Here is a 65727-nt window from a genome sequence, read left to right on the forward strand (position 1 = left end):
GAAGCAGACTGCTTCGCATTCGTGAAGAAGTGCCACAAGTGTCAAGTCTATGCAAATCTCATTCATATTCCTCCTTCAGAGTTGCATTCTTTAACTTCTCCATGGCCATTCTCAGTATGGGGAATAGACATCATTGGAAAGTTTATCCAAGATCCTCGAGCGGGCATGAATACATTTTGGTAGCTATCGATTATTTTACAAAGTGGATCGAGGCTGCATCATATGCTTCCATAACTTCAAACACAGTTGCGAAGTTTATCCTTACCAATATTATTTGCAGATACGGAGTACCTCATGAGTTGATTTCAGATAATGGGTCGTATTTCAAAAAAGAGATTTTACACCTGTGTGAAGAGTTCAAGATAAGACATCATAAGTCATCTCCTTACAGACGTCATACAAACGGGGCTGTAGAGGCAGCGAACAAGAATATCAAAGTTATTATCAGTAAGATGACTGAGACTTATAAGGATTGGTCGAATAAACTTCCATATGCCTTATGAGCTTATCGGACATCGATCAGATCTTCAACAGGTGTAACTCCGTATTCTTTTAGTGTACGGAATGGAAGTTGTTCTCCCTGTTGAACTGAGAATTTCCTGTTTGAGAGTGATGATGGAAGCTGACTTACTAGAATATGAATGGGCTAGAGCCAGACATGATGAGCTGCAGATGATAGATGAGAAGATGCTGAGAGCCTTGTACCATATCCAGGGCTATCAAAGACAAATTGAGAGAGCTTTCAACAAGAAAGTAGGAGTCAGAGATTTGAAGCCTCGAGATTTTGTTTTGACGTCCTATAGGGCACCGGTATTTGATCCTCGAGGGAAATTCAGGCCAAACTGGTCTGGTCCTTATATCGTCGATGAAGTCCTGTCTGGAAAAGCGTAAGACTCCTCGATGAAAATGGAGAAAATTAAATGAACCTACAAACCTGGATCAATTAAAAAAGTATTACGCTTAAGTACACCAAAAGGCAATTTTTGATCGATTAGAGCTTTGAGCCAATAACCTGCGTGTTTTAAAACCGTTTCCAAACCCTTTGGGCCAATATAAAAAAAACTTGTTTTCTTTGATAAACCCAAACTAGGGGCATTTTTTTTTAGTAAAAAACAAAGTGGTTTGAGATACGTTATGACCTGATCCCTTTCTACATTGTACGTAGGTAGCCTGATCAATTCAGGTTCAGTCACATCTTTCGTAACATTTTGAAACCAACAATTCTTGAAACCCAAGTGGGTGAACTACGCAAACCTAATTCCCATTTCTTCAGGGATACGTAGGCAGTCTGGAGGGTCCAGATTCGGTTTAATTACATGCAAACACATTGGAGTTTAGCCTTTACCTAAGCCTACCTAAAAGTCCTTCTGGTGTATTTAGGCCTAGGTTTGTAGAGAAATAGAAAAAATAAAGAAAAAAAGATGGAGTCTTAGACCCGCTACACTGAAAACTCGCAAGGGCAGTCTAGGAAAAAGTTAGGGTCATTCACCCGCTAAGCTGAAAATCCGAAAGGGCAGTTTAGGCAAAAATCAGGGTGCTAAGCCTGCTGGATGAAAAATCTGCATGGGCAGACTGTCCAAGCAAAAATTAAGGCATGCGGTCCGCTAAATCAAAAACCCAAAAGGGCGATTTGCTCATGGCAGGGACTTCATGGAGGACAGAGCTTTCTGAAATCTAGTTGAACTTTTGTTTTCCCTTTGGCTCTTTCTTTAATGTCTGAGTAAGCGCCAACAGAACTTCTTTGTTACTCTTTGAGTTTGGGAAATCGAAACTAAGAAATCTAAAGGGATAATAACCTTGACAAAGATCCTGAAAAGAGGTTGAAATATCTTTAAACATGGTATTCAAAGAACTCTAAGAGTGGTAGACTTTTAACCATTTTAAAATGTTTATCAGATTAAAAAGCAGATTTCAGTCTCTCTTAGTGTTTGAGTCAAGTTTCTATCAGTGTCCTCATTTGTATTTGTCAAAGTTTGTTCTATGTCGAGTCAAGGACAGTTTCCAATTCCTGTTCAGTTAAAGTTCCCTCAATGCCGGGGTGATAAAAAGAATTCAGAGAAGCAGAGAATTTGTGACTCCTGTGGACAGTGTGAAACAGAACAGATTTCAGAAGGCACTAGGTTCTTAAGCCCATTTGTAGCATCTGCAGATGGCAGAGATGAAAGAAAATTTTGAATAGAATAAGTTTCTTGTACCTATGAAAAGCCTTGTAAATCCAAGTGTTTATGAGAAGAATCTGTTGTAATCCCAAGTGTGCATTAATAAAAGCCTTTGGCCTGTTTTTCTTGTGTTGCTCTTTAATGAATTTTGCCATGGAAGTAATTATACTAGGGGCATCTTTTATGACTTACGTCATAAAAGATGTCAAGTAATCATTGATACTTAAGATAGATATTCTCATCAAATTGAGACTAGAGAAGTTTGAACACTCTTTGTATTGAGCTTCTTAGTCAAGTTGTTTTCCTTTAGAGTTGAATTTCTTTGAAAAATCCTTATCCCAGCGGAGTCTAGAATCTACTCTAGTAATCTTTAAACTTCAGTAGAATGCTCTGGATCTTTGAAAAGGGGTTGGCACTCTACAATTCTTTCAAGATTACTAGAGTCCGGTCTTTGACCAAAATCATGCATTTCAGTTACTCTTTGCAAAGAGATGACTGGTTCATCAGTGAAATCATTAAGAGTTGATCTCTTCTTTCAGTCATTTTGAGTTTCTTAGTTTCCATATATTTTGACGGTTATAATAAGGATAGAAATTGACAGATTTCGTGTTCCACGGTCTGGCCTTTTCTCCTGTTGTTTTAAAATATTTTAATAAGAATAGAAATTGATAGATTCCGTGTTCCACGATCTAGCATTTTCTTCTGTTGTTTTGAAGGATTTTAATAAGGATAGGAATTGACAGATTCCGTGTTCCATGGTCTGGCATTTTTTTCGTTGTTTTAAAAAATTTTAAGAAAAAAATTACTGGATTTCGTGCTACACGGTCTGGTCCTTTATTTGTTTTGAAAAAGAAGTTTTAACATAGTAAGAAATTACCAGAACCTGTGTTGCACGGCCTGGTATTTTCTTCAAATTTTGGAAAAAGGGTTTAATAGAATGAGAAAATAACCAGAATCTGTGTTGCACGGTCTGGTCTTTTCTTCAAGTGTTTTGAAGAGTGTTTTAATAGAATAAGAAATTATCGGATTTAGTGTTGCACTATCTGGTTGTTTCTTCAATCTTTTTTTTTTGAAAAGTTTGACAGAGTAAGAAATTACCGAACCTGTGTTATACGGTTTGGTCTTTTTGAAAGGTTTTAATAGGGGGAATTACCAAACCTGTGTTACACGGTTTGATCTTTTTGAAAGGTTTTAATAGGGGGAATCACCGAACTTGTGTTACACGGTTTGGTCTTTTCTTCGATCATTTTGAAAGGTTTCAATAGGGCGAAATCACCGAACCTGTGTTACACGGTTTGGTCTCTTGTTCGATCATTTTGAAAGGTTTTAATAGGGGGAATCATTGAACCTGTGTTACACGGTTTGGTCTTTTCTTCTATCATTTTGAAAGGTTTTAATAGGGGAAAAATCACTGATCCTGTGTTACACGGATTGGCTTTTTCTTCCTTCGCCCGGGTATTTAATACCCAGAAGATTAGTAGTGTAATGTCAAGTAGTGGCTTGCCTAATCATCGTTCCGCAATGTGCAACTTCCTAACGAGTTAGGAGTCATGCGTATTTGCGAAGAGGTTTGTGTGGGACTGTTTAGCAGGACATACGAATCTAGGTTTATGTGGAACTGTTTAACAAAACCGCGTAATCCGGAGTGATTCGCTACCTTGAAAGAGAGGAGTCAGAGTTACACGGATAGTTAAACAGATGTATTTTCAACAATGATCTGTATAGCTATCGCCCGGTGAGACTTAGTTTTGCCTCGGTATTAGATGTTTGAGTTTGGCTCAAATATTCGAGTACCCTAATAAGTGGTCGAGTAAGTTTTGGACTGATCGACAAGATAAAAAAAATTCTTTGAATGCTTGGTTTTGAATTTGTTTTGAATGGGTTTCAATACAGTGGTCCTTAGCCTATTTGACAGAAATAAAAAAAATCTCTTTGAGTGTTTGGAGTTGTACTTGTCTTAGACAAGTTACAATATGGTTTCTATAAAAAAAATTGAAGGTTTCCAAAAAAGGAAAAACTCTTTGAGTGTTTTGATTTGTGTTTGTCTTAGACAAGTTACACTGTGGTTTTTGAAAGGATTCTAAAAAAAAAGCAAAAATGTGTGTTTGTGTTTTGTAATTGTTCATAAGTCTTTGTTAACTGGTGTAGATAGTTGAGTCAGGAGTATTAGAGAGAGGCCATCTCTTTGAGAGGTTATAGTTGCTATGTCTAGAGTCAGTGAGAGACTATCTCCTTATTGCTTGCAGTATTAGAGCCTTATTAGGAGTCACTTTATTGCTTTACCCTTGTGAATACTTGCTTTACCCTTGTGAATACCGTTTTAAAACCAAAAACTCAAAAATTTGCTTTGCTTTATTTTCGGGTCGATCAAAATGTGTTGTCTGTTCAACTTTGGCATTCGCATGTCAAGCACGTTCTGCCAAAGAAGGGCATCTGTAGACACCCTATTTTGACCGTACCCCTAATAGTGTTATTTGGTTAGTAGTCCTAGTAAACTAGTGTTTTAGAGCCCCAAGTTTCACTCCAAGCTAGCTTAGGGTCCCACCAAGCTCCCCGTAAAATTTTGTCAAAATCCAAGCTAGTTTTTGTAGCGAACAATGCTGGGATAGAAGTGTAGTTCAAATCCAGAAAGGGGGTGAATTTATCCTGTGAAGGGAGCGCCACGGCCGAATAGGACAAAAATGGTGGGCGTGCCTTATTATTTTCCGCGCGCTTCATCAAATGGGTAGTGCCAATATCGGTCATGGTTTCTTTGTATAAAAAAAACAAAAATCAACGAGAAAATGGGGGATTCTCATTTTTTCACACAAAACAGATCTTTGAGACAGTGAGAGAGAGATCGTCTTCAACGACGAGATTCCGACGGAACTCTGGCCGGATTGCCATCTCGGGCAAGCACAATCTGCAGCTAATCTTCATTTTCTTTATCTCTAATCCCTTTTACTTCATCAGATCTTTATTTCTTCAGTTTTTTTTTAATTTCTAAACCCTATTTTACCTTCGTTCATCGTCAAGCATTTGACCTAGCAGATTCTTCCTCTTAGCATTTCAGAAACCATACATTTGAGTTCCCTTATCAAAAATTCAAGCTAGAAACCCTAAGATCTGGAGCAAAATTCTCTTCTATAAGCACTTGCTCCGATCATTTTCCCTAACTTCATCTTCCATCTCATTTTAGCTGGAATCTCTTTGGAACTCAAGATCTGAGCCCTATACCTTAGTCCAGAGGAATTTGAGCACTGGTAATCTCTACAATTTCGGAAATATTTGCTAGATCTGGAATTTTTACTATTCTAATTTGAAGAGGAAGAGAAAACCCTTCAGAATTGGTAGAATCAAAGGTATTTTTCTTTTCTTTTTTACTTATGAGATTAAATAGAAGATAATGTTGGTATCTGCTGTTTTGGCATGTTCTATAAGATTTTTAGTTCTTAATTTGTTTTGTTTGAAGTATTGATTGTCTCTGATGATGTTATTTGAGTTAATTTCAATGATATTTTGATATGATCCCTCCTTTATACTTGAATATTTTTAGATCTTTCAGTTTTTTAAAATGATAAAAGGTGTTTGTTGTGAGTCAAAGCTTTGATTTACCCTTTGTGATGAGAATTTTGAGTTCGTTCAAGATTTTTGGTTTCAATTAATGGCAATTTTCATCATGCTCATCACTCTGTTTGAAATCAATAATGCTATATAATATTTGTTTTTTAAAAGATATATTTAAAAGTAATCGAGCCTAATTTTGGTCATCTGTACGGTCTTCATACCAGTTTATAATTATTCTAGAATGTAATTTCTGTAATTCACTCACAAAAATGCCTTCTGTCTTGAGAGAAATAAGGTTCAAATTTGTCACTTCCTTATAAAAGAGGATCGAGAGCCTTCATTTGTGGGAGATCTCATTTCTGCAAAACCTTAGTAGAGCCCTTAATAGGGAGAGTGAGAGCGAAAAGAGATAATGGGAAAATCTTCATATTTCTTTCTATAGAAACCAATAGATTTGCATCTGAAACCATAGCTCAAACTCTGTCTCTATTACCTCAAAAAGAAATAAAAGATTCTAGGTCTGAGCTCATAAATCCCGAATTTGAGTTGTTCTAAGTGATTCCTTTTATGCTTCGTTGAAGAGATTTGAGATTTAAGCCTCTGGTGATTAATTTTATTCATTGTATAATCATTGCTGATTGTGAAAATTTGAATCGAAACTTTCAGGTATGGTAATTCATTCTTGTTTCATGATCTGCGTATATATATATAGAAAATGTAAATATATATATTGTTGTGATGAGTTTTTGTTAGATTCGTTGTATTAACTTGCAGGAAATAAAGAAAATGTAAATGCTAATTGCTAGATGATAAAATTTAAATAGCAAATTCTGAAGATCTCTTTGATCTGCTAGTTTGGGATGTTTTCCATGTAGTAAATGTTGATGACAATTTAAGATCAATTTGTCAAAATTCTATTCTATAAACGATTATTGCTGCTCAGAGTCTATTCAAATAAATTGGAAAAAAATACTTTGTTTAGGAGAAATTCTTCGGGACGCATGTGATGTTGCATATAGTGATAGAATGATAGGAATTTTTGTTTATTCTTCGTATTTTGCTAAAGGATTTTCTACTTCAGGTTCAATACATTTTGTGAATTCAACCTAGCTTGTTTGTAGCTTAGTTTATGTTTTGCACAATTAGAAAATTATCTCATCTAATGGTTCATATTCGCAATTATATATTTACATGTATATTAGTATATGTGTACATGTATGAGAGTGTAAGTGCGAGTGTGTTGTAAATGTGTGTAGTTGTATAAGTTCTATCTAGAATTTAAATATTTGATAAATAATTAAGAATTGTGTTAAAACTTATGATTATATTCAATAGAGTATGAATAAGCAAAGTGATGATTACATTTGAATGGCTTGGGCTATATCTATTAATATATCATACTATTTTGGTAATTGAAATATTATTCTTGATATGTGTATCATATCTTCTAAAGTTTAAAGGATTTTGGTGGTAATGTTTTGATGAAAGTAAACTGTTGCTTTGAAAGTCACTTCACTAGTAAAATTAATTTGGAAGTAGCTCATATTTTGAACTGAATCGACTTCAGCTCTAGTTTGCTGATCTTTTTCTATGTGAGGGTTATCAAATGAATTCGTTTGATAGTTCCTAATAGTTTAGATATTATTTTTGTTGCTTCGAGCAAATTACTTCAGGTTTCAAAGCATAACACAAAGTGTTTTAGATTTAAATAGGTCACTGATGGTGGACTTGATCTGAACATGAATGATGAATAAGTTTTAGTACAAATGGTGTTTGAATGCAATTAGATACTGAATAGCTTAGTTTTTCCTTTGCTTGGACTTCAAATAACATTAAACAGTACATATCTTCTTGAGAAAAGTTGTCACTTGCTTATGAATGCTAGAAATATATCGTATTTATTAGAATTGGATTTGTTGTGTGTTGAATGATATCATGATTGCAAATATATGTACCCTTAGTAAATGATTTTTAATATTTCCTCCAAAATCCTCAGGTCTATAGTGTTGCAAGATTTGACACATAACTAGGACATAGGAGTATCACAATCCTTGTCTTTGGGCAATGATACTCCAATGACTAAATAATCATATTGAAATTGGCTTAACCGGTATATCCAATTAATTCTTTATTTCTCTGATATGAACAACTGTCTGTTGAAATGAGTTGCCAATGTGACTGTATCGACTTCACTTTGGTTTGGAGTTTAGGAATGATTTTCTTTGGAAACATAGTCATTAATTTTAGTTAGAATGATACTCTCATTAGCAGGTCTTGTGAGTTTGATTTAAGTTTTTTTTTTTTTTTAATTCTGTGTTGCTATATTGAATTATGAGGTTCATATAGATAATGAGAAAGGTAATGGATCATTTGTAGTTGTTAATACCAGATGATGTTTCTGATTTATTTTTCATAAAGAAAGTGATGATCCTCACCAGTTATATTGATGTGAAAGTACAAATGTTATAATGCTCTTGGAAACTTTAATTTAGGTGTGAGGATTATTCCAAGTTATGGTCACATTTACTGAATTCTTTGATATCATATTATCATTTAACGTGAGTAAATGGAAGCATAAAAGGATACCTTTCTCTTCATTGAATTCTTTGAGTTTGCCTATCTTTAGAGGTATTCTCTAGGTTATGGTAAGTTTCCTCTTTTATCTTTTTTTTTCTTTATCTTCTTAGGTAGAGAGTTTCTAGCCTTTTAGGTACTTTTGAGCATTAGTTGCATATTCATTGCAAAGGCGATGAAGGCGTTAGCCCAAGCCCATCAATTTTATGGGACTTACTAAGTCCTAGTAGCATTTACTAAGTCCTAGTAGCATTTACCCTTTTTAGACACCTGTAGAAATTAGAGCCATTTATCATTGCAAGGACAACGAAAGAGTTATCTAGAGCCTTCCATGTAGGAGACCATTGTGGTCTCATTAGTGAGTTACACTAGAAGACATACTTTGTCTCATTAGGCAGTTCTCCTTTGGAGACAAGCCTCATTTAGAGCCTACCCTTAGGAAGACAACCTATGTCTCACATAAACAAAGTAACACGATTTTAGGAGACAAGCTATGTCTCATACAATAAAGCCCATCCTCTTAGGGAGACAAGCTATGTCTCAGCAGAAAAGTCAAACCCATAGGAGACAGGCTTTGTCTCATTCATAGAGTTCACCATTTTAGGAGGCTTGCCTAGCCTCATTTGTGGAGCACCCTCATAAGTAGAAGACTAACTTAGTCTTCTTAGTTGCCTTGAATCTACTTATTATTAGAAGGGCGGTGATAGGGATACTTGGAGCCCGCCTTTGTGTCTAGCAGACTTGCTTAGTTTCATTAACACCCCCTCATTTTTGGTAGCGTTATTAGAGAGTCTTTGACTCATTCGTCCTTTAGGTGGTATTATTAGAGAGTCTTTGACACATTCGTCCTTTAAGTGGTATTATTAGAGAGTCTTTGACTCGTTCGTCCTTTTGGTGGTACTATTAGAGAATCTTTGACTCATTCGTCTTTTCGGTGGTAATATTAGAGAGTCTTGGACTCATTCGTCCTTTAGGTGGTATTATTAGAGAGTTTTGACTCGTTCGTCCTTTTGGTGGTATTATTAAAGAGTCTTTGACTCGTTCGTCTCTTGGTGGTATTATTAGAAAGTCTTTGACTCATTCGCCTTTTTGGTAGTATTAGTAGATAGTCTTTAACTTGTTTGCTCATTTCTTTAGTGTTATTAGTTAGGAGTTTCTCCTTAGTGTTGTCGTTGCTCTTCTTTGTTAGAGACTAATTCAATCTTATTAAAGTTTACCTATCTTGGGATCTTAGATTATTTCCTTGTCTTTGACACTAGTTTACCCGGTTTAGGGGTTTCCCCTGTTAGCCCTAGGGTTTAGCCCTAGGGTATTGCTTTGTGTATTCCCTGAGGTCTTTGACCAAAAGGGTGAAAACCTTTAAAAAATCCAAAAACATCTAAAGCATTTAAAAATCCAAAAACATCTAAAATATTTGAAAACTCAAAAACATCAGAAATTTAAAACATAAAAAACATTTGAAAACATCAAAAGCCTTAAATCATTTGGAGTGTTAAGTTTAAGTGGTAGTTAGGAGAGTCCGATTCCGAACTACATTGGCTTGATCCTCTTTCACGAGGTACGTAGCTTGGGATCTTTATCCCAAGTCCAGTCAAACTTTGTAAATACACTTTGTAAATCTTTCAAAAATCATTCAAATAACTTTTAAAACTTTGTTTTCAAAAAGATCTTCCTCTAGAGTTAGGAGTTTGTCCTAGATAGAGAGTTTTGGAGTTAGGAGTTTCTCCTTGATATGTTGTTTGATTGTTGTGGTTGTTGTGTGTTTATGTTAGAGTTAGGAGTTTGTTACGCCTCCGTCTGGTCAGTTGGCGATTTACATCGCCGACTGATGACTAGGTCTATGATGCGTTAATGATCCCATTATTTTCCTTATGACACACAACCTAGTTACACATAGGTTGTAGGAACCACCTGCATTATCTTAGGGCTAACCTGCATTTAGTTAGGGCATATAGGGTGTCTTAAAAATCCACAATCCACTGGAATTTAAATAATCGCACAAGAAGCTTTAAGAACTAGTCCGATCTTTTAGGTCGAGTCTAGGATAGAGGTCTAGATGTCTTAGGCATCATAGCTTAGAATAGGTGCGAAGAACTACGTTGCTTTGATTCTCATAGAGGCGGGGATACGTAGGCAGCTTTGGATGAATACGAGACCATCCAAAGAATCGGGCGAAATCGTTTAGAGATTAGGATTTGTTGTGTTGCGTCGTGTGTGGTATCGAGTCATATTGTATGTTTTGTTGTGTTTTCTTACTTTTGTGTACAAATCTTATACCTTTAGTTGTAGCATGCATGTGTTTGCCCACCAGAACTTAGACACCAGTTAGGCATGTCACTCATAACCTAGCTGTGATTAAGTGACATTTCTTCCCTTCCATTTATTTTGTGCATGCTGTAGACACCCCCATTTTGCTCTGCCTTAATCGATAAATAAATTAGGGTTTTTCCATCGGTTTTCCAATGTCTTTCCTTCCCGCGTTTGTTACATTTCTAAATATTTTTGGTTGTTTCCGTCGTGTTTCGCATTTTCCCGCTAAATGTTGAGAATGATTATTCAGAAAAATCCGAGCAAAAGAGAATGTAGGGCCCGCTGGTGTGGGACCCGTTTGTGTGGGGCCCGCTGATGTGGGACCCGTTTTTGTGGGGCCCGCTGGTGTGGGACCCGTTTGTGTGGGGCCCGCTGGTGTGGGACCCGCTTGTGTGGGGCCCGCTGGTGTGGGACCCGCTTGTGTGGGGCCCGCTGTTGTGGGACCCACTTATGTGGTCAAAGAGAGAATATGGACAGTCATCATTTTCTTTGTTTTTAAAGTGAGCGTAATGAGTGGTTTTGGTTTTCGCATGGCATCCAATGCCATTTGAAAATTATTTTTTATTTTTTTATTTATTATTTTACAAAAAAAATGGGAAATGGGAGGGGGACATGAGGGGGACAAACTCATCATGAGTTCTTCTCTCATGATGGTCTCCCCACTCAAGCTCTCTCTCGGCAAAGACCAAAAAAAAAAAAAAAGAAAAAGGGAAGGAGAACGAGAACCAGAGGGAAAGAGAAAAAACGACAGTGGAAATGAAAGAGGGAAAGACCAAGGAAAAAAAAAAGAAAAAAAGAAAGAGGGAGAGAAAGAGAGAATTGCAGAGGGAGAGAGCTCATCATCTCCGGCAAATCCGCCGGAGATCCAACCTTCATCTCCTCTTCCCTCACCGGCCGCCACCACCGCCTTCTCCGGCAACCTCTACACCTCCAATCCTACGGCTTCCATTTTCTCCGGCCGTGCTCTGATCGTCTTCCCCCATTTTCCTCCGGCCTTTTCTGCAAATCTGAGATTCATTTTTTCCGATCTAAGCTCCGATCTGAGATCCTTCTCTGATACTTCTCCGATCCATCTCCGATTCATTTCCGATCCAAACCTTAGCTCCGATCGTCTTCTCCGATCTTTGTAATCCGTCGCGATCTCCTCAATTTACTGCAAACCTATTCTCTTACTGTTGATCGAGGAAGAACCAGAGTAGATTGGACCAAAGCATAGCTAGAATTGACTAAAAGAAGGTATTTTCCTTCATAATTCTTCTCATTTTATTTTCAATGCTTATGCTTAGAACTGGAAATTTAAATCATGTTTTCTCTGGATGTTAGCTTTTCCTGTGTGATTTTTTTTATATATACAAAGTTTATGTTTCAGTTGATTGTATTTGAGTAGATTTGATTAGGAATCTGGTTTCGTTGTTTTAATGGATGTTCCTAACAATTTGGTTAAAAAAAATAAAAATAAAAAATAATAATAATAATAAGAGAAAAACTACTGTGAAAGGAAGTCTTCGCTGGATTTTCTGAGATTTTGATATTTCTAGTTATGGGGGCCCGTTTGTGTGGGACCCGTTTACGCTTGTGTGGGACCCGCTGATGTGGGGGCCGTTTATGTAGGACCCGCTTGTGTGGGACCCGCTTTTGTGTGGGGCCCGCTGGCGTGGGGCCCGCTGATGTGTGGGGCCCGCTGATGTGTGGGGCCCGCTGTGTGTGGGACCCGCTGTGTGTGGGGCCCGCTGATGTGGGGCCTGTTTATGTAGGACCTGCTTGTGTGGGACCTGCTTTTGTGTGGGGCCCGCTTGCGTGGGGCCCGCTGATGTGTGGGGCCCGCTGATGTGTGGGGCCCGCTGATGTGGGGGGCCCGCTGGCGTGGGGCCCGCTGATGTGGGACCCGCTGTGTGTGGGGCCCGCTGTGTGTGGGACCCGTTTATGTGGGGCCCGCTGATGTGGGACCCGTTTGTGTGGGGCCCGTTTCTGTGGATTTCTTCTTTTTTTCTAGAGTCTGTCATAGAGAGTTTAGGATTCCGTCCTTCCATCTTTCAGAGTCAGTCTTCAGCATAGGAGTCAGTCATTCAGTCTTTCAGGGGTCTGTCCTATCATCATAGGGGTTGGGATTCTGTTCATCCCCTCATCCAATCACGTGATTTTATTCACTCCTGCAAGGTATAGGATGCTGTCCAACCCTCGCAGAGTTGTTATTCTGTTCATTCCCCCCCCGCAAAGCATAGGATGCTGTCCAACCTTTGCGGGATATCAGGAGTCTGTCCTCCACTTGTGATGATAGGATTTTGTCCTCTTGTGTCGAAAAAAAATCAAAAACATCTGAAAAATCAAAAATCTCAAAAATCTCTAGTCATTAGAGTGTAGTTAGGAAAATCTGTTCGGAACTACGTGTGGCTTGATCCCCATCGCGGGGTACGTAGGCAATTTGGCACTCCCAAGTTCAGTCGCACCTTTCTCTATCTTTCTCATTCCCTCACACTATTTCATCATCTCTTCCATCCTTTTTTTCACTAACCTCGAGAACTTAAATCGATTTATCTTGTGTCTTTCGGAACCATTGGATTATGGTTTCCAATCTAAGAACCATTAGAGCCCAATTTAGGAACACTGGTGTCGTGCCGTGTCCTAGGTTTTAGGGAGTCCTAGAGTTAGGAGTCCAGCCTCATCACGGACGCTTGCTATGAATAGCAACCGTACCATAGGTCTAGTTACACTAGTCACCCGATCTTTCCCTAGGACAAGCCTAGTAAACTAGGATGTAGGCAAAACCTGCATTAGTCTAAGGGACAACTTGCATTCAGATAAGAATCATATAGCATCTTAGATGAAATCCTAAGATAATAAAATCCTCAACTTGAATTAAATAATTCCTCTTAAAACTGTTGAAACAGTCAAATCCGTCTAAGTCGGTGTCCTAGTTGAGTTAGGCATATGTAGCTTAGCTTAGGTGCACCGAACTACGTCGACTCTGATCCCAGTGAGGCTTGGGTACGTAGGCAGCTTGGATGTCTGACGGCATACCACCCGCGAGTCGGCACCACAACAAATTGTGGTGTTTTGTATATTAATTTTCTTGTAAATACTTAATCAAATCACTTAGGACTTTCCATGAAATTAGAATTCTAGGAGAACTTTCACTTAGATTGAATCCAGACAAATTAATAAATCAAGATACACATTTAGGATTCTCATTGAAATTAGATCATAGGATGCATGTCACTTAGTTCGCACATTAACATAGAGTTGAATGAGCCATTTAAAATAAATTTAAAAGAGTTAGCTTTTGGAATCGAAGACCGATTATCGGGCAGGAATGGTGCATGTGGCGGATAACTCCCCATACCTTCCATTCTCGTAACCAGGTAGCGAGTCTAGATTTCTGGTTAATTTCGGGTCCTAGATCCCACATCTAGGTGGCGACTCTGTCAGTCTCTTTCATGTGGAATTCGGATTGCCTTAGTGATCCCAAGTTCACAGGAAAGATTAATTCAAATCAACATTAAAATGCACACGCCAATCGCGTGGGTACGGGAGACCAAGAGAGAGAGCGCGGCGGCTCGCGCCCCACCCCTCTCGCGGGATCGGGTACCACAGTCTGGCGACTCTGCTGGGGATCACCTAACTTCATTAAAATTTCAAAAGATAATTCATTTGAATTTAATTTAACTGGCTCATAAAAACTCTATACTTGATAGATTACTTTGTCTTGTTTTATTTTCTCATCACATTTTACTTGAACTTAATCTAACAAAACCTTAAGGCATCGTAGATTGCGCAAACATATTGCATACACTTACATCACTTGCATCTAAACCCTTGCATCTCACGTGCACACACATCCTATTTTAGGAACCCGGAGTGTTATCTAGCATGGTTGACTGGGATTTCATCACCTGGTGCCTCTGTGCTAGAGAAGCATTCCACCCTTAGCCTAGTACCTTTATGGTACGTAAACGGATCTCTTGTTCACGTACTGATACGCCGGACACTGGTACAGTATATCGAACATGGATTCGCGCTAAGGGAACTCTTGGCCTTACCCCTAGATTAACCCACACATGCATGTAGTATACGAACACATGTGCATCACGTGTGTGAGCCTAGTTTAGGATATCCTACCTATTTGTGTCTAGATTAGGCCGTAGTCCATCTTCCAATGGCTACGATCGGTCCTTAGATACACGAACAAAGTCATGAGTCGAGATCCTCTCTCCACTCCGCTAGACTAGGATTAGGGTTGATTCCCTCAGGTAACACTGTTAAAATGTGTGAAGATTAAAAACTTTCCCTTTGGGGTTAGGATATAAATCCCATCATTTTCAAAGATCTCATAGGATTAGTCATTCATGATCTATCCGTTGAAAGCAATCTTATGCTATCTCATCTAATCTCTTGATCGTGCGTCTTTCATTCTTCTGTCATACAATTCGATCGTATCTTCATGCCATCCCCTAACTGGCAGGAGCAGAATCTCACAATCTTTCGATTATGCAATCTCATGATCTGATCATGCCTGGTCCAGATGATCCAATCTTACTTGTACCCTTAGTCCTTTCTTACTCTAAGGGCAACCTTTTTCAAGAATATTTTGCTAAGTCCTTCAGAGTTCACTATCATAATCCTTGAACTAGGGGCATTCCCCTATGCGAATCAGTCATCATGGTCAGTACAATTGTTGAGTCCGGTCTTACATTTCAAGGTCAATGCCTAGTCCAGGCAAATCATCTCTCTTTTTTATTTAGAGTTGTGAATCCTGAGCATGTTCAGAATAGGTCGTGTCCAATAATTCACTTGTGTTTGTTTCTTAAGTGTGCTTCTGATCTTAAAATAAGACTCCCTCCTCAAATGAGGACAAAATTGACGAAACTCCACTTGAGTCACAGCAATTACTTGAACAAGAGGAGGAGCGCCAATCCCAGCTTTTCAAAAATGAAATTGAAGTGGTAAACGCTGGCACTGAAACTTTGATTCAGTAAATGCCGATTGAAAATACATTACCCTCTGAAGAGTGTGAAGAATTGATAAAATTATTTCAAGAATAAGATGATTGTCTAGAAAAGCTACAACCGATACCAGGGGCAAGACATAGTTGGAAAGCTCAAAGAAAATGAAGAAAGTGAGAAGATATATGCTATACAAGGGGCATAGAGTGGAAACAACTTTCATATTTCCAATTAATGACCTTGGTTCTCAAATTCATAACATAAAGCCAACAAATTCAAGATAAGAAGTTCAAGAGCAAGCATTGAAAAGTGATCATCAGAACGAATCCATAGATGGAGGATGTCAAAGAACAAGTTTCGCTCTCTGAAAGTCGAAAGCACACTTTAGAATCTTGGAAGAAGAAGATCCATTATCTCTTACCTGGAAATGCCGTCAAACTCCGTAAAAAAAAAAAACAAAACAAAACAAAAAAGAAAAAAATAATCAGTACCAGACGGACTCTAGCCAATCTGAACATCGGAAGGCCCCCTTTGGCCGAATAAATCCCAAAATCAGAACCAATGTCAAAAGAATACCGGTTTGCAAACCCTTCGAGCCTGAATAAAATTTTCTTGAAAACCCATCAAACCAGGGGCATTTCCCCAAACTACGCGAGACCTGATCCCTATACTGGGGTACGTAGGCAACTCGGTTGAACCGAGTTCGGTCGATTCAAAAAGGAAAAGAAATTCAATCATTTCAAAAAAAAAAAGAGGGACAAGTTCCAGTAGAAGAGAGGTCAATTATTCCAGAAAGAAAGAAAAAAAAAAGGAAAAAATCAATTAACCTTCAAACAATTTATCTTCAAACTAGGGGCATTCGCCCTGAACTACACACGACCTGATTCCTACCTTGGGATATGTAGGCGACCTGTTCACAGGTTCGGTCGAAATCTTTGTTGAGCCTTAAGCCATTCTTTGAAAAGCCCTATCCTACCTATAAAAGTCCTTCTGGTGTTCAGAACTAATGAGCTAGATCCCGAGACACAATAAAAAAAAAATGATGAATAAGAAAAAGAGCGGAGTTTGAAGATCTGCTAGACTGAAAACCTGAAAGGGCGGTCTAGGCAAAATTTAAGATCATTCCCCTGCTAAGTTGAAAACCCGAAAGGGCGGCTTAGGCAGAAGCTAAGGAGATAGCCTGCTGGATCAAAAACCTAGAAAGGTGGTTCAGGCAAAAGTTAAGGCTAGCACGGTCCGCCAAGTTAAAAACCCCGAAGAGGTGACTTGGTCACGGTAAGAGAATCAGTATAAGAAGGCTACAGCCGGTATCAAGACTGAAGATCAACTGAAGTTCAAGCAAATTCAAGTGACATCCTCAAAACTGGGTGCATTGAAGCTAAGCAATCTTAGGGGTCGTAATTAAATTCTTGAGGCATTACTGTTTCAAGGAAGAAGTCCAGTGTTTACGATTTAAAAAAAAAGCATTCCTCGAAAGGATAGACTTACCAAATAAAACGTTAACTAAGTCAGAAGCATTACTGTGTCTGTCAGTGTAGTTAGTCAATCTTTGTCATTCTAAGTTCACTCCTTCAGGGCTGCTCAATCCTTTGAGTAGTGCCTTTCATCTAAGTTTTCTCTTTAGAAAGAGTCAATCGTCGTTCCTATGTCCAAATGATGTAACTGTCTTGGTGAAGGAGGCCCGGCCTAGGCAGCTCCCTGCAATTATACCTGAAAGGGTTCGAGAATCTAGTCAAACAGCTACATTTCAAAGAAGATCAACTCAGAAGAGTTCAGAAGTAGAAACATCAAAAAGCCCAGCTTCCGTAAAAAGATCATACCCCAGGAAGGCACCTTAAGCTTGGAAGAACCTCAGATGCAATGGTGGTTGAGCCAATTTCTCAGAAAGATGAACCATTAAAATTCAGAATTTCCTTCCAGTTAGTTATCCTGGTCAAGAAATGTTTATCTAAACACCTGTCAAGCCATGTTAATATCCAAGAGAGCCGTTGTTCTAAATTACCAATCTCAAATGTCTTGTTCAAGGTTTCAGTTATCAAAATCCCTAGAAGACAAGACAAGCAGTCTCTTTGAGAAAAATCTTGTTGAAGTTTCATAAAAGTGTTCATAATCCATTCTTGTTACTAATGGTTCTTCGTTCATAAGGTTGGTCGTCTCATCATTTACCAAAGTCTTGGTTTCCAATATCTTTACTGGGCACGATCTATAATATCCTCGATTTCATTGAGTTTTTTTAAAAAAAAAAATCCAAAATTCAAAAAAAAAAAACAAATCCAAAATTCATCTAATCCAATTCTACGTCAAATTCAAGCTCATGAAAAATCTCTAAATTCTTCGAGCCCGTTTGAGAACGGTGCCTCTTTTCTCCGAGTCCATACAACTATGGTCTCATATCCCCTTTTGAACATCATACAACTATGATGTCTCATTTCCTTGGAATCCGTACAAATACGAGATTTCATTCTCTCCGAGTTCATACAACTATGGTCTCTTATCCTCTTTGAACATCATACAACTATGATGTCTCATTCCCTTGGAATCCGTACAAATACGGTATTTCATTCTCTTCGATTCCATACAACTATGGTCTCCTATCCCCTTTGAACATCATACAACTATGATGTCTCATTCCCTTGGAATTCGTACAAATACGGTATTTCATTCTCTCCGAGTCCATACAACTATGGTCTCATTTCCTTGGAATCCGTACAAATACGGTATTTCATTCTCTCCGAGTCCATACAACTATGGTCTCTTATCCTCTTTGAACATCATGCAACTATGATGTCTCATTCCCTTGGAATCCGTACAAATACGGTATTTCATTCTCTCCGAGTCCATACGACTATGGTCTCCTATCCCCTTTGAACATCATACAACTATGATGTCTCATTCCCTTAGAATCCGTACAAATACGGTATTTCATTCTCTCCGAGTCCATACAACTATGGTCTCTTATCCCCTTTGACCATCACACAAATGTGATGTCTCATTTCCTTGGAATCCGTACAAATACGGTATTTCATTCTCTCCGAGTCCATACGACTATGGTCTCTTATCCCCTTTGAATATCATACAACTATGATGTCTCATTCCCTTGGAATCCGTACAAATACGGTATTTCATTCTCTTCGAGTCCATACAACTATGGTCTCTTATCCCCTTTGAACATCATACAACTATGGTGTCTCATTTCCCAAAAATAAAATTAAAAAAATAATAATAAAAAAAAATCATCAAATCCAATCCCCAATTCAAAAAAAAAAAAATCCTTTCCTACGTCAAATTCAAGCTCATGAAAAATCTCTAAATTCTTCAAGCCCGTTTGAGAACGGTGCCTCTTTTCTTTGAGTCCATACAACTATGGTCTCTTATCCTCTTTGAACATCATACAACTATGATGTCTCATTTCCTTGGAAGCCGTACAAATACGGTATTTCATTCTCTTCGAGTCCATACAACTATGGTCTCTTATCCCCTTTGAACATCATACAACTATGATGTCTCATACGGTATTTCATTCTCTTCGAGTCCATACAACTATGGTCTCTTATCCCCTTTGAACATCATACAACTATGATGTCTCATTCCCTTGGAATCCGTACAAATACGGTATTTTCATTCTCTTCGAGTCCATACAACTATGGTCTCTTATCCCCTTTGAACATCATACAACTATGATGTCTCATTCCCTTGAAATCCGTACAAATACGGTATTTCATGGTCTCTTATCCCCTTTGAACATCATACAACTATGATGTCTCATTTCCTTGGAATCCGTACAAATATGGTATTTCATTCTCTTCGAGTCCATACAACTATGGTCTCTTATCTCCTTTGAACATCATACAACTATGATGTCTCATTTCCTTGGAACTCCGTAAAAATACGGTATTCCATTCTCTTCTGAGTCCATTCAAAAATGTTCTCTTATTCTCTTTGAGCATCATACAAATATGATACCTCATTTCTTTGGAACTCCATAAAAATACGGTATTCCATTCTCTTCTGAGTCCATTCAAAAATGTTCTCTTATTCTCTTTGAGCATCATACAAATATGATACCTCATTTCTTTGGAACTCCGTAAAAATACGGTATTCCATTCTCTTTTGAGTCCGTTAAAAAATGTTCTCTTATTCTCTTTGAGCATCATACAAATATGATACCTCATTTCTTTGGAACTCCGTAAAAATACGGTATTCCATTCTCTTCTGAGTCCATTAAAAAATGTTCTCTTATTCTCTTTGAGCATCATACAAATATGATACCTCATTTCCTTGGAACTTCGTAAAAATACGGTATTCCATTCCCTTTTGAGTCCATTCAAAAATGTTCTCTTATTCTCTTTGAGCATCATACAAATATGATACCTCATTTCCTTGGAACTCCGTAAAAATACGATATTCCATTCTCTTCGAGTCCATACAACTATGGTCTCTTACTCTCTTTGAGTATCATACAAATGTGATGTCTCATTTTCTTGGAAGCCGTAAAAATACGGTATTTCATTCTGAGTCCATTCAAAAATGGTCTCTTCTCTTTGAACATCATATAAATGGGATGTCGAGCGGCACCGCAGCGGGATTTTTTTTTATTGCATTCCAATTCTAGGACTTCGTTTTGGGTCTTGCATTAGGTAGTAAATGTTTGCGTCTAGGTTCCGTTTTGTGTAGAGTCTTTTGTCGATTAAAGCTACGCAAAATGGTTCTGTCATTTTGACTTTGGTATTCAATGACTACGTCATCTCTACCAAAGAGGGGCATCTGTAGACACCCCCATTTTGCTCTGCCTTAATCGATAAATAAATTAGGGTTTTTCCATCGGTTTTCCAATGTCTTTCCTTCCCGCGTTTGTTACATTTCTAAATATTTTTGGTTGTTTCCGTCGTGTTTCGCATTTTCCCGCTAAATGTTGAGAATGATTATTCAGAAAAATCCGAGCAAAAGAGAATGTAGGGCCCGCTGGTGTGGGACCCGTTTGTGTGGGGCCCGCTGATGTGGGACCCGTTTTTGTGGGGCCCGCTGGTGTGGGACCCGTTTGTGTGGGGCCCGCTGGTGTGGGACCCGCTTGTGTGGGGCCCGCTGGTGTGGGACCCGCTTGTGTGGGGCCCGCTGTTGTGGGACCCACTTATGTGGTCAAAGAGAGAATATGGACAGTCATCATTTTCTTTGTTTTTAAAGTGAGCGTAATGAGTGGTTTTGGTTTTCGCATGGCATCCAATGCCATTTGAAAATTATTTTTTATTTTTTTATTTATTATTTTACAAAAAAAATGGGAAATGGGAGGGGGACATGAGGGGGACAAACTCATCATGAGTTCTTCTCTCATGATGGTCTCCCCACTCAAGCTCTCTCTCGGCAAAGACCAAAAAAAAAAAAAAAGAAAAAGGGAAGGAGAACGAGAACCAGAGGGAAAGAGAAAAAACGACAGTGGAAATGAAAGAGGGAAAGACCAAGGAAAAAAAAAAGAAAAAAAGAAAGAGGGAGAGAAAGAGAGAATTGCAGAGGGAGAGAGCTCATCATCTCCGGCAAATCCGCCGGAGATCCAACCTTCATCTCCTCTTCCCTCACCGGCCGCCACCACCGCCTTCTCCGGCAACCTCTACACCTCCAATCCTACGGCTTCCATTTTCTCCGGCCGTGCTCTGATCGTCTTCCCCCATTTTCCTCCGGCCTTTTCTGCAAATCTGAGATTCATTTTTTCCGATCTAAGCTCCGATCTGAGATCCTTCTCTGATACTTCTCCGATCCATCTCCGATTCATTTCCGATCCAAACCTTAGCTCCGATCGTCTTCTCCGATCTTTGTAATCCGTCGCGATCTCCTCAATTTACTGCAAACCTATTCTCTTACTGTTGATCGAGGAAGAACCAGAGTAGATTGGACCAAAGCATAGCTAGAATTGACTAAAAGAAGGTATTTTCCTTCATAATTCTTCTCATTTTATTTTCAATGCTTATGCTTAGAACTGGAAATTTAAATCATGTTTTCTCTGGATGTTAGCTTTTCCTGTGTGATTTTTTTTATATATACAAAGTTTATGTTTCAGTTGATTGTATTTGAGTAGATTTGATTAGGAATCTGGTTTCGTTGTTTTAATGGATGTTCCTAACAATTTGGTTAAAAAAAATAAAAATAAAAAATAATAATAATAATAAGAGAAAAACTACTGTGAAAGGAAGTCTTCGCTGGATTTTCTGAGATTTTGATATTTCTAGTTATGGGGGCCCGTTTGTGTGGGACCCGTTTACGCTTGTGTGGGACCCGCTGATGTGGGGGCCGTTTATGTAGGACCCGCTTGTGTGGGACCCGCTTTTGTGTGGGGCCCGCTGGCGTGGGGCCCGCTGATGTGTGGGGCCCGCTGATGTGTGGGGCCCGCTGTGTGTGGGACCCGCTGTGTGTGGGGCCCGCTGATGTGGGGCCTGTTTATGTAGGACCTGCTTGTGTGGGACCTGCTTTTGTGTGGGGCCCGCTTGCGTGGGGCCCGCTGATGTGTGGGGCCCGCTGATGTGTGGGGCCCGCTGATGTGGGGGGCCCGCTGGCGTGGGGCCCGCTGATGTGGGACCCGCTGTGTGTGGGGCCCGCTGTGTGTGGGACCCGTTTATGTGGGGCCCGCTGATGTGGGACCCGTTTGTGTGGGGCCCGTTTCTGTGGATTTCTTCTTTTTTTCTAGAGTCTGTCATAGAGAGTTTAGGATTCCGTCCTTCCATCTTTCAGAGTCAGTCTTCAGCATAGGAGTCAGTCATTCAGTCTTTCAGGGGTCTGTCCTATCATCATAGGGGTTGGGATTCTGTTCATCCCCTCATCCAATCACGTGATTTTATTCACTCCTGCAAGGTATAGGATGCTGTCCAACCCTCGCAGAGTTGTTATTCTGTTCATTCCCCCCCCGCAAAGCATAGGATGCTGTCCAACCTTTGCGGGATATCAGGAGTCTGTCCTCCACTTGTGATGATAGGATTTTGTCCTCTTGTGTCGAAAAAAAATCAAAAACATCTGAAAAATCAAAAATCTCAAAAATCTCTAGTCATTAGAGTGTAGTTAGGAAAATCTGTTCGGAACTACGTGTGGCTTGATCCCCATCGCGGGGTACGTAGGCAATTTGGCACTCCCAAGTTCAGTCGCACCTTTCTCTATCTTTCTCATTCCCTCACACTATTTCATCATCTCTTCCATCCTTTTTTTCACTAACCTCGAGAACTTAAATCGATTTATCTTGTGTCTTTCGGAACCATTGGATTATGGTTTCCAATCTAAGAACCATTAGAGCCCAATTTAGGAACACTGGTGTCGTGCCGTGTCCTAGGTTTTAGGGAGTCCTAGAGTTAGGAGTCCAGCCTCATCACGGACGCTTGCTATGAATAGCAACCGTACCATAGGTCTAGTTACACTAGTCACCCGATCTTTCCCTAGGACAAGCCTAGTAAACTAGGATGTAGGCAAAACCTGCATTAGTCTAAGGGACAACTTGCATTCAGATAAGAATCATATAGCATCTTAGATGAAATCCTAAGATAATAAAATCCTCAACTTGAATTAAATAATTCCTCTTAAAACTGTTGAAACAGTCAAATCCGTCTAAGTCGGTGTCCTAGTTGAGTTAGGCATATGTAGCTTAGCTTAGGTGCACCGAACTACGTCGACTCTGATCCCAGTGAGGCTTGGGTACGTAGGCAGCTTGGATGTCTGACGGCATACCACCCGCGAGTCGGCACCACAACAAATTGTGGTGTTTTGTATATTAATTTTCTTGTAAATACTTAATCAAATCACTTAGGACTTTCCATGAAATTAGAATTCTAGGAGAACTTTCACTTAGATTGAATCCAGACAAATTAATAAATCAAGATACACATTTAGGATTCTCATTGAAATTAGATCATAGGATGCATGTCACTTAGTTCGCACATTAACATAGAGTTGAATGAGCCATTTAAAATAAATTTAAAAGAGTTAGCTTTTGGAATCGAAGACCGATTATCGGGCAGGAATGGTGCATGTGGCGGATAACTCCCCATACCTTCCATTCTCGTAACCAGGTAGCGAGTCTAGATTTCTGGTTAATTTCGGGTCCTAGATCCCACATCTAGGTGGCGACTCTGTCAGTCTCTTTCATGTGGAATTCGGATTGCCTTAGTGATCCCAAGTTCACAGGAAAGATTAATTCAAATCAACATTAAAATGCACACGCCAATCGCGTGGGTACGGGAGACCAAGAGAGAGAGCGCGGCGGCTCGCGCCCCACCCCTCTCGCGGGATCGGGTACCACACATGCTTATTATTTTATCCTCGGGTCATGCATGTTTAGGTAGACGTCCACTCGGGGATATTTTTTCCTATTTTACATGATTTTCGCCTAAGACTCTTCAAGGTTAATAATAAATGGCATAAGAGACCAAGTGCTTGCACTCGGACGAATTGGGGGTGCTCTTCGGACCTTCTTCATTCGTAATCAGGCACAAGCCCATATATATTTCTAGTTATCCAGGGTATACAGAGTATATTTATTTTTGGGGTTCCATGGCCTATCCATGGATGGCGACTCTGAGTTTGTTTTAGGTACATCTTAGTTTGTCTCCACTCGTGCTATGCTATGATGGTGGCATCTGTTTCGAGAGTTCCTTGGTAGAGCTCTCCTTCACACCTGGATGATCCAGATGGCGCTGGGGGCTCGTCCCCCACCTCTCTCTTGGATCGGGGTCCACACCGCGATAGTTCGTCTCTTCTCTATTTTGTTTTGTAGTGTTTTCGTCTTTTATCGGTACTTTCGGTCGTCCATATCTCTTCAGATTGGACTCCGATTCGCACCTGATCAGGTCCGTTAGATTCCTTGTGTTCAGGGCTTTCTAATGAACCAGATATCGAGTGCTTCCGAGAGACATGGTGTTATTTGGGTGCCAAAAGAGAGTTTCGGCCCCAAATTTAACCTACCGATTGGGAATGCCGTGTGCAGACGGGCTTACCGGTTTATGCTGTAAATAGCGGGCGCTATGTAGACAGGCTTTGGGTTCGCTAAAAAAAGCATTTCCTATGTTTAAACAGGCTTATGGTGGAGGTGGTTTTTATCTCTTATCGATACGTTCGTTCGTCCATATCTCTTTCGATTGGACTCCGATTTGCACTCGGTCAGGTTCATTGGATTCCTTATGTTCAGGGATTTCTAATGACCCAGAAAATTGGGTGCTTTCGAGAGAGAGAGAGAGGGTGTCCTTTGGGTGCTAAAGAGAGTTTCAGACCCTAGGTTAACCTATTGATTGGGAGTGCCGTGTGCAGACGAACTTACCGGTTTATGCCGTAAAAAACGGGTGCTGTGTAGACAGGCTTTTAGTTTGCCGAAAAGGGTGGGTGTTGTGTTAAAACAGGCTTTTGGTGATAGAAAATATCGTTAGGAACCCTAAAGAGAGATTGAGAGAAACACGACTGGTGCTCCGGAACTCGTCATAAGGTTCTTGAAATTAACAAGAGGGGGGGTGAATTGGTTTTAACACTAATTTATACCTTTTTAAATTTAAGTATTAAACCTAATTTGATTTTTCTTCTCTTGATTAGATTTTGGTTAGTTCAAATAAGATCAAAATAAAATGAAATGGCAAACCAAAACAAAAATGAAATGTGCAAGACAAGGAAGGAACACACCGATGTATAGTGGTTCGGGCAAAGCCTACTCCACTCTTCTTAAGATCGTCCTTAAGGATTTCCACTATGTGAGACCTCCACGATGCCCGTCTCCGAGGCGATTACACTTCCAAGGGGTATTAAATGAGGATGCCCTTGACACCTTTACACCGACTCTCCTTCTTCGCCGAGTTCTAAGCGATACTCCCTAGGGTATTAAAATAGGATGCCCTTGCCACCTTTACAATAAATAGAAGATGAATTGCTTGGCTTCTCTTGAAAGCTTGATGCACGATGTAGTCCCCTTGAATGCTTCTCCACAATAGGATGCAAATGAAAGCCCTAAATCCAAACTCAAAAGATTTGCAAGTACAAGGCAAGTTTGGAGAGAAAAACAAATTCTTAAGCTAAAATGAGTTGCAAGTTGTTTGAATGCTTAAGGAGATTTTTCCAAATATTCAAGAGAGAGAAATAATCCTCTTGAATGTGTTTTTATAGCCTCTTGACAAAATATGACCGTTTGGGGGTGTAATGATCAAAAACCAATTTTTAATTTAAAAACCAACGGCTCTATTTTGAGCTGTCGCGACGTTCTTGAAGTTCCGAGACAAATTCTCGGAGTTCCGAGAGAACGGCCAGAAGAAGAAAAATTCTACTTGACCATTTCTAGGAGTTCCGAGAAAATTGCCAGAAGTTGGAAAATACTACAGGACCATCTCTCGGAGTTCCGAGCTCGGAGCTCCGAGAAAAATCTTGGATTTCCGAGAAGCCTAAAATCAGCAGACTCTTTATATTTTTGTTGCTATTTGATTTTGGGCTTTTGGAACTCAATTCCTAAGATAATTTGGAATGTTATGAGGGTCCCAACATGTTGGTCCACCACATAACCATTCACTTAACCATTTAAGTTCTCAAGTGGTTTTGGAAATTATTTTGAAAACCTTGCCTTGACTTAGAATCTAAAGAGAAAAAATGTACAATGAAATCTAGGTAACTCTTAACTTCTCTTTATCCTTGGTCTTCAATTGGTCTTCCATTTTGTATATGCTTGCTTGAGAGATAATGTGAGCTCCACTTAGCTCATTTGACTCTTGTGTGGTACATCTTCAAGCATGACCATGTGGTGTGTTGGTTCCTTCAATGATTAATCCTATCTTAACACAACACTTCAAGGCAAATTGATTAGTATTCAAGAACATAATCAATTATGTTTAGAATCATCAAAACAAGAAAGGAGAGTAGACCCTTGGGCTTACAATCTCCCCCTTTTTTATGATGACAAACAAAATTAATTATGAGGTGTGTGTGGAGTGACATGATAGGCAAGTGAATGTAGGAACTCCTCCTCAATATATGCACAATGATAAACAGTAACAATTAAAAGCATATAGTGCATATAGGCAAGTGAATAGATAATCAATTTCAAACTTCTCCCCCTTTTGTCATCGACAGAAAGGGCAAACTAAAATGTATATCAGTTAGGAGTTGATGAAGATTGAGTTAGGTACTCCCCCTAAATCAATGCTTATGGTATAAAATATGTAGCCAAGTAATGCACATATACCTGTTCATGGTCGAGATGTTGACATATTGTCAAATTGTTAGGTATTTTAATTAAGGTGAAGGTACCTCTCCATCTTAGAGAACTAAGAAGGCTAAGAGTACCAATTGAGTGATTTTTAAGATTAATATTTGACATCTCATTCATGCAGATACTACCAAACAGGATGATATATATATATATATATATATATATATATATATATATATATACTTTATAGATAAGCTGGTGAAAGGCACAAAGTATTTATCTGGCAATTTCTTTGACTTGATCCGCACTCCAAATGTTCAAGGCACTTCGGATATAACATATTCTATTATCACTAAGGGGTTTTGTAAAGATATCAGCCAATTGTTCCTCAATGTTGATATATTTTAAGCAAATATCCCCTTTTTTGAGTGATCTCTAATGAAGTGGTGCCTAATCTCAATATGTTTGGTTCTAGAGTGTTGTATGGGGTTCTTTGTCAAGTTTATAGCACTAGTATTGTCACATTGGATGAGAATATTTTCCATTTTAATTTCATAGTCCATCAATGTGCTTTTCATCCATAGGACTTGTGCACAGCAAGCTCCAGCTGCCACATATTCTGCTTCTGTTGTGGATAGAGCTACTGAATTTTATTTCTTGCTAAACCATGAAACAAGTGATTTGCTCAAGAATTGACAAGTCCCACTAGTGCTTTTTCTATCTACTCTACATCCAACAAAGTCTGCATCTGAATATCCAATGAGAGTAAAGGCAGTAGATCTTTCATACCATAGTCCCAGACTTTGGGTTCCTCTTAAGTACTTGAAGATCTTCTTGACTACCGATAGATGAGACTCCTTTGGATCCGATTGAAATCGAGCACAGAGACAGACAGTAAACATAATATCTGGTCTGCTGGCTGTCAAATAGAGTAGGCTACCTATCATACCCCTATACATCTTTTGGTCCACAGATTTGCCAAATTCATCCTTTTCTAATTTAGCAGTTGTACTCATGGGGATTCTTGATGTCTTACTGCTATCCATACCATACTTCTTTAATAACTCCTTTGTATATTTTTCTTGATTTATAAATATCCCATTTTGGTATTGTTTGATTTGGAGTCCTAAGAAGTAGGTTAACTCACTCATCATGCTCATTTCAAATTCATTTTTCATTAGAGTTGCAAATTCATCACACATTTTTTGATTAGTTGAGCCACAGATGGTGTCATCTACATAAATCTGGACAATGAGGATATCTTGATTTTCTCTTTTGATAAATAATGTTTTATCCACCTTTCCCATCTCAAAACCTTTTTCCACTAGGAAGGTGCAAAGCCTCTCATACCAAGCTCTAGGAGCTTGCTTCAATCCATATAAAGCCTTATCAAGCTTGAAAACATGATTTGGATGTTTGTAGTCTTCAAAACCTGGAGGTTGCTCAACATACACTTCCTCTTGGATATAGCCATTTAGGAAGGCACTTTTGACATCCATTTGATATAGTTTAAATCCTTTATGAGATGCATATGCCAAGAGTATCCTAATAGCTTCCATACGGGCAACCGAAGCAAATGTCTCATCATAGTCTATTCCTTCCTCCTGATTGTACCCTTGGGCTACAAGCCTAGCTTTATTTCAAGTGATAATTCCATTTTCATCCATTTTGTTTCTATACACCCATCTTGTGCCAATGACTGGATGATCACTAGGCCTAGGCATTAACCTCCACACCTTGTTCCTTTCGAATTGACTTAACTCTTCTTGCATAGCCATCAACCAATATTCATCATTTTCTTCTTCTTTGATGGACTTAGGTTCTAATTCGGATAGGAACGCCAAGTTGTTACTCACACTTCGATAGTATGATCTAGTTCTTACCGGCGATGTGGCATCACCTACGATTTGGGATTCAGGATGATCTACCAATATTCTCTTATCCCTAAGTAATCATCTACACTCTCAACTTCCTCACTAGGTAATGTATTACTTGTAGATGCATGGGGAGGAGCATTTGTCTTAGGTAAGAGATGTTCAATAGGTTCATCCTCATCATGTGGCATTTCTTGAGGTGTTGGCTCTCTCTCATCAAATGTAACATGCATGGATTCTTCTACAACTAGGGTTCTTCTATAAATACTCTATATGCCTTGCTATGTGTAGAATACCCTAAGAATATGCCATCATCCGACTTCTTATCAAATTTGTGTAAGTTATCTTTAATGTTCAAGATGTAGCATTTACAACCAAACACTTTAAAGTAGCTTATATTTGGTTTCAAGTTTTTTCAAAGCTCATAAGGTGTTTTCTTATAAATTGGTCTCATATATACCCTATTTATAATATAGCAAGCGGTGCTAACCGCCTCCGCCCAAAAGTATCTAGGGAGATCATTTTCATGTAACATGGTTCTAGCCATTTCTTGGAGGGTTCGGTTCTTTCTTTCTACAACCCCATTTTGTTGAGGTGTCCTAGGTGCCGAAAAGTTGTGTTTGATGCCATGTTCATTACAGTAAGTGTCAAAGTGTACATTTTCAAATTCCGTTCCATGGTCACTCCTAATGTAAGATATGACAATACCTTTCTCATTTTGGACTTGATTACATAACTTAAGAAAATTTTCATAGGTTTCATCTTTATGTGCTAAAAATATGACCCATGTAAATCGTGAGAAGTCATCTACAATGACAAACACTTACCTCTTTCCACCTAGGCTACTTGTCTTCATTGGTCCAAAAAGATCCATATGAAGTAGTTGCAAGGGGTAAGTGGTTGAGATCACATTTTTAGGGGCAAATGAGCTCTTTAATTGTTTGCCTAATTGACAAGTTCTACAAATGTAATCTTTTGTGTACTTGAACTTAGGCAATCCTCTAACAATGTCTTTTGATGAGAGGGTTGAAATGAGATCCATTCCGGCATGACCCAACCTCCTATGCCATAACCAAGAATCTTCACTAATGGCATTAAAACAAGTCACATTTTGGAGTCTAGGATCATCTAGTCCAATAGTGTAAATGTTATTGTCTCTAGAACCTATGAATTACACTTTTCCATCTATCTTATTTTTAACAATGCATTTGTCGGGGTTGAAGATCACTTCAAAACCATTGTCACACAATTGACTAATGCTAATAAGATTATGAGATAAGCCATCAACATAAACTACATCATGTATGGGAGAGGTAGAGTTACCTATGGTGTCTTCTCCTTTGACTTTTCCTTTCTTATCATCTCCAAAGGTAACATCTCCACCATCCTTGACTGATAGGGATGCAAATTGAGTGAGGTCTCCAGTCATGTGTCTAGAGCATCCACTATTAAGGTACCATGTGTTCTTCTTGTTATGGATTTTAAGGCACACCTACATATGAATAGGTAAATGAGATCCCTTAAGTACCCAAATCTTCCTAATCTTGCTAAGTTCATTTATTTTTACTTTAGAGTTCAATTTGATTTTATCCTGTTTAGCATACATGCAAGCAACCTTATAATGTCCTTCTAGACCACAATAAAAGCACGTTTTAGTACCACTAGAAGAAGCCTTTATAAATTAATTTTATAGTTTGACAATGTAGTATTCTATTTTTGTCCAAGTCCACTTTTATCATGTGACAATCTTTGAATATCAACAAGCCTATCAAATTTTAGTGAACCATGTTCAAATCTTTCAAAAAGTTTCTTTAACTCATCATATTCATGAGATGGTTTACTATTTTCATGCTTTAGTTTGTTGTTTTCAATAGATAGTTCTTGTCGATTTTCATTTAAAATCTTGATGGTAGCATTTAAATCATGAATTTCAACTTTATATTTTTCATTTTCATCATCTAAAAACTCATGATCTTTCTTTAACCAACCAAATTCTTTTGTCATGTTAGAAAGAGAATTTTCAAGTGATGCATTTTTATCAAATTCAATTTCAAGTTCATCATGTGCATTTTGCAAGGAATCAAAAACTTCTTTTAAAATAATAACATCATTTAAAGTACTTACCTCTTGATTGTCATTTGTTGAGGCCATGAAGCAAATATTTTTTGCTATCAAGCGATCTTCTCCATCATTTGGTTCACCTTCACTTTCATTGTCCTCATCCCATGTAGCGGTCATTCATTTCCTGCCTTCTCTTCTCTTGAAACGATTGTTTGAAGTAGGCTCATTGTCAAGTGGACAATCCAGGCGAATGTGTCCAAGTTTCTTGCATCCGTAGCATCGGGGATGAGATGATCCGTCACCGAGCTCTTCTTTCTTCTTGAATGGAGGATTGGTTCTTCTATTTCTCATGCCTCCCATATTCCTTTGCAAGAAGGGATACATCATCTTCCATGTCTTCCTTTGCCTCTTCATCATCACCTAAATTGCAAGCAAAAGCAACACATTTTCCTTTTTCAATTTTATTTTCAATTTCGGGTGCTTTTGTTTTGAAAATCATCTCATGGGTTATCAAGGACCCTATAAGTTCATCTAGGTTTAATGTGTTCATGTCCTTGGCTTCGGTGATTGTGGAGGTTTTGGATTCCCATGATAAAGGTAGGGATCTAAGGATTTTGGTCACTAAATCTCTATTTGAAAATTATTTTCCAAGTCCCCTTAGTCCATTTACTAGGTTAGTGAATCTAGTGTACATGTCGGCAATTATTTCATCGGGTGTCATTTGAAAAAGTTCATATTGCCTAAATATATGATTCATTTTAGATTCCTTAACTTGGTTAGTTCCCTCATGTGTAACTTCTAAGGTGTCCCAAATTTCCTTTGCCGAATTCAAATTTGAAACTCTATTGAATTCTCCGGGTGACAAAGCACAAATTAGGGAATTCATGGCTTTAGCATTGTAGTTTGAGGCTTGTTGTTCGGCTTCGGTCCAATCATTTAGATCTCTAGTGGGCAATGTATATCCATTATGAATGGCTCTCCACATTTGGTAATCTTGGGTTAAAAAGATTTTCATTTTGGTTTTCCAAAATCCATAGTTGGTTCCATCAAAATAAGGTGGCCTAGTGTTTGAGTATCCTTCATGGTGTTGAGGGTAGTTTGCCATTTTTTAGAATCTTTTCTCTAGACCGGTTAGGGTTTTAAAACAAAGTAGAGACGAGGCTCTGATACCAATTGAAATTAACAAGAGGGGGGCTGAATTGGTTTTAACACTAATTTATACCTTTTTAAATTAAAGTATTAAACCTAATTTGATTTTTCTTCTCTTGATTAGATTTTGGTTAGTTCAAATAAGATCAAAATAAAATGAAATGCCAAACCAAAACAAAAATGAAATGTGCAAGACAAGGAAGGAACACACCGATGTATAGTGGTTCGGGCAAAGCCCTACTCCACTCTTCTTAAGATCGTCCTTAACGATTTCCACTATGTGAGACCTCCACGATGCCCGGCTTCGAGGCAATTACACTTCCAAGGGGTATTAAATGAGGATGCCCTTGACACCTTTACACTGACTCTCCTTCTTCGCCAAGTTCTAAGCGATACTCCCTAGGGTATTAAAATAGGATGCCCTAGCCACCTATATAATAAATAGAAGATGAATTGCTTGTCTTCTCTTGAAATCTTGATGCACGATGTAGTCCCCTTGAATGCTTCTCCACAATAGGATGCAAATGAAAGCCCTAAATTCAAACTCAAAAGATTTGCAAGTGCAAGGCAAGTTTGCAGAGAAAAACAAATTCTTAAGCTAAAATGAGTTGCAAGTTGTTTGAATGCTTAAGGAGGTTTTTCCAAATATTCAAGAGAGAGAAATAATCCTCTTGAATGTGTTTTTATAGCCTCTTGACAAAATATGACCGTTTGGGGGTGTAATGATCAAAAAATAATTTTTAATTTAAAAACCAACGGCGGCTCTATTTGAGCTGTCGCGATGTTCTCGAAGTTCCGAGAACCATTCTCGGAGCTCCGAGAAATTCTCGAAGTTCCGAGACAAATTCTCGGAGTTCCGAAAGAACGGCCAAAAGAAGAAAAATTCTACTGGACCATTTCTCGGAGTTCCGAAAAAATTTCTGAAAATTGCCAGAAGTTGGAAAATACTACTGGACCATTTCTCGGAGTTTCGAGGGAACTCTCGGACTTCAAAGCTCGGAGCTCCGAGAAAAATCTCGGAGTTCCGAGAAGCCTAAAATCAGCAGACTCTTTATATTTTTGTTGCTATTTGATTTTGGGCTTTTGGAACTCAATTCCTAAGATAATTTGGAATGTTATGAGGGTCCCAACATTTGGTCCACCACATAACCATTTACTTAACCATTTAAGTTCTTAAGTGGTTTTGGAAATTATTTTGAAAACCTTGCTTTGACTTAGAAATCTAAAGAGAAAAAGATGTACAATGAAATCTAGGTAACTCTCAACTTCTCTTTAGCCTTGGTCTTCAATTGGTCTTCTATTTTGTGTATGCTTGCTTGAGAGATAATGTGAGCTCCACTTAGCTCCTTTGACTCTTGTGTGGTACATCTTCAAGCATGACCATGTGGTGTGTTGGTTCCTTCAATGATTAATCCTTTCTTAACACAACACTTCAAGGCAAATTGATTAGTATTCAAGAACATAATCAATTATGTTTAGAATTATCAAAACAAGATAGGAGAGTAGACCCTTGGGCTTACAGTTCTTCCTCGCGTCACCTATCACTAATACATCCTTGACAAAATTGGGTGTCTACACTTACGAATAGTTTCCTCTCCAAACTTTTCCCTAAAATTCATGCAATCCAAACAGGGCATGAAGGTCATTGAAAATTATTCCAATTCTTCCAAAAATGGTAGCCAAGAGGACTCTTATGAAGAAAAATCAGAGATTTTATTTTTCTCCCACTAGTTTCAATAATAGCAAATGTAAGGTGAAAGGTCAGAGTGGAGGTGAATGCCAAAAATGGGAGGCTTCCAAATGAAGCCGAGTCAGGTTGAGGCATAAGCAAATCGACTGGTCCTCGATGGCTCCTCAATTCAAGAATAAAATTGACTGATAAAAAAAAAATAAGAAATACAGTCCCAGCCCAGAAAAGGGAAAGAAATGGGAGAAAAGCTTGGCGGTGGCAGTGGTGGCTCTAAAACTGCAGACAAAAAATGGAGAGAATAGCCGAATAGGGTTTAGAAGTGGGAAGGGAGACGGGTTTTGGAGAGGTTTAGTGAGAGGTTGAGAAGCTTCAGGAGAAAAGAGAGAGAGAGAGAGAGAGAGAGAGAGAGAGAGAGCTGTCGATTTGTGCTCGAGATAAGCAGCCATGTTTTTTGCCCATGTCGCAGGTGGCACAAGGGGAGTAGATGGACATTCTGGAATTTCCGATGTAAGTGGAGAATAAAAGCATAAGAGAGAGACAAAGGAAACAGACAAGAAAGGACAACATGGGAATTATAATACATAAGCTGGGGTTGACTGCCCCAAAAGTCGTCAAAGTGCACTCGTCACACTGTTAAATTTTTGAAAGACATGAAAAAAAAATTCTTAGTATCCATTCCTGTATATAATATATATATATATATGTATATATATACATATATATATATGAGGAAGAAGAGTATACACTTGAAGCGCATCTGAGTAGGTACGCTTGAAGAAAGAGAGAGCTTCTTATTGGCTGCAAAAGGTGGGCCCAATCGCGTGATTTAAAAAAAGAGGAGCGGCGTTATGGAGGGTGCGTCTTGGACGTACCCTCGAAAAAAAAAAAAAACCCCTTCTCCTACAATCTCTCGGTTGGGAATTTTGGGCAAAACAAAAAATCCTAAACCTCTCTCTCTCTCTCTCTCTCTCTCTCTCTCTCTCTCTCTCTCTCTCCTCCGGCCTCTCTTCCATCCGGCGGAGCTTCTCGACGGCGGAGGAAGACCCTAAACCCCATTACCAGTTGCGTTTCTTTCTTCATCTGCTGTGTATCTCTTCTTCTTTTTTCTTTTTTAGTAGCCCTAAATGAAGTTATTTTCGTTAAATAGGGTTTACATGAAGATTTTCTTTTTGTTTTAGATTTGGGCAAAATAGTGTATATGCCTCCTTTAATCTGGTTTTTTTCGATTTTCTCTCTCTGAAAAAGGGTTTAATTTTTACATAAGAAAGAGGGTTTTTTCTCCCTGGAAAAAGAGGGCTTCATCTTCTAGATTTTGCTGAAAAAAGAGGGCTGTTTAATTTTTACCATGTCAAGAGCTCATATCGCTAATGAGATTTCCAGTAATTTTTGTGAAGGTGAAAAGCATATTCCATAGCTGGTTTCTCAATAATGAGATTTCCAGTAATTTTGCCAATGGCAAGTCATTCCAAATATGGTAACGCAAACAGGAACCAACATACAAGCTCAAATAGTTGTAAATTTTCTAAAATAAAGAGGGTTTTTTCTCCCTGGAAAAGAGGGCTTCATCTTCTAGATGTTACAAATGCTTTGGCACTGGTAGTATATTTCTAAATGTTACAATCTATTGAGTATTTCAAATATGGCTTCAGTTGTTCAATCTTATGAGTTTTTTTCTGTTTTTTTTAATGGCATAGGCAGAATTTTTCAATCTTATGAGTAACAGTGAATTTTTGCTCATAAGATGATTATTGTGAATGTGTTTGTGAAATGATATCAGACTCCCTTTGTTTTGTTAATTGCATTCTTCACTTTATTAACAAAAGATATGCAAGAACCAATGGTGATGTTCTTAGATTGGTTATGCCCTGTTTGCTTCAGATTTCGAGAACCAATTGTGAGTCCAAAACTAATTGTCCAAAACTAATTGATGGGTTCTCTGAATGTCTTTCAACTTCTAATGTTTTTTTGTGACATAAAGTTCATTTGTATACGAACATTTTTGACATGAAGTTCTTGCATAGAAGGAAATTGGTGGCTAGAATCATCTTTTGTAGAAGATTTTTGGGTCGTGGCCTACCCACAATGGGAATCAGTTAATGAAGGCGAAGATTGTGATTATGAGCGGCGCCCATTCTAGTTGCTTGTGGGTGGATCATCTATTCTCCCTCCACTCTTTTCATCAGCAATTTTTGTTCTCAACAGTTCATATTCTCAAACGATATGCAACAAAGTAAATGCTACTTATTCCATCAGTCACTTCGAGGGGGTTTAAAGGTGGAGAGTTTAAAGTTTACTTACGACTGTATATTCTATTTAGAGAAGCGTATTAAATGGCATCCTCAAGCAACTACAGTGCTAATTCACGGGGCATGCGACCAGCAGAATGTGATTGTAAAGAGATGGCAGTTCGCAAAATTACTCGCAGTAACACAAACAACAATAGAGGGCGGCCATATTACAAATGCGCTGGAATGAAAGTGAGTATTTTATTTGGTAGTTTTTATCTATTTAATTCTTAACATGTATAAATTTTAGTGTTGGAAACGACATGCAGGGCTACACGTGTGAATATTTCGAATGGGCTGACCTTGATTTCGACGGTACTGAGTCACCCACTTACCCAAGGATTTACAATCGACGAGATGGTATTGACGAAAATAGAGTGATCGAAGACCGTGTAACAACACTCGAGAATGCGAATACCATGCGAAAGAATGAATTTAACATGTTTAAAGGGTTTGTAATGATGGGGTTTATGTTTGTAATTATGGGGTTTTTGTTTGTGTTTTTCATGTGTCTTTCTACCTTTAGGTGAGTAGTAGTAGTATCCTTTTGTATGGTTCTACCGTTAGGTAAGTAGTAGTAGTATCAAGTAATTGTATTAAGTGACATCAAACTCTGATTGTATTACTCAAGGTTCACGTTTAATTTCTTAATATTATCGGTTTAGATTGCTTGACCATAGGCTACATGACAATGGGTCAAAGTGGAGAGAGAGAGAGAGAGAGAGAGAGAGAGAGAGAGATGTATCTAGTGTAGTGGAGTATGTTTGTTGGTGTTTGGGGTAGGAAAATATTTTTTCTTGGGAAAATTTTTCTTTCCATGATTTATAGGAAAATGATATGATTATAGTGAATTTAAAGGGATGCTATCATGAAGTGAGTAAAAATTGAGTGAGGTTAGCTCAAGGCATCTTTGTCATGTGTTAAAAAATGTAAGAGCTTTTAGAAATATTTTGCATATTAGCATCTGTTATCATGATTGGAGAATAATGGATACTTATATGATATAAGACCAATCTCCGCAATCTAGATCAATCTATACCGTCCACCTGATGCCCCACTTTCATCCCACTGAGGCAATGTTTAGCAACAATGATTTTTTTATCCATGGAATATTATTTAATCAAGGGGCCAGAGAGGGACTAGGAGGGTGAGAGAAGAAGAGACTTGAAAGGGCATGACTGGACTGTGAGAAGAGGCCAAAAAAAAAAAGGAAAATTTTGAGTATAGTTTTTTTGTTTTTGTTTGGTGTTTACTCACTTCTCACACATACCCTCTTGTCTTTCTCATGCCCTGCTTCACCATTTGGGTGGAACTAATATTGCATGGAAAAAAAATCATGATAGCCAAATATGGGCTGATTCTTATATGATGGATGTGCATATTTTCTAAGAAAAAATAACGAGGAAAGTATGACTCAATGATCAAAATCTGATGGGCGACTGAGCAAAACCCATCCCTATTGGAGTGTTAAAATCATCCAGTAAAAGGGGAATTTATCTCCATTTCCCATCCCTAGCAAAGCCCAAGAAATAGATGGTTTGGATCATTAAGCAAGTGGCCCCCACTTTATTTTGTACGCCTAATTTAGGGTCACTACCATCAAATTCAGAAAAATATGTGCATCCATCCTGTAAAAAATTCACCCAACCAAATTTTCTTATAAATTATTCATCAAAAATGCAAAATTAGCAGTTCATATAGCAAACCAAAACTTTGAACTGACCTGTCAAGATTGCAGAAACTACAGTGGATCTGTCTAATAACCTGCTATGTTTGATAATAGAAAAATGGAAAGATAAATTCACCCCGGTTTACCAAACAATAACGAAGTTCACAACAATAACCAAGTGTCCGTTGACAAAACCATCTCAAAAAAAAAAAGTCTCCCTTGACAAATGATCACTAATTCTTTGCAACCACTAGTCTGCAACCTGATACATGAATCCTGGAACACCAGAGGCAAAAAAAAATTAGCAGTTATGAAAGAGAACTACCCCGATTAGAATTGACAGTAATTTGAAGAATAATAACACTTACCTCAAATGTGATGCTTCTCCACCTTTAGTTTCTCCATTGAAATTTCCAGCTACCTATATTCACAGCTTGTTCTCATTTCCACCCACCTGTTAGCAAGCACAGTAGTAGATATTTAAACAAATAAGAAAAAAATGCGAAGCATAATAAAATGACAAGAGTAATAACCATATTTTGTTTCACCTTAGCCCTTTTTGGACAACTTGTTCTGTAATGTCCATATTCCCCACATTTTTTGCACTGGCGTTGCTGTTTTTGTGCTTGAGTGGCCTCTATGCCAAATACATGACGCGTTGCGCGCTTCGGCCTGCCTTTCGTCCTTACAACTTCGGGGTCATGAATTGTAAACCCAGGTATTTGACTGGAATCAATGTTTGACTGAGGTATTTGACTGAGACCAATGTTTGACTGAGGTATTTGACTAGGACCAATGTTTGACTGAGGTATTTGACTAGGACCAATGTTTGACTGCACTTGGCTACCAACTATTACCAAGTCACTCTGCGGAGAGACAATCTCCTTCTCCTTCTTTTCAACTTCTACAGCAAGCTCCGTACAAAAATCAGTCATCTTCTTGAAGAGAATCTCGTCATTACCAACTTTTTCAATCAGTTGCTGCCATGTTGACATTAGGCACCACCTCTTCAGTCCATTCACGCGACTAGTATCTCCTTGGGTTACAGATGTTGTGCCCACAGCTCGATAACTTGCATCAATTGACCATCTCTTTAATAAATAGCGTTTAGGGATAGTAGGTACTTGCTTTCTATCCATAACATGAATGATATGTCTGCATAATATTCCTTCCCTCTCAAACTTAGCACATTGACATCTCACAGTTACATCGTTAGAACTGTCAAACAAAACCCTGAAGTATTTCTTCTTATCATTTGTCCTAATTCCTATACTGTATTCCACAACATTACCGTTCTTTCCCAACTTGTCTTTCCATAAGGCAAAATTACCCATCATCTCATCTTGGAATATGGTGAACATCTTCTTCGTATAGAATTCCCCAGCCTTTCGTTCCAATGGGCTGGTTATCTTCAATTTGGCAATTGTATTTTTAGACTTAAAATCTTCTTCGGATTCAGCTTTACGTTGCTCAACCAGTGCCTTATCATATTGACCCAAGAATTCAACTAAGGAGGTGTTCTGGTTAACATAACCATCAAAGAAGGAATTTATGCTTTCACTCCGTTGACTATATGTCATTCCTGCTGTGAATGTGTCTCTCCAATAGGCGGGGACCCAATGCTCACGGAGATCCCACATTTTTCCTAACCAATGACTTTCATCAATATCATATTTATCAACCAAAGTTTTCCATTCTGACTCAAAATTCTCTATTTCCCTCCTAAAAAACCAATGATTGTAATCCTTGTAGAAATCACTGTCGGCATCTCTCATGTCTGCAACATGCTCAAGGAGATGCTTCTTTATGTGCCACGAACAAAACCGATGTCTGGTCTGTGGAAACACTTTCCTAATTGCATTTCGCATAACTCCGTCCATATCAGTTATTATAGCACCTGGAGCTTTACCAAACATACACGTGAGCCACTGCTCAAATAACCAAGTGAAAGTCTCCTCTCTCTCGTCTGCAAGAAGTGCACATCCAAATAGAGTCGACTGTCTATGATGGTTAACTCTAGTGAACGGTGCAAACGGCATTTTAAACCTGTTCGTTTTATAAGTGACATCAAATATGATCACGTCACTAAAGGTAAGGTATGCTTCTCTCGCCCTTAAATCGGCCCAGAACATCGAACGCAAAGTGTCATTCGCGTCTAACTCCAACTCGAAATAGAAGTTCGGGTCTTCAGACTTTCTCTTTGGGAAATGGTTTGCCACTGTCACCGCTTCTTTACCCATATTGTTCTCCCTAAGTGCTCTCAAATGGGCAATAACTTGATTTGTTGAGACCACGGGAGCATTGGAAGTAGAGTTGATGGCGTTTTTTATCTGAGCAGGCTTGAAATTGCTTTCGCCGAGCTGTTCAATCAAATTCTTACAACTTTTGTTATTACGGAACTGACTATGTGAATGATGCATTTGCCTTTTAAGTGGGGAAGTAAGCTCATGAGAATGGATGTCGTCGAAAGTTGTAATTTTCCACTGATTATCTCTGAACTTGATGATCATCTTCGCTTTACAATTCATTCTGGTAAGCCGACGCTCCCTCAACTCCTTAACATCATCTCTCTTCTCCTTAACCCTTTTCTGTCCCTCTTTGTCACATACAAACTGTCTCGATATCACCTTCTTCATTATATTTGACTTCATTGTACTAGATATTTGTAGTCCAAAACCAGTAGCGTACGCATAATTATTGTAGAACTCATATGCAGCTTCCCAAGTTCCAAAAACTTGATCCACAAACGGCTTATTCATAACACTTTTCTCACCGGCAACCTCGTTGGGACTAGTAAGTTCGTGACTACAACCCTCATCTCCGTCTTTCCCATCATTAGCCTCCAATACTAGCTCAACATCATTGAGATTCACCTCATAATGTTCCTCAACTATAGTCCCATCCCACACTAAATTAGCATCACAGAGATTAAACCCATCGCCAAACTCAATTAAACCATTTGCATCTACTTCGTCAATAGATGGATCCATTTTTTATACCTAAAAAATACAACATAGAAATAGTTAAATGTACAACTAAGAAAATCAGAGACAAGAATAGATGATAAAGATAATCACTTTTTTTTTATGTTGTATTGCTGACAGGGACATATATTGGCTCAATATTACTCCACTCATTGCATGACTTAGCCATCTCTTACATGATAAACTTGTAAATTCTATTTTGTTTTTGTTGTTCTTTTCCCCTATATAGGCTCAGTAGTCCTTGATGCCAAGACTCATGTAATTTCAATCATTTTACAAATCACACATAGGTTATGAATCACCTGTTTATCGAATGAACAGTTCTCAAATAGGATGTAAAGCTGGGATTGAGGCCAATTCACTGTAGATGATATTAGATTAACCCAATGATATTTGAATGGTATTCACATTGTGGTTTCTAGGTGCTTTGTGTCACTGCCATGAGGTTCTGGGCTCATCCAGCTACCTTGAAAATAAAATGAAGAAAATCTGTTGTTCTCTAGTTTCTGTTGGTTCTGTATAATAATAGATGGGAGCTGACTACATGCTACAATTGTCTCATTTTGCAGATGAACGCGCAGCATCATATGGGCAATATGCAGGGGAAGAACTAGCTAGTTTCATTCTGCTTGTGTTCCGTAAGATAAACTTAGTTCTTTCTTATCATCTTCTTCCTTCTTCAGTGAACTCATAAACACTAAAAACATGTTATTAAATAATATAATAATATGAACTTGATGAACCTTATAAAATATTACCAAATCTTTAGTTTAGAAAATTCACAGCTATTTGAGCTTGTATGTTGGTTCCTGTTTGCGTTACTATATTTGGAATGACTTGCCATTGGCAAAATTACTGGAAATCTCATTATTGAGAAACCAGCTATGGAATATGCTTCTCACCTTCACAAAAATTACTGGAAATTTCATTAGCGATATGAGCTCGTGACATGGTAAAAATTAAACAGCCCTCTTTTTCAGCAAAATCTAGAAGATGAAGCCCTCTTTTTCCAGGGAGAAAAAACCCTCTTTCTTATGTAAAAATTAAACCCTATTTCAGAGAGAGAAAATCGAAAAAAAAATACCAGATTAAAGGAGGCATATACACTATTTTGCCCAAATCTAAAACAAAAAGAAAATCTTCATGTAAACCCTATTTAACGAAAATAACTTCATTTAGGGCTGCTAAAAAAGAAAAAAAAGAAGAGATACACTGCAGATGAAGAAAGAAACGCACCTGGTTATGGGGTTTAGGGTCTTCCTCCGCCGTCGAGAAGCTCCGCCGGATGGAAGAGAGGCCGGAGGAGAGAGAGAGAGAGAGAGAGAGAGAGAGAGAGAGAGAGAGAGAGAGAGAGAGAGAGAGAGGTTTAGGATTTTTTGTTTTGCCCAAAATTCCCAACAGAGAGATTGTAGGAGAAGGGGTTTTGTTTTGCCCAAAATTCCCAACAGAGAGATTGTAGGAGAAAGGGTTTTGTTTTTTTTTTCGAGGGTACGTCCAAGACGCACCCTCCATAACGCCGCTCCTCTTTTTTTAAATCACGCGATTGGGCCCACCTTTTACAGCCAATAAGAAGCTCTCTCTTTCTTCAAGCGTACCTACTCAGATGCGCTTCAAGCATATACTCTTTTTCCTCTATATATATATATGAGAAAAGTGTTCCTGCGCAGCCGCTCAGATAGCTTATCTGAGCAGCTGCTTCAAAAACTCATGTGGCCCCACATTTTTGGGTTGATCCAAAGCATTCATTTTGAAGGCCCTTCCATAAATAGGGTGTGTACAAAAAATGAGCCATTTAGGATCATCGTAACCCTACCATTTGTAGAGGGAAAAAATGGTCAGAAACAGTGTCTGTCCATTTTCCCCTCCACCTTTGATTGGGTTAGGATGATCCTATAGGGCTGATTTTTGGTACACACCCTATCCATGGAAGGGCCTTTCAAATGAATGCTTTGGATCACCACAAAAATGTGGGCCACATGAGTTTTTGAAGCATAAACACTATTCTGAGCAGCTACGCAGGAACACTATTATATATATATATATATATATATATATATATATATATATATATATATATATATATATATATATATATATGTGTGTGTGTGTGTGGGGGGGGGGGGCGAGGTTTATGAGGTATTGCGCAGGGTGAGCAGCCCTCTATAAAACACCATCTCCATGTAGCTTCACTCATCCAACCCATTCATTCTATAGAACCTCACATAGATTATGTGTTACTAAAAAACATAACCCATAACCCTAACCATAACCCAAATAATTACTAGCCATCTATTTGAAAACCTCCACTAATCATAACCATAACCATAACCCATAACCCTAACCCTAACCATAACCATAATCCTACCTATAACCTACAAAACTAATGGGGTGGATGAGTCAACCGACTATGGGAGATAGGGTATTTAGAGGGCTGCTCAGGATGAGCGATACCTTAGAAACCTTTTCCCTATATATAATAAGCTTATCTAAGCTATAGCTCAAAAACACATGTGGCCCCACATGTTTTTGGGGATCCAAAGCATTCATTTGGAAGGCCCTTCCATGGATAGGGTGTGTACAAAAATCAGCCCTATAGGATCATTCTAACCCTACCATCTGTTGAGGGAAAAAGGGGCAAAAACATGGACACACATTGTTGGTCCATTTTCCACTCCACCTTTCATTGGGTTAGGATGATCCTATAAGGCTGATTTTTGGTACACACCCTATCCATGGAAGGGCCTTCCAAATGAATGCTTTGGATCCCCATAAATATGTGGGGCCACATGTGTTTTTGAGCTATAGCTTAGATAAGCATAGATTAGCTAGAGAGAGAGAGGAGAGTGTTCCTACGCTATAGCTTGGATAAGCTTATCTAAGCTACAGCTCAAAAACACGTGTGGCCCCACATTTTTTGGGGATCCAAAGCATTCATTTGGAAGGCCCTTCCATGGATAGGGTGTGTACCAAAAATCAGCCCTATAGGATCATCCTAACCCTGCCATCTGTTGAGGGAAAAAATGGGCAGAAACATGGACACACAGTGTTTGTCCATTTTCCACTACACCTTTGATTGGGTGAGGATGATCCTAAGGGCTAATTTTTGGTACACACCCTATCCATGGAAGGGCCTTCCAAATGAATGCTTTGGATCCCCCAAAAAATGTAGGGCCACATGTGTTTTTGAGCTATAGCTCAGATAAGCTATAGCTTAGGAACACTTTTCTCATATATATATAGAGAAAGTAATCCTGAGCTATCACTTAGATAAGCTTATCTAAGCAATAGCTCAAAAACACATGTGGCCCCACATTTTTGGGGGATCCAAAGCATTCATTTGGAAGGCCCTTCCACATATAGGGTGTGTACCAAAAATCAGCACTAAAGGATCATCCTAACCCTGCCATTTGTGGAGGGAAAAAATGGGCTGAAACAAGGACACATATTGTGTGTACATTTTCCCCTCCACCTTTGATTGGGTTAGGATGATCATACGGGGTTGATCATATGGGAAGAGAATTAGAAAGAGGAGGTAATTAGTAATTATGATACGAGGAAAGGGTAAGATCTGTTTCCTATTCTGTGAGGTTACCTGTCCAAGATAGGTTTCGTAATACCCAGGCCCTACTCTAATCTGATGATCCCCTTAATCAAGGGTGATAAAAAAATGTAGTTCTTTCAAGATGTCTCCAAGCCATTTCTTGCTAATGAGATCTTCATTTGGCCAATTGGACCAGATTCAGGCCTCTCAGTGTGGCCCATCGGATCAACCGTCCTATTCACCAAACACGTGTACCACATGGAGGGATTTTCCTTCGTATAAGACAAATGGACAGTCCAGATTGAGAGGAGGTGTATTTTTTAGAAAGTACAGTGGTGAGGCCACTTCTTACCATGCGTACAGCTTATTTTACGTTGTGGCCCATCAAATGAACAGTCTGGATGATCGTAAGAAATGGGCGCCACCATACTTTCTGAAACAGGGCTTCACGGTGCCTTTGAGGCAGCTAAAATCGGCAAAACAGTATTAATTCTTTGTTTTGGAGACCGTCTCTTTATAATTGAGAATATGACTAAAAAAAGGGCTTTGATATGACAATGACCTGTCAAGGGGGGAGACTTGAAAATAACCAATCTAGAGTGATGGTGACTGGTTTGCGTCTGTTTAGGACAAAAATACCCTCTCTCTCTCTCTCTCATGGGATGATCCCAACCATCAATTAGAGGGTCACAATGCCTCTCTCTCTCTCATGGGATCATCCCAACAGTCCATTAGAGGGCCACAATGCCCTCTCTCTCTCTCTCTCTCTCTCTCTCTCTCTCTCTCTCTCTCTCTCTCGTGGGATGATCCCAACCGTCCATTAGAGGGCCCCAATGCCCCCTCTCTCTCTCATGGGATGATACCAACCATCCATTAAAGGGCCACAATGCCTCCTCTCTCATGGGATGATCCCAACCATCCATTAGAGGGCCACAATGCCCCTCTCTCTCTCTCATGGGATGATCCCAACCGTCCATTAGAGGGCCACAATGCCCTCTTTCTCTCATGGGATGATCCCAACCGTCCATTAGAGGGCCACAATGCCCCGCAGGTCCGTGCACCTCTCTCTAGTAGCCTCTGATTCTGAGCGAACCTCCTCTCACAGGTTGGTAGTCTCTCCCTCTCAGTTGTTTAAACCCTTATTTTTTTTAGAAATCTATGGTTTAAAGCTCTAAAGTTTGGTTTAAACCCCTAATTTTTTCCAAATTTTTCATAGATTATTGGTTTAAACCCCCAAGTTTGGTTTAGAAATTCAGTTTAGAAAATCCTATATTTTCCCAAATCAGTTGAGAAAACCCTATATTTTGGAAAATCAGTTTAGAAAACCCTATAATTTTCCCAAATCAGTTGAGAAACCGTATAGTTTGGAAAATCAGTTTAGAAAACCCTATAATTTTCCCAAATCAGTTTAGACTCAAACCAATAAGTTAGGGTTGGTACTCTCTCTTTCAGTTTGAAAAATCAGCAACTAAAATCCTTTTTTTTTTAGAAATCTTTGGTTCAAAGCCCTAAAGTTTGGTTTAAAACCCTATGTTTTTTAGAAATACATGGTTTAAAGCCCTAAAGTTTTGTTTGAACCCCTAATTTCTTAGAAATGTATGGTTTCGAGCCCTAAAGTTTGGTTTAAACCCCTAATTGCTTCCAATTTTTTCACAAATTTTGTGTTTAAACCCCCAAGGTTTGGTTTAAACCAATAATTTGTTAGAAATCATTGGTTTAAAATTGAGAAAATGAGTTTAGGAAACCCTATATTTTCCCAAATTAGTTGAGAAAACACTATATTTACGAAATCAGCCCCTAAGTTTTGAAAAATAATGGTTTCAACCAATATTTGATAGAAATATTTTGTTAAAACCACTATTCAATTTAGAGAACCCCTAATTTTTGGGAACTGTATGGTTTGAACCAATAATTCTCACACATTATTGGTTTAAACCCTTAAATGTTGAATAATAAATGGTTTAAACCAATAATGTTTGAAAAATCATTGGTTTGAATCCCTTCTATTTCGAAAAACAGCTTGAATCCCTTGTATTTCGGAAAACAACCCTTAAGTTTTGAAAAATGATGGTTTAAACCAATGTTTCTTATAAATCATTGGTTAAAACCTCTATTTTTTTGAAAATCAGTTGAGAAAACCCGTAATTTTTCAAAAATATATGGTTTAAACAAATAATTTCTCACACTTTATTGGTTTAAACCCCTAAATCTTGAATAATAAATTGTTTAAATCAATAATTTAGGACAAATCATTTGTTTAAACCCCTTCTATTTCGGAAATCAGCCCCTCAGTTTTGAAAAACAATGGTTTAAACCCCCAAATCTTGAAAAATCAATGGTTTAAACCAATAATTTATGAGAAATAATTGGTTTAAACCCCTAATATTTGAGAAATCAGTTGGTTTAAATCAGTTGTTAACATTTTTTCATCACATTCTGTCTGAACAGGTACAAATCTGATTTATTGGATTTGATTCCATCTTTTCCACCTAGTGATCATCTTATCAAACCATGGTAATGCCTCCGTTATTCTTTTAAGCCTTGTATTTTTTAAAATATTGTATATATCTGATAATGGTTTGTTTTGCAAGCGTCTTATGCTAAGTCCAGATGCCGCCCCTCTAAGTTTCACGACTTCTTCAGGTCCCTTGAGTTGAGGAAAGCACATACTGATATATTAGAGAGCAGCCCATTTCGGTCCTTGCTTATTCTAGAAGGTCTGAATTGCACAAGGCAATAGTGACCGTCCTCGTGCGGATCTTGGATACCAAAGTCGAGGGCATTTAAAATAGGTGGCATATTAGTCCCCTTTGATGTCAAGGATTTAGCATTGGCATTGAGCCTAAGCCTTATAGGGGATAGAATACAGGTAGACTGGCATTCGCAGGAGGAGGTCGAAGGTTGAAGGTTTTCCGGTGCTTGGGCGAGATTTGGTGAGATTGCAGATGTTATCAGGGCAGAGTCCAGATCAGATGAGATTGCATCGGTCCAGGCAACAGTGAGACATGTGTTGCTGCTCTTGTGCTGCTCTGTGCTTTTTGCCCGGGCTGACCCTGTGGATCACAGGACTGTAGACACCCCCATTTTGCTCCGCTTTAATCAACAAAGAAGTTAGAGATTTTTTTCTATCGGTTTTCTAGTGTCTCTCCTTTCTGCGTCATTCTTTTACATTTTTAAATCTTTTCGGTCATTTTCGCCATGTCTTGTATTTTCCCGCCAAGTGTTGAAGAGGGTTATTTATAAGAATCTGAACAAGAGAGAATTTGGACTCATTGGGTGGGCCCGCATTGAACGTTTCAGATGTTATGGGATCAAGCAGGTGCGCCCTGCATTGTTTTTAATGAAATGTATGAGTTTTGATTATATTTGGATCCAATAAGCAAGATCAATTTCTATGGTGGGCATAGTGTATTTTTGCCAATCTGGTAAGGGCCCATTATTGTGAAAAATTAAAACTTAAGGTCGTGGCTCGTCAAATTGGACGATTTGGATCATCCCATGGAACAGATTTAATGAGCGCGACCAATTTACATTTTTGGCCCATAAATTGGACGGTAGGGGTAGCTATTAGGCGAAGACTATGATTCGGTCACTTGAAGAAGATTCCCAAATTCGGTCAATGCCGGTGGGGCCCACTTATAAATTATATCAAAAAGGTTTTACCCAACCACTAGATCAAGGATCTAGGATCATTGAAGAATGTGACTTACACTCTAATTCTAGCCTTGTAGAGTGATTGTGTTTGGGTAAGACTAAATGGGCTCACACATTGTTTTCAATGTAGAAATGAATTTTGGCCTTGTGGGGCCCGCATATCAAGATTGATTTGAAAGGAGGGGCCTACTGTGTGTTTCGACCATTTGGTGGGGGGGCCAACATGCGTCCAACATGTGTGGACCCACCACATGATTCCAACCATTTTCAAGGAGTTAAAATATTGAATCTTGAATTCGGTCAACTTAGAAGAAAGGGGCATATCATTTTTGAAAATCATTGAATTTAATTCCAAAATGGAAATTCATTCAAACACAAGTGGAATAAGGGACCCACATGTGATTCTCTTTCCAACGCCAATGAGGCCATTGTTGTAGCTTTCCTTATTGACCGTATACTTGTCCAAGGAAACTCCTATTTTCATTATGGTTTACCATCACAAGCCTTCAAGGGAATCTTACTATTTTAATTAGTTTTTCTAATTTATTTCATTGAAACAGGTGCCTTGAAAATTTTCCATATGGAATAAAGAGCATTGGCTGTCCAAATTAGTAGCTCACTGGTGGTTCCAAAAATAAGCGACATTTATCTACTATTTGGACGGTCAAGATGGTCTCAATATGAGGTATTTTGAATAGTGAAATCAATAACTTCCATTCTCCTCTAAGTGTATTAATGGACATGATAAATGGAGATTAAAGAAGTTGCCAAAGATGGTGCATAATTACCTCGAATTCAGCTCACTTCCTCAAAGAAAAATAGTAACTCATCCCTGATTGGACGTGGATACTTTTAGAGAATTCGGTTTCTTTTCTTGATTTTCTTGATCTAATGTCACCAATATAAATGGATAAAAGGTAGTAAAAAAAGAAAGAAAGAGAGAGGGGTGGGCGTCCAATTCTTTTGGGGTTGCTACATCACTCGATGGGAGCCATATATCCTTTCTAATCCCCCCATCTCTCAAGAGCCGATTCTCACACTCTTGGATCCCATTACGAGAGTGACTTTTGAGGGGATTTTTTATTTTTCAGGAACGGTCGGTAAAGGAGCTCTCGTCTCTTTTCCATCTCCACAAGCTCTCTCTCATCTCGCAAGCTCTCTCTCGTCTATCAAGCTCTCTCTCATTCTCACCCTCACTCGGGTCTCTCTCATCTCTCAACAACAAGCTATCTCTCATCTCTCAACGTCTCTATCTCTCTCATTCTCACCCTCACTCGGTTCTCTCTCATCCCTCTCTACAGCACTCTCTACAGCCCTCTCTCATTCTCACCCTCTCTACAGCCCTCTCTCATCCTCACCCTCACTCGGCTCTCTCTCAAAATCTCTCACCTTCACTCGGTTCTCTCTAAAAAATCTCCCCTCTCTCAAGCTCTCTCTCTCATCTCTCAACGTCTCTCTCTCTCTCCACTGAAGCTTGATCATCATTTGATTCACATTTGGGGAAGGAAAAGATATTTTTCACAAACATTGGGAGAAGCTTTCGGATTCAATCTCGGAATTTCGGCATCAAATCATCATCCTCGGACTCTCGTGGTTTCGGATTCGGCTCGGATCGCCACCAAAGGTAGGTTCATTCTTCTCAGATTTTGCTAGAATTATTCCGTATTTTTTTACGTATTTTTGCATGGTTTTAGTATTTATGCTTATTTAATTCAATAATATATGGGTTGGCTCAAAATCGGGTTTACATGAGTGTTTTGAAGTCCGATTCGTCTCAAAATTTAATGCAATGATCTATTTAATGGGACTAAAAGAACTATTGGATTGGATCAGACTTTGGATCTAAGGATTTCCAGAATTTGAATGAAGATTGAAATTTAATTTGAATTAATGACCGGGATATTAAGAAATTGGAAAAAACAGCTATCTTAGGATGATCTATTTCTTAGAATATTATAATTTTCTTGTGTTCATCATATCATAGCAATGTTAAAGGACATCTTTCAAAGTCATAATTTTCTCAAAAATCATGTTTAAAAAATAGAAAACTCTTAAAAGACATCTTTTTGAAAAAGAAAAATGGAAAATATACCAAATAAGTTCTAAAATTAATAAAATTTCGTAGTAAAATAATACGATGCGGATACATTCTGCCACGAATTTTTAATCATTTTAGAATTCTATTTGGTATATCGTTTGATATTTTCTTTTGAAACAACCAAATTTTGTGAGATTTTTTATTAATATCAATTCATGATTAAAATTTTCAAAACCTTTCCAGTAGTCTTATATTACAAATACCATGTTACTGTAAAAGTTTCAATTGATTTGGAATTTGTTTCCTAGGGGATGCTGTGTAAATTCACAATCTGATCTGAATCTTTAAAAATTTGAAATTGATAGTAAATCGTATCTAAAATTCATGGAAGTTTTACAGTATACTATAATCATTCATACCTTGTTATTGTAGAAATTTCAATTGATTTAGATTTCTATTTCTAAGGGTTTCTTTGTAATTTTAACAATCTGGTCTCCTTATTGTTAAATCAGAAAGTAATAGCAAATTAATATAAAAATCCATAAACGTTTTCCAGTAAGCTATATTTATTGATATCTTGTTAGTGTAGAAATTTTAATTTATTTTGAATTATTTTGCAATGAGTTCATTTCTAAAATCATCAATGTGATCTGAAATTGATAAAATCTATTAAAAATCTAAATTAACCAAAATCATTATGAAAACTTCCAGGGAACTTTAATTTTCTGTCACGTATTCATTCCTTAAGCCGCTGAAACAGAAACCTTAGGAGTCTTAGATTTTCTTTGTAAAATGACCCTACTAGGATAGTTTAGATGCCGAGATCGTAACCATAATCGTATACTAATTGCGATCGATCCAGCATAATTGGAGTGCATAAATTATAGTATGTTATTGGCTCCGAGGTCCACTGTCCACGGAAATCCTGAGAAATATGCCAGGCAATAAGATACTATAACTTACATGCTAAATTATACGAGGGTTGAGAGCACGATTCCCTTCCATGGTTGTGATTCAAGGCTAAAGCTTGCGAACCATAGAGCCTTTGGTATTCCTTAGAGGTTTAGGAACCGAAAATCCTTGAAATCTGCAAATCATTAACTTCAACAAATTGAATCAATTTACCTCATGTCTTTCGGAACCGTTGGATTGCGGTTTCCATCATAAGAACCATTAGAGCCCCATTTGGGAACACTTACGTCATGTCATGTCCTAGGTTTTAGGGAGTCCTAGAGTTAGGAGTCCAGCCTCATCACGGCCGTTTGCTATGGATAGCAACCGTGCCATAGATCTAGTTACACTAGTTACCATCTCTTCTCATAGGACAAGCCTAGTTACTTAGGATGTAGGTTCACCTGTATTAGTCTAAGGGACAACTTGCACTTAGATAGGATCATATAGCATCTTAGATGAAGTCCTAGGATAATAAAATCTTCAACTTGAATTAAATAACTTCTCTTAAAATTGTTGAAACATTCAATCCAGTCTAGATCGGTGTCTTAGATGAGTTAGGCATAAGTAGCTTAGTTTAGGTACACCGAACTATGTCGACTCTGATCCCAGTGAGGCTTGGGTACGTAGGCAGCTTGGATGCTTGATGGCATACCAATAACGAGTCGTCTCCACACATAAGTGGGGTTTTGTACATTAATCCTTAAATTAAAAGTAATTAAATCACTTAGGACTTTCCATGAAATTAGAATTTTATGAGAACTTTCACTTAGATTGAATTCAAACAAATTAAGAAAATTAAGATACACATTTAGGAATTACATTGAAATTAGATCTTAGGATGCATGTCACATAGTTTGCACATTAATATAGAGTTAAATGAGCCATTTAAAAGAAATTCAAAAGAGTTAACTTTTGGAATTGAAGACCGATTATCGGGCAGGAATGATGCATGTGGTGGTAACTCCCCATACCTTCTATTCTCGTAACCAGGTAACGAGTCTAGATTTCTGGTCAATTATGGGTCCTAGATCCCGCATCTAGGTGGCGACTCTGTCACTCTCTTTTGTGTGGAATTCGGATTGCCTTAGTGATCCCAAGTTCACGGAAAAGATGAATTAAATCACACCTTGCTAGGCTCGGCGGCTTACCCCTGCCCTTATGGGTACTGGTTGCACGTTTGTTTGCACCCTATGGCTTGGTTGATGCCTGCTTGGTTGGGTAATTAAAATCAAAAATAAAAAGCACACGCCATTTGCGTGGGTACGAGAGACCAAGAGAGAGTGTAGCGCCTCGCGCGCCTCACCCCTCTCGCGGGATCGGGTCCCACAGTTTGGCGACTCTGCTGGGGACCACCTAACTTCATTAAAACTTCAAAGGATAACTCATTTGAATTTAATTTAACTGGCTCATGAAAACTCTATCTCTTATATACTTGTTAGATTAGTTTGTATGTTTTATTTTCTCATCACATTTTACTCAAATTTAATCTAACAAAACCTGAAGGCATCATAGATTGCGCAAACATATTGCACACACTTACATCACTTGCATCTCACATGCACACACATCCTATTTTAGGAACCCGGAGTGTTATCTAGCATGGTTGACTGGGATTTCATCACCTGGTGCCTCTGTGCTAGAGAAGCATTCCACTCTTAGCCTAGTAGTACCTTTATGGTACGTAAACGGATCTCTTGTTCTAGTACTGATACACCGGACACTGGTACAGTATATTGAGCACGGATTCGCGCTAAGGGAACTCTTGGCCTTACCCCTAAATTAACCCACACATGCATGTAGTATACGAACACACGTGCATCACGTGTGTGAGCCTAGTTTAGGATATCCTACCCATTTGTGTCTAGATTAGGCCGTAGTCCATCTTCCAATGGCTACGATCGGTCCTTAGGTACCAAACAAAATCATGAGTCGAGATCCTCTCTCCACTCCACTAGATTAGGAATAGGTTTTGATGCGTTCAGGTAACACTGTTCAAATGTATGAAGATTAAAAACTTTCCCTTTGGGATTAGGATATAAATCCTATCATTTCTAAAGATCCCATAGGATTAGTCATTCCTGATCTACCCGTTGAAAGCAATCTTATGTAAACTCATCTAATCTTTTGATCATGTGTCTATCATTCGCCTCTTGTGTGATTCGATTATATCTTCATTCCCTTTCTCAATTGGCAAGAATTGTGTTTCAATTCTTGTACCCTTGGTGATCTAATCGTACTTGTACCCTTAGTCTCTTCTTACTCTAAGGGCAACCTGTTTCAAGAATATTTTGCTAAGTCCTTCAGAGTTCACTCTCATGATCTTTGAACTAGGGGCATTTCCTTATACGATTTTGTCATAATTGTCATGTTTTGGTCATTTAGGATTCATCTTATTGTCCCAATTACTTGCTTACTCCATAATATTTTTCAGTCATTGAGAAGAAACACTCCATGAATGTCAAGCTCATATACCTCGTGTTCATTATTTCCATGACAGGAACTTGGCACCATAGCTAAGCCTACTACTCGTTGGGTTCGAATTTCTTCACGGTTAGAAAGGAAATCTGTCTCTCCGCCACCTTCTCTGAGAACCCCAGCATCTCCTCCTTTCTCATCCTCATCCTCGCCAATAGCAGAAAACCAAGATAATCTTCCACCTATTGCTGTTACCGATACTCTCGCCTTAATTCTCCAGCAACATCAAGAGCTCAAAGAGGAGAACCCAGTTATCAAGACCCAGCTTTCCGAGAAGTTGGCGCCATCGTCTTCCAAAGATAAAGGGCCTATGCACCATACAGCTACTTCAGCAGCACCTGCCCAGCCAGTGTTCATCCCTATCCCAGATAAAACTGAAGAAGAGTTAGAAAGAGAACAGTACAGCGAAGGTCACAGTAAGCCTTCTCAGTCAGCGGTTGATAAGACGGTTATGGAGAAATTAGAAAGTCTTACCAGGAAAGTTCAAGACATCCAGCTTCAGGACCAGGGTGATTTCAACCCAAGTGATCTTACATTGTTTCCCAAAATTCGTCTCCCCGCAAGCTTTCAGATGCCAGATTTTGACAAATATGACAATGTGGGTTGTCCGATCACACACTTGCAAATGTTCACTATCATGTGCCAGCCTCAAGGTCTATCTGCTGGGCAAATGGCTCAATTGTTCCCGGTTTCCCTGACAAAGGTCGCTAAAATGTGGTTCATGGTCCTAGACAAGACTCGTTATAGGACATGGAAGGATATTGGAGAGCAGTTCATCAAGCAATTCAAATATGATGATGGAACCGAAATCACTAGGAAGGATCTTGAGAGAACCAAGCAGAACTCAAAAGAGTCATTCTTAACTTTCGTCAAGAGATGGAGAAGGTTAGCGGCTCAAATGATGCAGCGTCCCTCAGAAAAGGAACAAGTCCAGATGATTATGAAGAATATATCCTCTCAGCTCCAATATCACATGTCTCTTCAGTATTATCCAGATTTTAAACACTTCACAATGCTGGTATGCAAATTGAGGAAGCAATGGCACAAGGAGTTTACAATAGAGGTAACCCCAATTCAAAAGAAGTTAAGACACAAAACCCTATGATATTCAAATATAATCAATCAGGGATTGCAGCTCAGCAAAAGCCCAATAAGGAATTCACCCCTCTTCTGTTTCCACCATCTGTTATACTACAGCAAGGATTGGAATCCGGCGATATCTATTTACCTCGCATTAAAGAACCTCCTAATCCGCTCCCTAGGACATGGAGGACGAAAGAGCACTGCGATTTTCATCGAGGATCGGGGCATAATACTGATCAGTATATAACTCTGAGGCATGTGATCCAGAAGTTGATCGATGAGCGCAAGCTACCATTTCAGCAAGCGCCAAATATTGCTGATAATCCTATGCAAAACCATGTTGTACCGCCGCTGGATGATGTTTAGACACTTGGGGTTTGAGAAGCTCAGGTTCAGTTGCAGTGATAGAGAAGAACCAGAAGTTAAAAGGCACTTGTTATGAAGATGATTAAGTTTTCGCCGAGCCTCCAAAGCCAAACAATTGCAGCAGTCTTAGTCCTTTTGTTATTTTAATTAAGTCCAGTCATGATGTTGAGTCCAGTGATCGAGTGCAGTCTTTTAAAAGTTTGAATAAATTCCTAGTCCAGTTGAGTCTTTTCTTACTTTTATTTTTGAGTCAAGAATGTGAATCCTGAGTCTGTTCAGGATAAGTCTTATCAAATGTTTTCATTTTCAATTCAATGAAATTTGCTTTTTTCTATACATTCCAATGTGCGCTTCTGACTTTAATAAACAAATGAGAATAATACTCCCTCCTCGAATGAGGAAAGATGCCGACGAAACTCCTCTTGAGTTGCAGCCTATGCTCAAGCAAGAGAAGGAGCGCCGAGCCCAGCCTCTCAAAGATGAAAATTGAAATGATAAATATTGGCACTGAAACTTTGATTCAGTGAACGCCTATTGGAAATACATTAGAGTGCGAGGAATTGATAAACCCATTTCGAGAATAAAGAGATGGTCCAGTAAGCGCTACCGTTAATGCCAGGAGAAAGACCCAGATAGAAGGTTCAAGAAAGAATGAAGTGAATATCACATGCTATACAAGGGGCATGGATTCGAAACAACCTCCATATCTCCAGTCAATGGCCCTGGTCACAGGTTTCACCAGTGACAATGTAAAGCCATCAAATTCAAGATAAGAAGTTCAAGAGCAAGCATTGAAAAGTGATCATCAAATATCAAGAGTTACAAATCCATATATAGAGGATGTCAACGAACAAGTTTCGCTCTATGAAAGTCGAATGCACATATTAGAATCTTGAAAGAAGAAGATCCATTATCTCTTACCTGGAAATGCCGTCAAACTTCGAAAAAAAAGAGAAAAAAAGAAGAAGAAAAGAAATAATAAAAAAGAGAACTCATCAACTTAGATCAATTCCAAACCTGAACATCGGAAGGCCTCCTTTGGCCGAACAAATCCCATAATCATAACCCAATGTCAAAACAAATACTGGTTTGCAAACCCTTCGAGCCTGAATGAAATTTTCTTGAAAACCCATCAAACTAAGGGCATCCGCCCCGAACTACGCGAGACCTGATCCCTACACTGGCGTACGTAGGCAGCTCGGTTAAACCGAGTTCGGTCGAATCATAAAAAGAAAAGAAATTCAATCGTTCCAGAAAAAAAAGGACAAGTTCCAAAAGAAGATAAGTCAATCATTCCAGAAAAGAAAAGAAAAGAAAAATCAATTAACCTTCAAACAATTTATCTTCAAACTAGGGGCATTCGCCCTGAACTACGCACGACCTGATTCCTACCCTGGGATACGTAGGCAACCTGTTCACAGGTTCGGTCGAAATCTTTATTGAACCTTAAGCCATTCTTTGAAAAGCCCTATCCTACCTATAAAGTCCTTCCGGTGTTCAGAATTAATGATCTAGGTCCCGAAACACAAAAAGTGAAAAAAAAAGAAAAAAAAAGAATAGAGTTTGAAGATCTGCTAGATTGAAAACCTGAAAGGGTGGTCTAGGCAAAATTTAAGGTCATTCCCCTGCTAAGTTGAAAACCCGAAATGGCGGCTTAGGCAAAAGCTAAGGAGATAGTCTGCTGAGTTGAGAATCCAAAAGGACGATTCAGGCAAAAGTTAAAGCTAACACGGTCCGCCAAGTTAAAAATCCTGAAAATGTGACTTGGTCACAGTAAGAGAATCATTATAAGAATGCTACAGCCGGTATTAAGACTGAAGATCAAAAATAAGTTCAAGCGAGTTCAAGTGTCATCCTAGAAATTGGGGGCATTGAAACTAAGCAATTGAATGAGTTGTAATCAACTCCTTGAGGCTTTGCCGTTTTAAAGAAAAAGTCCAGTGTTTATCGATTGAGAAACTACTCTTTGAAAGGCTAGACTTACCAAACAAAATGTTAATTAAGTCAGGAGCATCATTCTGTATCAGTCCAGTCAATCCATTCATGTTTGTTTTAGCTCATTCTTTCAGAAACTTCTCGTTCCTCAAATAATGTCTTTACCATTTTTCCCTTTTGGGTAGAGTCGATCATTGTCCAGTTAGTCAAATGTTGTGACTGTCTTGGTGAAAGAGGCCCGGTGTAGCTAGCTCCCTATAACTACGTCGGAGTCATACTAATCCTAAGGGAAGGACTTCAGGAATCAAGTGAAAATGATCCAATTTAAGCAAAAATCAATTCAGAAAGAGTCCAAAAGCATAAACATCAGTAAGCCCAGTTCCCATAAGAAGATCGTACCCTAGAAAGGCACCATAAGCTTGGAAGAGCCTTGGCTGCAATGATGGTTAAGCCAGTGAAACTTTCTCTGTACTTGTCAAAAGAAGAATCCAATATCCAGTATTCCAGTTCCAGTTCCAGTATCCAGTATTCCAATATTCCAGTTCCAGTATCCAGTATTCTAGTATTCCAGTTCCAATATCTGGTACTCTAGTATTCCAGTTCCAGCATCCAGTATTCAGTTTCAATTCCAGTATTCCAGTTCCAGTTCCAGTATCCAGTATTCCAATATTCCAGTTCCAGTATTCAGTATTCTAGTATTCCAGTTCCAATATCCAGTACTCTAGTATTCCAGTTCCAGCATCCAATATTCAGTTTCAATTCCAGTATTCCAGTTCCAGCGTCCAGTATTCAGTTTCAATTCCAGTATTCCGGTTCCAGCATCCAGTATCCAGTTTCAATTCCAGTGTTCCAGTATTTCACTATGCCAGTTTTAGTCTCCAGTTCCAGTATCCAATATTCCAGTATCCTAGTTCTAGTGTCCAATATCCCTATCACCAGTATTCCAGTGTTCCATTTTCCAGTACTCGTATTCCTGTTCCCAGTATTTCGACACTCCAATTCCAACACCCAGTTCTAGTGTCCGAAAATCCAGTGTTTCAGTACTCTAATTCAAGTATCCGGTATGTCTTCATTCTAGATTCCCGGTTCCCGATGTTTAGATCAAGATTCCAGTTTCCAGTTTCCAGTCCTAACATCCAGTGATCAAATTCCAATCCCAATTGAATCAATCAAAATGTCAATCCGATCTAATCCCCAGTTCACCAATTATCAATTTTTGACTCTCCAGTTTTCCAGTAATCAAGTTCTACAATTCCTAGTGAACTAGCTCTTTAACTTCTCAGTTCTTTAATTCTTCAGTTATCCGACTATTGAGTTCCTTAATCATCCAGTTCTCCAATTTTCAGCTCTGCAAATATCCAGTCCCTAAATTTTCTACTTCTCCAGTTTTTTAATTCTTCAATTCATCAAATCTTCAATTCTCCAGTTTCAAGTTATCCAGTCTTCCAATTCTCCAGTCCACCCATTGTTTGATTATTCGGTTTCTCAGTTCTCCGGTTCTCAAGTCCTTAAGCCTCTAACTCTCTGGTAATCGAGTCCTCCAGTTTTAAAATTGTCATTTCCAGTCTCGTTCTCAATTGTCGAATCCGATCTTAAATCCATTAGCCCCCGTCTCACTCACGAATGGGCTAATCTTCTGATTTTCCTGAGCCCGTTCAGGGAACGGTGCCTCCTTCCGTCGTTGTCCGTTCGAAAACGGCGCCGCATCATAATCATCTTTTGTTCTGGGTTGCCAGAATTTTGCACCCAGAGTAAATCCGATTTTCTGTTATTCTAAACTGCCATCTCATGGTGTTAAAAGTAAATGATTTTTTGATAGATGTTCAAATTATAGGATTTCATCTAGGGTGTTGCATTATGTTAGGTTGCATGCATTCGCATTTAGGTCGCATTTTGTCCAGAGAGTCCTTTGTTGGCAAAACACTGCGCAAAATGGTGTTGACAGTTTTGCTTTGGTATTCAATGACTACGTCATCTCTACCAAAGAGGGGCATCTGTAGACACCCCCATTTTGCTCCGCTTTAATCAAAAAAGAAGTTAGTATTTTTTTCTATCGGTTTTCTAGTGTCTCTCCTTTCCGCGTCCTTCTCTTACATTTTTAAATCTTTTCGGACATTTTCGCCATGTCTTGCATTTTCTCGCCAAGTGTTGAAGAGGGTTATTTACAAGAATCTGAACAAGAGAGAATTTGGACTCATTGGGTGGGCCCGCATTGAACGTTTCAGATGTAATGGGATCAAGCAGGTGCGCCCTGCATTGTTTTTAATGAAATGTATGAGTTTTGATTATATGGTTATATTTGGATCCAATAAGCAAGATCAATTTCTATGGTGGGCATAGTGTATTTTTGCCAATCTGGTATGGGCCCATTATTGTGAAAAATTAAAACTTAAGGTCGTGGCTCATCAAATTGGACGATTTGGATCATCCCATGAAACAGATTTAATGAGCGCGACCAATTTACATTTTTGGCCCATAAATTGGACGGTAGGGGTAGCTATTAGGCGAAGACTATGATTCGGTCACTTGAAGAAGATTCCCAAATTCAGTCAATGCCGGTGGGGCCCACTTATAAATTATATCAAAAAGGTTTTACCCAACCACTAGATCAAGGATCTAGGATCATTGAAGAATGTGACTTACACTCTAATTTTAGCCTTGTAGAGTGATTGTGTTTGGGTAAGACTAAATGGGCTCAGACATTGTTTTCAATGTAGAAATGAATTTTGGCCTTGTGGGGCCCGCATATCAAGATTGATTTGAAAAGAGGGGCCTACTGTGTGTTTCGACCATTTGGTGGGGGGCCCAACATGCGTCCAACATGTGTGGGCCCACCACATGATTCCAACCATTTTCAAGGAGTTAAAATATTGAATCTTGAATTCGGTCAACTTGGAATAAAGGGGGATATCATTTTTGAAAATCATTGAATTTAATTCCAAAATGGAAATTCATTCAAACACAAGTGGAATAAGGGACCCACATGTGATTCTCTTTCCAACGCCAATGAGGCCATTGTTGTAGCTTTCCTTATTGACCGTATACTTGTCCAAGGAAACTCCTATTTTCATTATGGTTTACCATCACAAGCCTTCAAGGGAATCTTACTATTTTAATTAGTTTTTCTAATTTATTTCATTGAAACCGGTGCCTTGAAAATTTTCCATATGGAATAAAGAGCATTGGCTGTCCAAATTAGTAGCTCACTGGTGGTTCCAAAAATAAGCGACATTTATCTACTATTTGGACGGTCAAGATGGTCTCAATATGAGGTATTTTGAATAGTGAAATCAATAACTTCCATTCTCCTCTAAGTGTATTAATGGACATGATAAATGGAGATTAAAGAAGTTGCCAAAGATGGTGCATAATTACCTTGAATTCAGCTCACTTCCTCAAAGAAAAATAGTAACTCATCCCTGATTGGACGTGGATACTTTTAGAGAATTCGGTTTCTTTTCTTGATTTTCTTGATCTAATGTCACCAATATAAATGGATAAAAGGTAGTAAAAAAAGAAAGAAAGAGGAGAGAGGGGTGGGCGTCCAATTCTTTTGGGGTTGCTACATCACTCGATGGGAGCCATATATCCTTTCTAATCCCCCCATCTCTCAAGAGCCGATTCTCACACTCTTGGATCCCATTACGAGAGTGACTTTTGAGGGGATTTTTTATTTTTCAGGAACGGTCGGTAAAGGAGCTCTCGTCTCTTTTCCATCTCCACAAGCTCTCTCTCATCTCGCAAGCTCTCTCTCGTCTATCAAGCTCTCTCTCATTCTCACCCTCACTCGGGTCTCTCTCATCTCTCAACAGCAAGCTATCTCTCATCGCTCAACGTCTCTATCTCTCTCATTCTCACCCTCACTCGGTTCTCTCTCATCCCTCTCTACAGCACTCTCTACAGCCCTCTCTCATTCTCACCCTCTCTCATCCTCACCCTCACTCGGCTCTCTCTCAAAATCTCTCACCTTCACTCGGTTCTCTCTAAAAACTCTCCCCTCTCTCAAGCTCTCTCTCTCATCTCTCAACGTCTCTCTCTCTCTCCACTGAAGCTTGATCATCATTTGATTCACATTTGGGGAAGGAAAAGATACTTTTCACAAACATTGGGAGAAGCTTTCGGATTCAATCTCGGAATTTCGGCATCAAATCATCATCCTCGGACTCTCGTGGTTTCGGATTCGGCTCGGATCGCCACCAAAGGTAGGTTCATTCTTCTCAGATTTTTCTAGAATTATTCCGTATTTTTTACGTATTTTTGCATGGTTTTAGTATTTATGCTTATTTAATTCAATAATATATGGGTTGGCTCAAAATCGGGTTTACATGAGTGTTTCGAAGTCCGATTCGTCTCAAAATTTAATGCATTGATCTATTTAATGGGACTAAAAGAACTATTGGATTGGATCAGACGTTGGATCTAAGGATTTCCAGAATCTGAATGAAGATTGAAATTTAATTTGAATTAATGACCAGGATATTAAGAAATTGGAAAACACAGCTATCTTAGGATGATCTATTTCTTAGAATATTATAATTTTCTTGTGTTCATCATATCATAGCAATGTTAAAGGACATCTTTCAAAGTCATAATTTTCTCAAAAATCATGTTTAAAAAATAGAAAACTCTTAAAAGACATCTTTTTGAAGAAGAAAAATGGAAAATATACCAAATAAGTTCTAAAATTAATAAAATTTCGTAGTAAAATAATATGATGCCGATACATTCTGCCAAGAATTTTTAATCATTTTAGGATTCTATTTGGTATATCGTTTGATATTTTCTTTTGAAACAACCAGATTTTGTGAGATTTTTTATTAATATCAATTCATGATTAAAATTTTCAAAAACTTTACAGTAGTCTTATATTACAAATACCATGTTACTGTAAAATTTTCAATTGATTTGGAATTTGTTTCCTAGGGGATGCTGTGTAAATTCACAATCTGATCTAATTCTTTAAAAATCTGAAATTGATAGTAATTCGTATCTAAAATTCATGCAAGTTTTACAATATTATACTATATTCATTCATACCTTGTTATTGTAGAAATTTCAATTGATTTAGATTTCTATTTCTAAGGATTTCTTTGTAATTTTAACAATCTGGTCTCTTTATTGTTAAATCAGAAATTAATAGCAAATTAATATAAAAATCCATGAAAGTTTTCCAGTAAGCTATATTTATTCATATCTTGTTACTGTAGAAATTTTAATTTATTTCGAATTTTTTTGCAATGAGTTCATTTGTAAAATCATCAATGTGATCTGAAATTGATAAAATCTATTAAAAATTGAAATTAACCAAAATCATTATGAAAACTTCCAGGGAACTTTAATTTTCTGTCACGTATTTATTCCTTAAGCCGCTGAAACAGAAACCTTAGGAGTCTTAGATTTCCTTTGTAAAATGACCCTACTAGGATAGTTTAGATGCCGAGATCGTAACCATAATCGTATACTAATTGCGATCGATCCAGCATAATTGGAGTGCGTAAATTATAATATGTTATTGGCTCCGAGGTCCACTGTCCACGGAAATCCTGAGAAATATGCCAGGCAATAAGATACTATAACTTACATGCTAAATTATACGAGGGTTGAGAGCACGATTCCCTTCCATGGTTGTGATTCAAGGCTGAAGCTTGCGAACCATAGAGCCTTTGGTATTTCTTAGAGGTTTAGGAACCGAAAATCCTTAAAATCTGCAAATCATTAACTTCAACAAATTGAATCAATTTACCTCATGTCTTTCGGAACCGTTGGATTGCGGTTTCCATCATAAGAACCATTAGAGCCCCATTTGGGAACACTTACGTCATGTCATGTCCTAGGTTTTAGGGAGTCCTAGAGTTAGGAGTCCAGCCTCATCACGGCCGTTTGCTATGGATAGCAACCGTGCCATAGATCTAGTTACACTAGTTACCATCTCTTCTCATAGGACAAGCCTAGTTACTTAGGATGTAGGTTCACCTGCATTAGTCTAAGGGACAACTTGCACTTAGATAGGATCATATAGCATCTTAGATGAAGTCCTAGGATAATAAAATCTTCAACTTGAATTAAATAACTTCTCTTAAAATTGTTGAAACATTCAATCCAGTCTAGATCGGTGTCTTAGATGAGTTAGGCATAAGTAGCTTAGTTCAGGTGCACCGAACTATATCGACTCTGATCCCAGTGAGGCTTGGGTACGTAGGCAGCTTGGATGCTTGATGGCATACCAATAACGAGTCGTCTCCACACATAAGTGGGGTTTTGTACATTAATCCTTAAATTAAAAGTAATTAAATCACTTAGGACTTTCCATGAAATTAGAATTTTAGGAGAACTTTCACTTAGATTGAATTCAAACAAATTAAGAAAATTAAGATACACATTTAGGAATTACATTGAAATTAGATCTTAGGATGCATGTCACATAATTCGCACATTAATATAGAGTTAAATGAGCCATTTAAAAGAAATTCAAAAGAGTTAACTTTTGGAATTGAAGACCGATTATCGGGCAGGAATGGTGCATGTGGTGGTAACTCCCCATACCTTCCATTCTCATAACCAGGTAACGAGTCTAGATTTCTGGTCAATTATGGGTCCTAGATCCCGCATCTAGGTGGCGACTCTGTCACTCTCTTTTGTGTGGAATTCAGATTGCCTTAGTGATACCAAGTTCACGGAAAAGATGAATTAAATCACACCTTGTTAGGCTCGGCGGCTTACCCCTGCCCTTATGGGTACTGGGTTGCACGTTTGTTTGCACCGTATGGCTTGGTTGATGCCTGCTTGGTTGGGTAATTAAAATCAAAAATAAAAAGCACACGCCATTCGCGTGGGTACGAGAGACCAAGAGAGAGTGTAGCGCCTCGCGCGCCTCACCTCTCTCGCGAGATCGGGTCCCACAAGGACGAAATCTTGCCTCTTCCCCTACTTAAGAGCAAAGACCGTGGGGAGAATTGCTTGGGCATACCCTGCCTACGACCTCCTGGTAAAGTCATTGGATTCATATTCCAAAAATGGGAAGACGGGATATATCACCGGATGCGCTATTGTGCTTTAAGTAAATAGCACATATATTATATACATGATTACTCTTTTGTTAGTTTGGTTTTTTGGTGCGACCCTGGCAGAGCCTCCACTAGGGCTCTAGGCAACCCCTTCATCCGGTTGGACGTAATCGTGATGACATCTCGTCCTGCCGAAATAAAATTCTAACAGAACAAATGCAGGAACCATACCCAGCTACCATACGTTTCAGCCTCGACTACTGCAAGTGCCAGCGGGAATATCATTTAAGATGATCTGAGATCAAGGTCGTCGTCATCTCGAATATCATATGAGATGATCTGAGATGGGTCAAAAATATATCGACACTTTATAGATAGAAAAACCTCACTTCGATTGGTCCCAAATTTGCTATGAATTAGATTGTCAAAATCTCTAAATTTTGTTCCCCGACCCATAATAAGAGGCAATTTCTTCCCGCCGACGTATTCAAATGATACCATATCCTTTAGAATGCCGTCGACATGTAAGACAAAAGAAGCCCTTCGTTCCTCTTTCCTGTAAAGACAAAATTAAAAAATGATTAGAAGTTGTTTAAAGCAATTTAAACGTGCTAAAAATGGAAAGAGAGGAGAATGGAAAGGGAACTACATACCTTTCATGGAAGGGAGGTTAGTATTGGTGCAATGCAATGGAATTGTGCTTTGGAGTGAAGCAATCGAATGGTGGTTTATGCCCCTACAAAGGAAGCAATGGAATGGTGGTTTAAACCAGTGATTTTTTAACAATTACGGGCTTTCTCAACTGATTTCTCAAACTTCAGTGTTTAAAACAACTGATTTCTCACAAATTATTGGTTTAAACCATTATTTTTTTCAAACTTTTGAGATTTAAACCGATAATGTGTAACAATTTATAGGTTTAAACCATTGATTTCTCAAAAATTAGAGGTTATCTTAACTGATTTCAGAAATATTATGTATTTAAACATATAATTTCTAACCAATTATTGGTTTAAACTATTGACCTTTCAAAGTTTAAGGGTTTTCTCAATTGATTTCCTAAATACTAAGGGTTTGACCAATGATTTCTTAACAGTTATTGGTTTAAACCATTGATTTTCAAAACTTTATGGATTTAAACTAATAATTTCTGAGAAATTAATGGTTTAAACCATTGATCGTTCAAAACTCACAACTGATTTTTGATATATTACGGGTTTTAATCAATGATTTCTCAGAAATATTGGTTTAAACCATTGTTTTTCAAAAGTTAGGGGTTTAACCATTAATGTTTGAGAAATTATTGATTTAAACCATTGATCTTTGAAACAATAGGGGTTTTCTCAACTGATATTGAAAATATTAGTGGTTTAAACATATGATATCTCACAAATTATTGGTTTAAACCATTGATTTTTCAAACTTTAGGGGTTTAAACCAATAGTGTGTGAGAAATAATTTGTATAAATAATTGATCTTTAAAAGATTAGGAGTTTTCTTAATTGGTTTATTATATATTACAGGTTTAACCCAATGAATTCTCAAAAATAATTGTTTCAAACCATTTATTTCTCAAATGGTTTAGAAACTATAGGTTTTAAACCATTGATTTTTTAAAAATTAGGAGTTTCCTCAAGTGGTTTAAGAAATATTAGGGGTTTAAACCAATGATTTCTCACAATTTAAGTGTTTCAACCAATAATGTATGTGAACTTATAAGTTTAAACCATTGATTTGTGAAAATTTATGTCTTTATCAACTGATTTACAAAATACTTAGGGTTTAAACCAATAATTTATTATCAATTGTTTGTCTAAACGATTAATTTTTAAAAAATTAGGGGTTTTCTCAACCGATTTTGGGGTTTAAACCAGATATTTCTCCCAAATTATTGGTTTAAACCATTAATAGTTTAAAACTTAATGGTTTAAATCAATAATTTCTGACAAACAGTAGGTTTAAACCATGAATGTTTCAAAAATTAGATATTTTCCAACTGATTTTCTAAAAATATGTTGTTTAAACCAATGATTGTTCACAGATTATTGGTTTAAACCATTGATATTCCAAAATTTAGGTGTTTAAACCAATAATGTCAGAGAAATTATTAGTTTAAACCATACATTTTTCAATAATGTGTTCCCAATAACTTAAGGAGAACAATAACTGAAAAAAATAAGGGGTTTTTCAGAATTTATGAGAACAATAACTGAAACAATTGAAGGAGAAAGTCACAGTGAGAGGGGTACCAACCTGAGAAGCGAGCCGCCGTGTGCGGAGCGCCCTCTTT

General features: G+C 38.4%; 1 protein-coding gene and 1 long non-coding RNA gene across 2 annotated transcripts; one reads left to right on the forward strand and one right to left on the reverse strand.

The window, feature by feature from the left end:
• Nucleotides 1–4978: 4978 nt before the first annotated feature.
• Nucleotides 4979–36393, forward strand: LOC143882412 (uncharacterized). The gene is made up of 3 exons (XR_013252238.1): nucleotides 4979–5500; nucleotides 35471–35926; nucleotides 36004–36393. It is a non-coding gene; the product is annotated as an uncharacterized LOC143882412 (long non-coding RNA).
• Nucleotides 36394–37636: 1243 nt separating this feature from the next.
• On the reverse strand, nucleotides 37637–40393 carry LOC143888348 (protein FAR1-RELATED SEQUENCE 5-like). The gene is made up of 3 exons (XM_077392742.1): nucleotides 37952–40393; nucleotides 37772–37824; nucleotides 37637–37679 (listed from the first exon to the last, which is right to left on the reverse strand). The coding sequence occupies exons 1-3, from the start codon at nucleotides 40391–40393 to the stop codon at nucleotides 37637–37639; spliced, it is 2538 nt and encodes an 845-aa protein (XP_077248857.1).
• Nucleotides 40394–65727: the final 25334 nt, after the last annotated feature.

Source organism: Tasmannia lanceolata, unplaced genomic scaffold, assembly GCF_043159265.1.
Source record: "Tasmannia lanceolata isolate RefF3 unplaced genomic scaffold, GAP_Taslan_0.1 ptg000002l, whole genome shotgun sequence".
Taxonomy (NCBI): domain Eukaryota; kingdom Viridiplantae; phylum Streptophyta; class Magnoliopsida; order Canellales; family Winteraceae; genus Tasmannia; species Tasmannia lanceolata.

What these genes read in the sequence shown, in the direction of transcription:
- LOC143888348 (XM_077392742.1), bottom strand. Translation starts at nt 40,393, where the DNA reads ATGGATCCATCTATTGACGAAGTAGATGCAAATGGTTTAATTGAGTTT. An exon ending in GTTGTCCAAAAAGGGCTAAG is followed by an intron (nt 37,825 to 37,951) that starts GTGAAACAAAAT and finishes CTGTGAATATAG; the next exon opens with GTAGCTGGAAATTTCAATGG. An exon ending in GGAGAAGCATCACATTTGAG is followed by an intron (nt 37,680 to 37,771) that starts GTAAGTGTTATT and finishes CTGGTGTTCCAG; the next exon opens with GATTCATGTATCAGGTTGCA.